At 33.2% G+C, this 72,089-nt stretch overlaps 2 protein-coding genes and 2 long non-coding RNA genes across 4 annotated transcripts; 1 reads left to right on the top strand and 3 right to left on the bottom strand.

Annotated features, from left to right (window-relative positions):
* Positions 1-22,930: 22,930 nt before the first annotated feature.
* On the bottom strand, positions 22,931-23,546 carry LOC131611905 (uncharacterized). The gene is made up of 2 exons (XR_009287228.1): positions 23,390-23,546; positions 22,931-23,285 (listed from the first exon to the last, which is right to left on the bottom strand). It is a non-coding gene; the product is annotated as an uncharacterized LOC131611905 (long non-coding RNA).
* A 4,451-nt stretch (positions 23,547-27,997) lies between these two features.
* On the bottom strand, positions 27,998-28,897 carry LOC131611904 (uncharacterized). Its single transcript, XR_009287227.1, has 2 exons — positions 28,458-28,897; positions 27,998-28,356 (listed from the first exon to the last, which is right to left on the bottom strand). It is a non-coding gene; the product is annotated as an uncharacterized LOC131611904 (long non-coding RNA).
* A 12,014-nt stretch (positions 28,898-40,911) lies between these two features.
* LOC131609349 (probable anion transporter 3, chloroplastic) lies at positions 40,912-43,905 on the bottom strand. The gene is made up of 8 exons (XM_058881029.1): positions 43,140-43,905; positions 42,605-42,831; positions 42,155-42,503; positions 42,016-42,060; positions 41,758-41,904; positions 41,494-41,631; positions 41,340-41,373; positions 40,912-41,256 (listed from the first exon to the last, which is right to left on the bottom strand). Exons 1-8 carry the CDS (start codon positions 43,554-43,556, stop codon positions 41,087-41,089), a joined length of 1,527 nt encoding a protein of 508 aa, XP_058737012.1. The 5' UTR covers positions 43,557-43,905; the 3' UTR covers positions 40,912-41,086.
* Positions 43,906-54,282: 10,377 nt separating this feature from the next.
* On the top strand, positions 54,283-60,873 carry LOC131611903 (uncharacterized). Its single transcript, XM_058883735.1, has 17 exons — positions 54,283-54,463; positions 54,631-54,852; positions 55,023-55,131; positions 55,226-55,609; positions 55,689-55,744; positions 55,986-56,232; positions 56,312-56,367; positions 56,599-56,842; positions 57,105-57,268; positions 57,365-57,501; positions 57,577-57,679; positions 57,754-57,915; positions 58,499-58,843; positions 59,353-59,459; positions 59,535-59,659; positions 59,821-60,101; positions 60,210-60,873. The coding sequence occupies exons 1-17, from the start codon at positions 54,416-54,418 to the stop codon at positions 60,756-60,758; spliced, it is 3,339 nt and encodes a 1,112-aa protein (XP_058739718.1). The 5' UTR covers positions 54,283-54,415; the 3' UTR covers positions 60,759-60,873.
* Positions 60,874-72,089: the final 11,216 nt, after the last annotated feature.

Here is a 72,089-nt window from a genome sequence, read left to right as displayed (position 1 = left end):
AAAGTTTAGCAACTTTTCATTATTTTTCTTGATCCCGACAAAGAGGAATAACTGCTTATAAATTATCTTCCCCATTGTATCTTTTTCTTTTTTCTTGAAATTAATAAACAAGTTTGCTTCTATTGTTTCTTTCAGATTTACAAATAATTGCAGTTCTAGCATTGAATATAAGAACCAAAAGCACCATCAGACGGAACTTGATCATTATGTTAGCCAATTGACTTGAAAAATTAAATCTTTCCACCCTCTCTTTGGAGTTTGGTAAATTTTTAGTTTTCCTGTCATAGGAAAATGAACAAGTTTGGGGTTGCTCTTGGAAGTGAGTAAAATTTAAGTTTGGGGTACTATAGATAGTGACCAAAATTCAAAAAATTGAGAAAAAAATCAAGAATTTAAAACAATTTCTTCAAAAAGAAATGAAAAGGACACAATAGAGATCACAAAAAGCATAAATATCTAGTAGCAATTAGAAGGAAAAAGTTGGAATGATAATGAAAGGAAAACTAGGAACCTTACTCCAAAGGTTTAAACCTACTTTCCCAAAAAAATACCCTACCCGAACCTAAACCATGTTACATCCAAAAAAGCCCTCAAGTGTGTATGTTTTAATTACTTTGATGAATTTTGTTAGAAAATGATCAAACTCAGTATGAGCATTTTCGTATGTTGATTGAGAGATCACCCTGTCAATTGATTGAATTATAGTGAGATGAGAGACAGGTTGAGTACTTTCTAAAGTTAAGGATGTTTTCTGATTTTTCCGGATTGCAGTTAGGAGCTAGAATGGTGATCGTTAAAAAATAGCATATGGTGATGTTCAAGTGTTACTGTTGTGTTTGTGTTTCTATTTGAAATTTTAAGTTGCAGGCATGTTACTTGAGGACAATCAACAGATTAAGTTTGGGGTTATTATGACACTCTGTCATTGCATATATTATGTTGAAAAAACAGAGAAAACGAGTCAAAGAGCACTAAATTTGATGAAGAATAGCCAAAGAACGAAGCAAAAACGACCAAGTATGAATAAATAACGACTTTGAGAAAAATTGATTGAAAAGGGAGCAAACGCGTGCAAACTACTAGATTTAACACACCACCATTGTGTGCCATCGTGTACATGTCGTATCTTCAAAAGTTGCATCGCGCGCGATGCAGGCTATCACGCGCGCGATGAACACTTGTTCTAGACAATTTCTAATGCGGCCTGATGAATTCTTAAGGCTTTAAAAGGAGACTTTTGGCACTTTTTTTAGGGTTCTGTAATTTCACACTACAAGTGACAATTTACAACACCGGAAGGCATATTTTGAGCGTATTTGAGGCTAGTTCTTCAAGGGATCTCTTATGCAAACCTCTTATTTTTATTTGATATTGTAATTCTCATTATGAGTAGCTAATTCTCTCATAGGTTAGGTTTTGTTTGATAAACCTATTTAATATTGTTGGGACATATTTTTATTTTCTTATTGCAAATAATTTGAGTTATAATTCTATTCAATTGCACCTTGTCTTAATGCTTTTTATGTGAGATACTCTTTTAATGTGTTTTTGGGCGCATAGGGAATAGTAACCATTAGTCTATGTGTTAAACCTAGAGAAATTGTTGTGCTTACGTTGGTTGAATAGGGATAGGACACCTCGAGTACTGGCTTAGAAATTAATGTTCTATTGCATCGCCTAATCTTGATTATGCTAGTGGACTAGGGATAGGCAACCCCAAGTATATATTAGTGAGCTATACACAAAGGGATTGTGTATAGCAGTTTTGTTAATTCGGCGTTGAATTATAGCAACAATATCATTTATGCAATACATCGTACATCAAAAGTAAAGAAATTTGGGATTATATACAAAACCTAATCGCTTTAGTATTATTTACTGAGCACTTTACTTTTCTTTTCCTATTAAAACTAGAACCCCCCATTTAGTATTTTCTAAAAATTGCACGATTATTACTTCAACATTATCGGTACACTTGCTGAAAAGTCATCAAGTTCGGCTTATCACCCGTAGACGGACGATCAGACAGAGAGGACTATCCAGTCTTTGAAGGATTGGTTGAGGGCTTTTGTACTAGAAAAAATGGGTACTTGGGATAACTACTTGTCGTTGATTGAGTTCACCTACAACAACAATTTCCAATCAAGTATTGGAATGACACCATTTGAGACGTTGTATGGTAGGAGATGTAGAACTCCTTTATGTTGGTATGACTCATGTGAGAGTGTTGTGTTGGACCTAAGATTGTTCAGCAAACCTCTGAGAAGATTAAGATGATCCAAAAAAAAGATGAGCTTCGTAGAGTCTCTAGAAGAGTTACCATGATAAGAGGGGGAAGACACTTGAGTTCTAAGAGGGAGATTATGTGTTTTTGCGAGTTACTCTGGTAACTGATATTGATCTAGATTTGAAGTATTGAAAGCTCACACCACATTTTATTGGTCCATACCAGGTCTTTTATAGGCTAGAGGAAATGGCTTATCAATATGTTTTTCCACCGCCAGTTGCTAATCTTCATGATATATTTCATGTGTCTTAGTTGAGGGGATACATTTTGGATCCATATCATGTGATTCAAGTGGATGATGTACAAGTGAGAGAGAACCTAGCTATTGAATCTTCACCTGTGCGAATAGAGGATCGGGAAGTGAAGTAGTTGTTTGGTAAAGAGATTGCATTGGTGAAGGTAGTTTGGGGAGGACCAATTGGTGGAAACGTGACTTGGAAGTTAGAGAGTCAAATGAGGGAGTCATATCCGACTATGTTTCCTTCAGGTAATTTTTAGGGAGAAAACTCTCTAAGTGGTGGAGACTTGTAACACCCCAAATTCGATAAATTGATTTAATTGGTGGGATGTAGTGAGAATATGAGTGCATGGTAGAATAATTAAAATAACTAGAATAAAATAGAATAAGAAATTTTATTTAATATTAAAAATAAATATATAAACTGGTAGCTTTATGATAGAAATTATTTAATAATTAATTTAAAATAAAATAAAAGTTAGTAGAGGAATAAGGGGTAATTAGGATAATATAGAGATAATTAAGGGTAGAAAGGGAATAACCTAAATGAGAGAGTTAACTTGTATTACAAATAGACAAGTGTTGGAGTTGGGAGAAGTTTACAATACATGCATAATAGAAGTTGGACAAAAAGTGAAAAAGTGGAATTTTTGCTGCAAATTCAGATAAAGGAGAAATTACTTTGATATAGATGTTAAACTGCATGAAGGGTAGATAGGGATACTTACCCTCCTCTAGGTTTTATCCTAAACTCACCATTGTTAATAATTATTTGTGTTCTTGATGAAGTATATGTAAACTTATTGCGATCAATGTAATTAACATGAAAATTGTGTAATGTTTTAATGCTAAATCTGTATGTTTCTATGGGTGCAAGAGTTAATTGATTTGTTGTTCATATCTATGGTGTTGTGATGATGAACATAATATGAGGTTTAATGGTGATTTGATTTTAAGGTGTGAATTATTTGAAACTTATTGTTATAGAAAAGTGGGCGTAAATTAAAATATGTTTAAGTATGGTTTGGAAGGATAAAGGATGGAGAAGATAGGTTTGTACGTAGAATTCTCGAAAACTTCACAGACCATTCTATAGGCTATAGTAAACAATATATTGGTTCACTTTGAAAAACTAAAATTTGTATTGAACCAATCTATTGGCTACAGTAAATAATCGATTGCATCCTTTTATTTTTTTTCAAAAAATGGCCTATGTCAATCGATTGGTGCTTTGGTGTAATCAATTTGTTCTTCAAATTTTTCGAAAAAAAATTAATAGTAAGTGGGGGATAATCGATTGGCTCCCCCATATAATTGATTGGTCCATGTAAAATTCTGAAAAAAATTAGTGAACATGAAATTGAGACCAATCTATTGGACCACAGTAGCAAACAATTGGTCATCCAGTTCTTTTAACCCTAACTTGAGTATACGACTCCAATTGAGGCACGATATGTAGCATTGGGAAGATAATGCTTATTACTACCCTATGCTGAGGTCTCAGGAGGCTAATTGTATACATATCATTAAAAATGATGAATTAATCGATTATTATAAAAATTAATTATTGTTGAGGTGTTGATTATTTAATCTATTTATTATTGGTTTATGATATTGGTGTGGACATGATGTGCACTTATGAATGGTGATATTTTTGGTGAATGTTGGACTTAAATTATGTTCACGTTAATGGTTATAATGATGTTGTTGGTGATGTGCACGGTCATAAGAGGGGCCAATTGTGCATATGTCTAGTTGCATGTCATTGTTGAAAGTCATGCATCATGGTGCATGAACTTCGGTTAAGTTTTGGCGTGCTCTAGTCCGACGGTGTGGATTAAGGAGCGAGTAGTGTAACGCTCGGAAAAATAAGTATATGCTTAATTTGGACGTTTGTGACATCTATTGGAATTTTACCGTTTTTGGAGTCGTTTCAGTCGGTAGTAGTTCGGAATGGCGGACTAATATTTAATTGAAGGTTTTCATATTTTTGGTACTAGAAATATTAGTAAGGTAATATTCCGCGTTTTGGGGCGTTTGAACGATATTTGAGCGTAGGGGCATTTTGGTCATTTCCGCGGGGTAGATATTTTCTTTATAAGAAAGAAATATTGTGAGAAGGGAAAGGGATGGAAAGAAAGAGAAGAGAAAGAAAGAGAAGAGAGGAAGAAGAAGAGCAAAGGGGAAAAACAAGAGAAAGTGGAGGATTCTCAACCGAATCGATTGCCGATCGTCACAATAGCAAGGTAAGGGGGTGAATCTAATTTATCTTGGATGTATGATTCTTATAGTCTTGTTCTTGTTCTTGTTCTTCTTGTTCCAATTTCAACAATTTTCTTGTGTGGTCTTTGTTTGATCTAAGTTTGTTTGAGAATGATTGTATGATGATTAAATGATATCCTTGTTGTGTTATGGTGATTGATCATGTTTGTTTTCCTTTTCCATGGCTTGATTGAGTTTGAATAAAATGTTAGGTTTTGAGATAGATTGATAAATCAACCATGAAAAGTTTGATGTTAGGTTGTTTATATGGTTTGTATGTGTTGTATTGGTGTTATAATGATGTTTTGGAGTGGTTTTGGTGGGTATAAGAGGTTTAAAACTGTTCTGGTTCGTTCTGGTTTTTTCTGGGTTTACGCAGGTCCGCTGAGCGGAGGTGGGTCCGCTGAGCGGATGTTCTTTTGCAGAAAATTCTCTGCGAAGGTCCGCTGAGCGGAGCTGAAGCGGACGACAGCATTTTCTGTTTTTCCAAAACTTTGAAACTTCGTAACTCCTGAACCGTAACTCCGATTTTGTCACCGTTCGAAGCGTTGGAAAGCTAACGCAATGAAATATATTATTATCTAATTAAATGATTCATAGGATGTAGTATCCCATTATTTTTATTAGGATCAAGTGATGAGTTGTGTAGTATGTTCAATTATCCAAACTTTGGAACCTTGTAACTTTTGATTCGTAGCTCCGTTTTGTACGCCGTTCGAAATGTTAGGAAGCTAGTTGGATGTTCTATATGATAGTATAGGCTTGGTTAGCTTGTTATTAATTGGTTATGAGGGTTGTTGATGAAAACACATAATTGTTTATATGCGCGATATGATTGGTAAATAATCATAGTGCTTGGTTGTAATTGTTAATGATGTAGGATGTAGTAGTGGTTGGTTGATTTTCATAAATGGTTTTGTGAACTAGTGCATGATAAATCATGATGATGTGTTGTGTGAATGTTATCGTATTGGTACGAGGTATGTGATTAGTTGTCGATAACCTGAGATCATGTTCATATGTGTTATGTATTAATGAATGTTCATTCTTAATATGTGACAATGTTTGGTTGTTTGTTATTAACATGATGTGTGGCCTTATGGCAAGTAATTGTTGTTATGAGAATGATGTATTATCATTGTTGAATTGTTGTTATTACAACTTGTTGATGATGTATTGATGGAGTTGTGGGCTAATGGCCAATATTAATTTGATGTGATGCAATTATGCGATCATTTATGCCGATGTGGCTAGTATGTTTTGACGGTGAATGTGTGATGTGTGCTTATTAATGCCTGTGTGGTAATTATGGTGTGATGTAATTGATAACGATGTTATTAATCGGTGATGTATCCTTTTGGATAGAATATAAACGATGTAACGTGAGTGTCTGATCGTGTTATATTGTTGATGATGTTGTTGTCGTGTAAAAGAGTCATATATTTACACAGCATAACATTTCAATACGTTAATGGCGGAATGCTGTTAACAGATGGCCTGCAGGCATGGTTACCAGTAGGAGCTTAATGCTCGGTAACGGTATATTAGCCTGAGTGGCAAAAGGTCATCAGTGGGAGCTGCGTGCTCGATGACGACAGCCTGCGGGCTTCCTGAGTGGAATAAAGTCCCAGCATAATGCTCGGCAGGTGTATTTGTCATAATGACAAGGAGGAGTTTTACTCCGGATTTGGTACCACATGCATATGCATAGTCGAGTCTCATTCATCATCGTCAGTCTTTATAATTTATGTTACCATTCATATGTCGCATTACTTATATATTGATTGTGGTTAAATGAGTGGATTACTTTGTTGTATGATTCTTGATGATACTTGTTGGCATTACTATATTTATCATGCTTCATTATGAATTATATTCTCACCCTTCTGCTGATTTGATGCTTGAGTGGCATCCTGCAGATTAGCCGCTTTGGGAGTCTTTTGGAAGAGGTAGTTCTCCAGTTGGTCTTGTCGGTCGCTCTGATACGTAACACCGGGGAGTCGGGAGTTTGTTGTTATTTATTTGTATATGACTCTTTGAACATGTATATGTGATGATGTGCTGATGTGTATAGTAAACGCTTTATTTTGGAAAAATCCTCTTTGAGAGCGAGAGCTATATGTATATATATATATATATATATATATATATATGTTCATATCTTCCGTGTGTTATGTATCGTTTTATTGGCAGATGTTGTATGCTTTTGGCATCGCTGATGTCCATTTGTTTTCTAGGTGTTTGTTTGGTTACTTAGCGTAACATCCTAATTGTGTTGTATGAAATTTTAATACTCTGATATTTTCTTGCCTAAATGCTTTGGGTAGAATTGGGGTGTTACATTAGTGGTATCAGAGCAGGTCGGTCTGTCTGGCTAGTGTTGTCTAATGTGTTTAATTCCTCAGTACGTGATAAGTGTGTGGAGCACTGTCAGTACTTGTTGTGCCTCTAGCCGGTTGTATGCAGGAATGGTTTGATGCTAAGTGGGGGAGAAGATATGCTTCTAGGATATGTTTCAGTTGCAAGATGTTAGTATGCTATTGAGGGCAGCAGTACTAGTGTTGTTGGAATTTGTTGTTTTCTGAAGTGAAGGCGACTTGGACTTAAGACTTTGGTTGTTAATCAAGTTGGAGTGTCACAGAGTAGATGTTGGTTAATTCTAAAGAATGGAATTTAGAGAGTTGTGATGCTCTAACGCTACTGATGGACTATGAAGTTGTTGTTTGAGTAGCCTTGTGTGAAGTGTCGTTGTTGGATCAATGATTAAGGAAATCATTGTGGTAGACTTTGTTGTAGGAGTTATTGACGTTGTTGGAAACGTTTTGGAACTCGAGTAAGAATTAGGAGTATGAAGATATGAGTAGGATCTCAGAAATTTTGTTTTGAGATATTGTTTGAAGTGTTTTGGTACGTAGCTACAAGACGTCGGGTTGGCTGGTTCAAATGATCTTGGGAGATTTGTGAATTATGGAATCATAGTGCTTCTGTGCTATGAGCAAAAGTTGGAAAAGAATATTATTAATGTTGGTACTGATAGTTTATACTCTATTATGATTGTCGGCTACCTATTGACAAATTGAGGACTTGATCACCCTTAATCTCTTGTTGATAGTAGACGGAATCGTATTGGACGTGATAGGCTTATCTGGCTAGTTTGATAATATTGGAAGTGAATGAGTCAGTGCAAGGTGGTATGACGTTGTTTATGTTGTCGACGATTTTAGATGTTCTTGAGAAAGAGCAATTGTTTGGATTGCGGATAGTTGCGCATTTGTATAAGTGTTTCTTGAAGGTTTAATTGATTCATCGTCGAAAAGAGGAATTTTGTCTTGGAGTTCTATTTTGACGGATTTAGTTCCTAGAACTATTGTTGTGTCGAGGGTTCCGTATCGGATGCCAACTTCTGAGTTGAAAGAGTTGAGGAGTCAACTTAAGAATTTTCTTGAGAAGAAGTTTGTTCATTCGAGTGTGTCGTCGTAGGGTACACGTGTTTTGTTGGTTAAGAAGGAAGGTTCTACGAGGCTTTGTGTCGATTTTAGACAATTGAGAAAAGTGACAATTAAGGAAAAGTATCCACTTTCGAGGATTGATATTTTGATGGATCAAATTGGTTTGAGCTTGTTTGTGTTGCAAGTTTGAATTGAGGTATAGGTATCATTAGTGTGAAGATGATCATGCTAAGTATTTGAGAATTGTTTTGTCCATGTTGGGAAGAAGAAGTTGTTTGCTAAGTTTCCTTGTGTGAGTTTTTGGTTGAGTGAAGTGAATGATCAAGGGGTAAGTGGTGGTTTATGCTTTTATGCAAGTTAAGATTTTTGAAAGGATTTATCTGTCACAAGATTTAGAGTTGGCAGTTGTTATTTCTGTTTGGGAAATTTAAAGGCACTAATTTTCCGGATCTAGATTTGTGTGTGTACGTGACTACAAGAGTTTGAAGTATTCATTTGATCAGGACGAGTTGAATATGAGAAACCATTGCATACGTCTATGTCGATGATTCGAGTATTGTGATTGTTGAAACAGTTGTGGGATTTGAGTTGGGTGTGTAAAGCGACTTCTTCAGGTGTTGAACTTTTATGTGAAAGCTTACTTATGGTATTCTTGATGAGATTAGAAAAGGTCGGAAATCGGATTTGAATGGGTTGATAAGATGACATTTATTAGTCAAAGATAAAGATGGTGATCTTCGGATTGATAAGAGCAATGTCATGGGATGTCATGATCAAGGTTGTATTCCTAATGTTTGGATTTGAAAAGAGGACTTTGGATGAGGTGCGTCGTAGTGATTTGAGTATTCATCCTGACGTACTAAGATATATCAAGATTTGAGAAGGTCATTTTTAGTGGCAAGGTAATGAAGAAGGATATGAAGGGTTTTGTTTAATTGTGTTTGACTTGTCAGGAGTCGTCTGGTTTCATGTAACTGTTATCCATTCCTAAGTAAAAGTGGAATAGCATTTCTATGGATTTTGTTTCTGGTTTGTCGAGGACGTCGAGTAATTGTGAGGCGATTTGGGTCATTGTGGATATATTGACAAAATCTGCTCACGTTATTTCGATAAGAATGGATTAACCGATGGGAGTACTGGCGAGTGGTATGTTGATAAAATTGTTTGTTGGTTTGTTTGTTTGCATGGTGTTTCGAAAGGTATTGTTCAGATTGAGATCCGAGGTTTATTTTTGAAATTTTGAGAAGGTTCGCAAAGTACTTTGGGTACGAAGTTGCGTTTGAGTTTGGCGTATCATCCTCAAACGGATGGTCAGACTGAGAGGACGATTTAGTCACTTAAGGATCTATGAGGGCTTGTGTTGTGAAACAAGGATGTGTTTGGATTAGCTTTTTGCCTTTGATTGGATAATACAAAGACTTTTGTCTGGTGTGCAAGCTGACACAGCATATTAAGAGGTTGAGTATGTTAAGAGAGAACGATGAGTTTCTGGTGAATACTAGAAGGAGTTGGAAGTTGGTTATGAAATTGGTAAATCTGTTTGTTGTGGGAAATCAGAGTGCGCATCGGAAGCGTGAAATGACGCGGTTCGTATGTGTATGAATTGTTAGAGTTCAAATTGTGGACAGTGGATGTGGTAGGAATGATAAGACCACCAGATGTTTTGGTTACATGTTTGGCTGCTATGTCTTGGCACGGTTGTTTGGATGTTGTGCGACCGGGTTGTTGTCTGTGTCTTGGTTATTTCTTGTGTTTTGGTGTTAGTCGATGAGTGCATTGTATGGGCATTGCATCTCGTTGTTGTTGTTGTTGTTGTGTTTTGGTTGTTTTGCTTTTAGCAAGAGTGATTCGTTGTTGGTGCTGATTGTGTCGTTGCTTTCGTGGCTTGATAGTTGGTTAGTCGGATGCGAGAGCGCATCCAGGTTCGTTTGTGTTTGGGATATTTCCGAGACGCTCGGAAAAATAAGTATATGCTTAATTTGGACGTTTGTGACATCTATTGGAATTTTACCGTTTTTGGAGTCGTTTCAGTCGGTAGTAGTTCGGAATGGCGGACTAATATTTAATTGAAGGTTTTCATATTTTTGGTACTAGAAATATTAGTAAGGTAATATTCCGCGTTTTGGGGAGTTTGAACGATATTTGAGCGTAGGGGCATTTTGGTCATTTCCGCGGGGTAGATATTTTCTTTATAAGAAAGAAATATTGTGAGAAGGGAAAGGGATGGAAAGAAAGAGAAGAGAAAGAAAGAGAAGAGAGGAAGAAGAAGAGCAAAGGGGAAAAACAAGAGAAAGTGGAGGATTCTCAACCGAATCGATTGCCGATCGTCACAATAGCAAGGTAAGGGGGTGAATCTAATTTATCTTGGATGTATGATTCTTATAGTCTTGTTCTTGTTCTTGTTCTTCTTGTTCCAATTTCCACAATTTTCTTGTGTGGTCTTTGTTTGATCTAAGTTTGTTTGAGAATGATTGTATGATGATTAAATGATATCCTTGTTGTGTTATGGTGATTGATCATGTTTGTTTTCCTTTTCCATGGCTTGATTGAGTTTGAATAAAATGTTAGGTTTTGAGATAGATTGATGAATCAACCATGAAAAGTTTGATGTTAGGTTGTTTCTATGGTTTGTATGTGTTGTATTGGTGTTATAATGATGTTTTGGAGTGGTTTTGGTGGGTATAAAAGGTTTAAAACTGTTCTGGTTCGTTCTGGTTTTTTCTGGGTTTACGCAGGTCCGCTGAGCGGAGGTGGGTCCGCTGAGCGGAGGTTCTTTTGCAGAAAATTCTCTGCGAAGGTCCGCTAAGTGGAGCTGAAGCGGACGACAGCATTTTCTGTTTTTCCAAAACTTTGAAACTTCGTAACTCCTGAACCGTAACTCCGATTTTCTCGCCGTTCGAAGCATTGGAAAGCTAACGCAATGAACTATATTATTATCTAATTAAATGATTCATAGGATGTAGTATCCCATTATTTTTATTAGGATCAAGTGATTAGTTGTGTAGTATGTTCAATTATCCAAACTTTGGAACCTTGTAACTTTTGATTCGTAGCTCCGTTTCGTACGCCGTTCGAAATGTTAGGAATCTAGTTGGATGTTCTATATGATAGTATAGGCTTGGTTAGCTTGTTATTAATTGGTTATGAGGGTTGTTGATGAAAACACATAATTGTTTATATGCGCGATATGATTGGTAAATAATCATAGTGCTTGGTTGTAATTGTTAATGATGTAGGATGTAGTAGTGGTTGGTTGATTTTCATAAATGGTTTTGTGAACTAGTGCATGATAAATCATAATGATGTGTTGTGTGAATTTTATCGTATTGGTACGAGGTATGTGATTAGTTGTCGATAACCTGAGATCATGTTCATATGTGTTATGTATTAATGAATGTTCATTCTTAATATGTGACAATGTTTGGTTGTTTGTTATTAACATGATGTGTGGCCTTATGGCAAGTAATTGTTGTTATGAGAATGATGTATTATCATTGTTGAATTGTTGTTATTACAACTTGTTGATGATGTATTGATGGAGTTGTGGGCTAATGGCCAATATTAATTTGATGTGATGCAATTATGCGATCATTTATGCCGATGTGGCTAGTATGTTTTGACGGTGAATGTGTGCTGTGTGCTTATTAATGCCTGTGTGGTAATTATGGTGTGATGTAATTGATAACGATGTTATTAATCGGTGATGTATCCTTTTGGATAGAATATAAACGATGTAACGTGAGTGTATGATTGTGTTATATTGTTGATGATGTTGTTGTCGTGTAAAAGAGTCATATATTTGCACAGCATAACATTTCAATACGTTAATGGCGGAATGCTGTTAACAGATGGCCTGCAGGCATGGTTACCAGTAGGAGCTTAATGCTCGGTAACAGTATATTAGCCTGAGTGGCAAGAGGTCATCAGTGGGAGCTGCGTGCTCGATGACGACAGCCTGCGGGCTTCCTGAGTGGAATAAAGTCCCAGCATAATGCTCGGCAGGTGTATTTGTCATAATGACAAGGAGGAGTTTTACTCCGGATTTGGTTCCACATTCATATGCATAGTCGAGTCTCATTCATCATCGTCAGTCTTTATAATTTATGTTACCATTCATGTGTCGCATTACTTATATATTGATTATGGTTAAATGAGTGGATTACTTTGTTGTATGATTCTTGATGATACTTGTTGGCATTACTATATTTATCATGCTTCATTATGAATTATATTCTCACCCTTCTGCTGATTTGATGCTTGAGTGGCATCCTGCAGATTAGCCGCTTTGGGAGTCTTTTGGAAGAGGTAGTTCTCCAGTTGGTCTTGTCGGTCGCTCTGATACGTAACACCGGGGAGTCGGGAGTCTGTTGTTATTTATTTGTATATGACTCTTTGAACATGTATATGTGATGATGTGCTGATGTGTATAGTAAACGCTTTATTTTGGAAAACTCCTCTTTGAGAGCGAGAGCTATATGTATATATATATATATATATATATATATATATATATATATATATATATATGTTCATATCTTCCGTGTGTTATGTATCGTTTTATTGGCAGGTGTTGTATGCTTTTGGCATCGCTGATGTCCGTTTGTTTTCTAGGTGTTTGTTTGGTTACTTAGTGTAACATCCTAATTGTGTTGTATGAAATTTTAATACTCTGATATTTTCTTGCCTAAATGCTTTGGGTAGAATTGGGGTGTTACAAGTAGCGGGTTCCAGATGGGAATCAGTGAAGCGTTACTAAATGCGTTAGTAGCGATTTGGTGTGCTCTGATTCTAAGGAGGGAATTTAGGAGATAATGGAACTATGTTGTCCATAAATGGTACCATATACATATAGAGTCAATGGAGAAGTACACTTGCATATATGTTTGTATTTGTGATTGATCATTTATGGTGATGTTGATTGGTTGAGAATATGTGACGTGATTTTTTTATTTGTTGCAACTAACGCGTGTATGTGATGATTATGTGAATTATCCTACCCTTACTTTGTTTTACACCGATAACATATTTTGAGTGTATTCTCACCCCTTTTGTTTGCTGTGTTTGTTGTGGTGTTTGTAGTCCTATGGGGTAGAGATGAATAGGTTACAGAGTAACCGCTTGAGGTAGAGGACGCTTTCGATGCCTCCTTAGTTGCTTTCCTTCTAGTCTTTAGTGGAGTCGCTCTAATATGTAACACTAGGGAACAAGTTGTTCTTTGTATTTCCTATTTCATGCTTAATATTGTTTTGAAGTTGTTAAACATATGTCTGAAGGATAGAAAAACACTTAGAAAGGGGGGGTTTGAATAAGTGTAGCTTTAAAAACTTGACAGATAAAAATAAATTGCACAGTTATTTTTATCCTGGTTCGTTGTTAACTAAACTACTCCAGTCCACCCCCGCAGAGATGATTTACCTCAACTGAGGATTTAATCCACTAATCGCACGGATTACAATGGTTTTCCACTTAGTCAGCAACTAAGTCTTCCAGAGTCTTCTGATCACACACTGATCACTCCAGGAACAACTGCTTAGATACCCTCTAAGACTTTTCTAGAGTATACTGATCCACACGATCACTCTAGTTACAACCTGCTTAGATAACCTCTAAGACTTCCTAGAGTATTCTGATCCACACGATCACTCTAGTTCCTTACAACTTAATGTAATCAATTCTAAGAGTATTACAAATGCTTCTTAAAAGCTATAATCACAAACTGTGATATTTCTCTTAACGTTTAAGCTTAATCTCACTAATATATTACAACAGCAATGTAGTGAGCTTTGATGAAGATGAAGATTCTGAGCTTTGATTTTGAACAGAGTTTCAGCAAGTTAATATGAGTTGTTTTGGTGCAGAATCGTTAACCTTGCTTCTCATCAGAACTTCATATTTATAGGCGTTGGAGAAGATGATCGTTGAGTGCATTTAATGCTTTGCGTGTTCCGTACAGCATCGCATTTAATGTTATACGCTTTTGTCAACTACCTCGAGCCTTGTTCACGCTGTGTCTACTGACGTAGCCTTTAATAGCTTTTAACGTTCCTTTTGTCAGTCAGCGTAGCTTGCCACTTGTACTTTCTTCTGATCTGATGTTTGTGAATACAACGTTTGAATATCATCAGAGTCAAACAGCTTGGTGCAAAGCATCTTCTGATCTTCTGACCTTGAAGTGCTTCTGAGCGTGATACCATCAGAACTTCAGTGCTTCTGTTCTCTTGTTCTTCTGATGCTTCCATAGACCCATGTTCTGATTCTGCTTCGACCATCTTCTGATGTCTTGCCAGACCATGTTCTGATGTTGCATGCTGAACCCTTTGAGACAAAGCTTCTCAGCGCTGAATTATGCATACTCTTTATATATTCCCTGAAAAGGAAATTGCATTGGATTAGAGTACCATATTATCTTAAGCAAAATTCATATTATTGTTATCATCAAAACTAAGATAATTGATCAGAACAAATCTTGTTCTAACAATCTCCCCCTTTTTGATGATGACAAAAACATATATAAATGATATGAATTTGCGATCAGAAAGAACAGACGGCAAAAGACAAATTACACAGCTATAGCATAAGCATATGAATATGTCTCCCCCTGAGATTAACAATCTCCCCCTGAGATAAATAATCTCCCCCTGAAATAAATACTCGAAGAACTTTAATAAAAGACTTCCCTGATTATTTCGGTAGAGACGATCATATAAGCTTCTGTCTTTAGAGAATTCATAGCTTCTGACTTCTGCTTCCATTGGACAGCTTCAGAACTAGAATTTCCTTAGATCCCTAGAACACTCACAGCTTCTGATTCCTGCTTCCATCTAGGACAGCTTCAGAACTTGAATTTCTTTGATCTTCTGAACATTCACAGCTTCTGATTTCTGCTTCCATTTAGGACAGCTTCAGAACTTGAGTTTTCTGGATCTTTAGAACATTCACAGCTTCTGATTTCTGCTTCCCTCGGATAGCTTCAGAGCTTGAATTTCTACCAACCTCACTTCATGCTAGATTTGTATCAGAACATTGTTGAATGTACCAGAGCATCATCAGAGCATCTCTACATCCTGAAATGTTACAGAACAAAAACTAAACGACAAAAGTCAGCATGAACGAGTTAGAACATAAAATGTATATTCGAACACATTATATGTATCAGAGCCATATAGGCTGAAATAATGTATCAGAGCAAATAGAATTTTGTCAGAACAAATAGACAAATATGGAAATATGGATCAAATTCTATTATCAGTGCTTCTGATTCATTCTTCTTTCTTGCTTCTGATATCTGAAGCTCGACAGCACTCAGCTTGCTTCAGTTTCCATGGTTTTGCTTCTTGTGTTTGCTTTGAAGATTTTCTTCACTTCTTTATACCTGCAAAACACTTAAACCATATAGAACTTGCAGTTCTTGTTAGTAAGAGCAACTGATTAAATCAAATCATTTATCATTTATCTTCTCCCCCTTTTTGTCATATCATCAAAAAGCAAAAAAGATTCAGAGACAAACAAAACGAAACACACGGAGGAAGAAGATGATTTCATTGAAGTTCAAACGGCAGGTACAGAAGTACATGAAGATAAGAAAGATCAGATGCACAAAGACAGATGCAACGAAAAGAGAGAAACAACACAGACTCAATCTAAGATGGCCCTAGTCTTGACAAGATCTTGGTCAGCATCTCTTGCACCTTATTGTTGTGTCCTTCTTGCCTCACCATGAAAGCGCTATACTCAGCATTGAGTGAGCTTTGCTCATCCTGTCTCCTCTGAATTTCTTCCAGAGTCCTTGCAAGACGAGAAGATTCATCAGAAGAAGCTTCACCGCTTTCAACCACAGGAATAACAACTTGATCTGTAGCTTCCATGGATAGATCATTTGCAGGGATTTCCTCAACAGGATCTGATTCAGCAACATGATCTTCAGCATCTTCTTCTTGCATAGAAGCATCTCCATATTCTGCAGCAGGAATTTCCGAGTCTCCATTCTCAAGTGCCTGAAGAATGGCAGCTAGATTCCTGGGAGCAGAAGGACCTTCGACTTCTGGTGGGTCAACAACTTCTGGAATGACCAAGCTTGGGTCTTTCTCAGACGGGTTTTCCCTCAGATAGTCAAAGAGAGTCTTGAAATCTCCTAGCAGAACAGGATAATCAGGAATAAAGATAACAATATCCCTGCATGGATTTGCTTCAATTTCAGCAGCCAATCTTAATTGTTCCATCTCATCCAAGAAGGGCTTCTCTTCCAACAGATGTCTTCCTTTGAGACTAGCAAACCAGAAGTCTTCATAATTCCTCAGAATTCCACGAGGCCGTGGGGCAGCAGCTACACAGGCTTCCTGAAGTTCTAAAAACAGAGCATCTGATTCTCTGCGAAAAATCCTCCAGAAGTTCCGCATAGCAACATCATTCAATCCAGAACTTTCAGCAATTCTGAGAGTATCAAAGGTACTTCTGAGATTCCTCTTTATGTTTTCAAAAACTTCACCAATAGGATATACAGGGCGGAATTTTATTTGGGTTTTTGAAAAGGCAGGGTTGGAAGTGAAGTACGGATGAGGTTCTCTATCCAACCTATAAGAAGATTCTGCTTCAGTATCAGAATCTAACACTACCACTTCAGCTTCAGGACGAGGCTTGGGAGTGTAGTTGCAATCACGGAGCAGCTGCTCATGTGATGCAGAGGTTGGAAGAGGAGAATCACAAAGATTGTTTTGAGAGGTGGAGGGAGTATGTTCAAGGGTGGCATTGAGAGAAGGTTGAGATGGAAGGAGAGTTTGAAGAGGTGGTATATCCAGAATAGGATTTATGGTAGGTGGAGAGGAAGGAATGGTTATAGGAGAAGATGGAGGTGTAAGAACATGGACAAAAACAGGTGATTCTGATGTGGCTTTTTCTGGTTCAGGTGTAGGGACAACCTCTATTGGTGCAGCTTCTGAACAAACAGCAGGAACAGAATCAGGTTCAGAAATGCATATACCTTTGGAACCTCTCAGAAAAGCTTTGGCCACATCCTCAGTCTTCTTCTGCTTCTTACTCTTTGGCTCTTCAATAATCTTTGTTTTGCCGCTAGCGATTTCTTTCCTTCTGACATATGCCAGAACTTCTGGTTGATTCTCAGCCTCTTGAGAGACATTTTCTTCATCAGATTCTTGAAGAATCATCTTTCTTTTTCTGGTTTTCTTCTTCTCAACAACTTCGACAATCTCAACATTGTTATTTGACTTCTTCTTCTTTTTCTCGGCTTCCTTCTTTTTCTTCTCAAAATCAGCAGAGACAGCCTTAACAACCTTTGCAATAACTTCTTCTGGGACCACTTCTTTCTTGGTGGTAGCAGCAGGATGATCAAACTTTTTTTTGGTCCTTTCTTCCTTCTTACGATTCACTTTAATAGGAGCACATTTGTCTTGATCTTTAAGACTCTTATCCTCTTTTTGTGACTTCAGATACTTAGTTCTGACTTCAGGTACCTCACTATTGAAGAAGGTTTCAAAGTCAGCTAGTACTGGTTTTCTTCTGATTCTTGTTCCAGCTAGAGGTTGAGGAACTTTGAGGATAGTGTCAATAATTTTCATCTTCTTTAAAGAAAAAGCATTCAGACAGGCTCCAGAGGTGACAGCAAGGTTTTTGATAATACCTTCAGACTCCAGACTCTCAACAATCTTGGAATGCACCAGAAGGTTTGTAATAATTCTACCAAAAGGAATGATTGTTCCACCATTTTCTTTTCTGAAAGCGTTTCTGGAATCCTTTACTGCTTTCCACATATGGTTGAAGATAATGTAAATCGCATCAACCTTTTTCTGAGTGGCAATGCAATAAAGAATATACCTTTGATCATTACTGATGAAATCCGAGGCATGTGTTGATTTCCTATGGTAGAAACACCCAAGAAGGATCTTTGTCCAGATTCTGTAGACATCTCTCAAATTCTTGACGTGTTTTGTTTTCTTGACATTTGGGTAAAGAGTGGATAGAACATCTCCCATATCTGCCCTTTAATCAAACTCAAAAACCCCTTCAGGGTTTTTCAGATCAAACATCATTCTTAGGATGTTTTCAGTAATAACAACAAACTTTCCATGGACGAAAGAAAGTATAGATTTTGGAGCAACCACAACATGTGCCCAGAACTCCTTGACAAGATCCGGATAAACTGGACCAACGAACTCAGCAAACAACGAGGTCCATCCTTGAAAGATGATGTCTTCTTTAAGGTGAAATTGGTTTTCTTCAATGTTGTCAAAGTCAACCATGAGTTCACACAGAACTTCCAACTCATCTTTAGGAATGGAGCATGCAACAACAGGGGTGAGTTGCAAAGTTTCTTCTTGGAGATGATGAGGAACAGATGACTCAGCATTTTGGGATGAGAAGGCAGCCATGGATGCAGAATGAACAAAAACGAACAAGAAAAGCGAACTGGGTTTTCGATTAGGGTTTTTAGAAAACGGCTAAGAACTTTTCAAACGAGAGAATGCAAGAAGAGAGAGAGAGACAAGGGAGCGAAAAAGATGTAAGATATGATTTGAAAAGAATATATAGAGACGGATTTGAAAAAGAAAATAAAAAAATAAACTGAACAGTTCCAGAATCAAAAGAAATCAATTTTATTAAATGATGAGTGACGTAAGGAGAGAGAACGTGGTAAATGAAATGATTTATAACAGTTACCTAGGTCGGCGTCTTTTCAACTGCACGCTTCGTACTAACTGTACAGACACATGTTCACCATCAGATAATAGATGACAGCTGTAAATTTTAGAATAGACTTTACACCTTCAGATTCAGATCACAGCTTCTGATCTGATCTACTTTCTTTTCTGGAAACACTCCTTCTGAAGTGTGCTGATATAAATCTGAATGATCTTCTGATCCATTACTTCTGATATACACAGCTTCTGGAGGTTCACTTCTTTGTTCTGCAGCTTCTGATACGACAAAATTGTATCTGCAGAAATTCTTAAGCTGCTTTGTTTCATCAGAAACAAGTTTATCATCAAACCAGGTATTTATTGATTCGACCACAATCAATGTTTCAATATTGTATATTCTGTAGCATTTAGAGCATTCAGAATAATTAAGAACGAAACATTATTGCTATAGAACAAACAAAACAGATGGTTCCAGGACTAATAAACTTTCTTTTCTGATCTCCTACGAACATAGTTTCATCAACAGATTTAAGAACCAGAGCTTGGAAGACAGTCTTTCTTCCCTTCAAGTGTTGAGACCAACTTGAGTCCAGGAGACATGTCATGTTGACTTTTATCTTCTTTGTCACCAAGAGAATCTGCAAAATAAATAGTCTTTTTCTTTGGTACCCACATTTTCTTGGGTCCTTTCTTGTTAGTTCTCCTCAAGTTCTGATTGAACTTAGGTTTAACATTGTAAGCAGAAGGAGGAACAGCATGATAATTTTTAATGTGAGTTTCATGATATTTCCTAGGTTGTGTCACATGCTTTTTGGTGTGTGTTATGTGAAAACTTTGAGCATGTGAAGTGTGCCTAATATCATGGGAGTGGCCATACTTGAACTGATCATACAATGGCTTGTATGTGAGTTTCATTTCATCAACAGGTTCAAGTTTGTATGGGGTTTCACCCTCAAAACCAATGCCGACTCTTTTGTTTCCAGACACAGCATATATCATAGAAGCTAGCTGACTTCTGCCAATACTTCTAGATAAGAACTTCCTGAAACTTAAATCATATTCTTTCAGAATATGGTTTAGACTAGGAGTGGATTTTTCTGAATCAGAAGGAGATCCAACATTATTGGATAATTTTAAAAGTTTTTCTTTTAATTCAGAATTCTCCAACTCAAGCTTCTTTGTTTCAAATTCAAATAGCTTTTTCAGCTTTTTGTATTTGAGACTAATCTGAGACTTGAGTTCCAGAAGTTCAGTTAGACCGGAAACTAACTCATCTCTAGTAAGTTCAGAAAATACCTCCTCAGAATCTGATTCTGATGTAGATTCTGATCTGTCATCTTCTGTCGCCATCAGCGCACAGTTAGCCTGCTCATCTTCAGAGTCTGAATCATCTTCTGACTCATCCCAGGTTGCCATAAGACCTTTCTTCTTATGAAACTTCTTCTTGGGATTTTCCTTCTGAAGATTTGGACATTCATTCTTGAAGTGTCCAGGCTCATTGCATTCATAGCACATGACCTTCTTCTTGTCAAATCTTCTATCATCAGAAGATTCTCCACGTTCAAATTTCTTTGAACTTCTGAAGCCTCTGAACTTCCTTTGCTTGGTCTTCCAGAGTTGATTTAGCCTTCTGGAGATCAAGGACAGTTCATCTTCTTCTTCAGATTCTGATTCTTCAGGATCTTCTTCTCTAGCCTGAAAAGCGTTAGTGCATTTCTTGATATTGGATTTTAATGCAATAGACTTACCTTTCTTTTGAGGCTCATTTGCGTCCAGCTCTATTTCATGACTTCTCAAGGCACTGATAAGCTCTTCCAGAGAAACTTCATTCAGATTCTTTGCAATCTTGAATGCAGTCACCATAGGACCCCATCTTCTGGGTAAGCTTCTGATGATCTTCTTTACGTGATCAGCCTTGGTGTATCCCTTGTCAAGAACTCTCAATCCAGCAGTAAGAGTTTGAAATCTTGAAAACATCTTTTCAATGTCTTCATCATCCTCCATCTTGAAGGCTTCATACTTCTGGATTAAAGCTAGAGCTTTAGTCTCCTTGACTTGAGCATTTCCTTCATGAGTCATTTTCAAGGACTCATATATGTCATAGGCCGTTTCCCTGTTAGATATTTTCTCATACTCAGCATGAGAGATAGCATTCAGCAAAACAGTTCTGCATTTATGATGATTCCTGAAAAGCTTTTTCTGATCATCATTCATTTCTTGCCTTGTCAGCTTTACGCCTCTGGCATTTACTGGATGTTTGTAACCATCCATCAGAAGATCCCATAGATCACCATCTAGACCAAGAAAGTAACTTTCCAGTTTATCTTTCCAGTATTCAAAGTTTTCACCATCAAATACCGGCGGTCTAGTATAACCATTGTTACCGTTGTATTGCTCAGCAGAGCCAGATGTAGATGCAGGTGTAGACTTTTCACTTTCATCAACCATCTTTTACTGAAGCGTTTTTCTCTTCCTGAATCTTTTCTAAACACGGTTAAGTGCTTGCACCTTAGAACCGGCGCTCTGATGCCAATTGAAGGATAGAAAACACTTAGAAAGGGGGGGTTTGAATAAGTGTAGCTTTAAAAACTTGACAGATAAAAATAAATTGCACAGTTATTTTTATCCTGATTCGTTGTTAACTAAACTACTCCAGTCCACCCCCGCAGAGATGATTTACCTCAACTGAGGATTTAATCCACTAATCGCACGGATTACAATGGTTTTCCACTTAGTCAGCAACTAAGTCTTCCAGAGTCTTCTGATCACACACTGATCACTCCAGGAACAACTGCTTAGATACCCTCTAAGACTTTTCTAGAGTATACTGATCCACACGATCACTCTAGTTACAACCTGCTTAGATAACCTCTAAGACTTCCTAGAGTATTCTGATCCACACGATCACTCTAGTTCCTTACAACTTAATGTAATCAATCCTAAGAGTATTACAAATGCTTCTTAAAAGCTATAATCACAAACTGTGATATTTCTCTTAACGTTTAAGCTTAATCTCACTAATATATTACAACAGCAATGTAGTGAGCTTTGATGAAGATGAAGATTCTGAGCTTTGATTTTGAACAGAGTTTCAGCAAGTTAATATGAGTTGTTTTGGTGCAGAATCGTTAACCTTGCTTCTCATCAGAACTTCATATTTATAGGCGTTGGAGAAGATGACCGTTGAGTGCATTTAATGCTTTGCGTGTTCCGTACAGCATCGCATTTAATGTTATACGCTTTTGTCAACTACCTCGAGCCTTGTTCACGCTGTGTCTACTGACGTAGCCTTTAATAGCTTTTAACGTTCCTTTTGTCAGTCAGCGTAGCTTGCCACTTGTACTTTCTTCTGATCTGATGTTTGTGAATACAACGTTTGAATATCATCAGAGTCAAACAGCTTGGTGCAAAGCATCTTCTGATCTTCTGACCTTGAAGTGCTTCTGAGCGTGATACCATCAGAACTTCAGTGCTTCTGTTCTCTTGTTCTTCTGATGCTTCCATAGACCCATGTTCTGATTCTGCTTCGACCATCTTCTGATGTCTTGCCAGACCATGTTCTGATGTTGCATGCTGAACCCTTTGAGACAAAGCTTCTCAGCGCTGAATTATGCATACTCTTTATATATTCCCTGAAAAGGAAATTGCATTGGATTAGAGTACCATATTATCTTAAGCAAAATTCATATTATTGTTATCATCAAAACTAAGATAATTGATCAGAACAAATCTTGTTCTAACAATGTCTGGTTACTTTATGTTTTGGACGAAATGTTAAACATTTTGTTGTTCCGCTGTGTAATTTCAAAAGAGTGTTTTATTATGGTGTTTATGATGGATGGATCATGAGCGACACTCTAATTTTGTTGATTTGTTTATTGACTTATCCTATTTTATGTCGAGTAGAGAATTACGGTGTTACATATACAAAATTGTGTAGCATTCTAAAGATGCCTCAATTTATAATTTTTTTTACGTGGACATGAAAAATATGGAGACCATGGTAAATATAAAAAATTAAGAGAGAATAAGAAAATATAACTACAATAATGTTTAGTTCCATATTTTATTTCATTACAAAAATTTTAGAATACAAAGCTATAATTTTAAGTTACATGAAATTATAAAATTAAATAAATAAAAATACAATTATTGATCAACATAAAACTTAAAGGAAAACATATGTAACGTTCTAGCAAAAAGTATATTTCTTAGGTTCTTTGCTGGTTTAAGAAACCATTTCCATCTTAAAGACTTTTGTGTACTCCCTTAGGTGTTGTATTCATAAAAGCTCCAATTCAAAATAGGCACACATTCATTGTTAATGCACTTAAACATGAAATCATGCTTGTGGGAAATCTCTGGACAATCTTTAAGAGTGTCACATTGACGTTGTGCTGCAATAAAAAATAGAATAAAACAACATTTTCAAATGAGATAATCATATAGTAATAACTACAAAATAAAGAAGGAAAATTTTAAAGATAAGAAAATGGTTTACCACTAGCCTCCTTTGAAAGAAAGAATATGGAAAGAAATAAAATCATAACACAAACAAACTTGAGAGTTTTAGCCATTTTTCTTCTTGCATGTAACAAAGAGAACATGATTTGATACTTTATAGTGTGTAAGATTGATTAAATGTTAAAAGTATTTAAATATTTTTACCACTTAAGTATATCATTATGTTTTGTTTGTCCTTTTTGAATATTTAATAAAGGGGTGGCGTAAAAACTTTCAAATCTTTAGAACTTTCTATTTTTTTAAAGTTACTTTTTTACCTTTTGTGATTGAAAGAGGATTTTTATTTTTGAAAAATATTGAATCATGATATAGTTATTTACATTGGATGAAACAACATTGTTATGTACAAGTTGAACATATTGTAGGATTTTATTTATACAAAGTCATTTTATCAAATAGAGTGTATATCAATTTTTTTATTTGTGTAATTCCTTCTACATTTTTTATTCAGATAATATACAAAATATTTTAGGATTTCAAAATCTACACTTTATTGTTATTGAAAGAGGCGTCTTATTGATGCTTTCACAAATTTCTATTTTTATTTCTCCCCCAAATAAGTATATTGAAATACAAATATTATTGTATTGATTACTAATACAATTATTTTTTTTGTATTTACTTTTAAAAAACAAAAATTGAAGGCAGGGTCGGCCTAACACATATTAAGGCTTGAGGTAGATCTTAAAATGAGACTTTTTAAGTTAGGGTCTTGCTAACGAGTGCCTCAGGGGCACTCTTTAAGCATTCTAATTAAATAATATATTCTATAAAAAAGTTAACAATTTCAATTTCCGAGGCAATTAATACACATATTTTCAAGAAAAACTTGCTATTTTAAGGCCTTAAAGAGTGCCCATGGGGCACTCGTTAGCATTTCCCTTTAAGTTAATAGTATTTTTTATTTAAAATTTTATATTACGAGCTTTTTGAAAAGCAAAATTATTTATTAAATTACTGTAATCAATTTCATTTAGTATTTTTTTCAATTGATAATTAAGCCTATGTATTTAATCTTTGTTGAGAAATTGTTGATCTTATATAAGATTTTATTAACTTTAATTTTGAAAAAATTCTCTAGGCAGATGCAACAGTTATAAGAATTGTAAACATTATTATATAAGCAATATACACATTTGAAAAAGAATCAAGTCTATTTATATAATTAAGTATATCAATTGGTGTATCGTTTCCTACTTTTATTATTTCTTTTAAAACTTGTAACAGTTATAAGAATTGTTAACATTAGTATATAAGCAATATACACATTTGAAAAAGAATCAAGTCTATTTATATAATTAAGTATATCAATTGGTGTATCGTTTCCTACTTTTATTATTTCTTTTAAAACTTGTAGTTCCATAAATAAATTTAGTCCATCAATATCAGTTTTTGTCATTATGTTTTATTGATAGTTCAAGGTTAAGACAATTCTCTTTTAAATTTTCAACTTCAATGGAATTTAACATTTCAATACTAAATAGAAAACCAAAAATATCACTATATCTAAGAAGTAGCCAGTTTTAAATGATTTTTCAGGAGATTTCATAACTTCATTGTTAATAATCTCATCAAAATTTTCTTTCTACGATTAATACGTTTTTCCACAAAGTTTTGGTTCAATATACATTCCAAAAGCAAATAATAGCATTTTCAAATCCACTTTCCCTATATTTTTCAAAAAATAAAATAAGTCATTTCAATTGTTCTATAGCAACATCAATACAAATATCTTCTTTTATTTTTGGTAATCAGGAGGGCCGAAGCCCGAAAACAGAAATCAATACAAATATCTTCTGATTGCATATTTTAACTAATAGAATTTATTGCAAATGATATATCATACCAAATAATCATGCCTAATACAAATTCAAAATTTTCAAGCTCATAAGTTGCTAAACATTGAGCTTCACTTTTTATTTTAGGTTCATCGCTAATTTCACATAATTCCAAGAAAATAGTTTATATATGTTGCAACAAAGTAACAAGTTTAAACTATGAGAACCACATGGAGTATACAACGATCTAGTATTAATGTCTTACAATCTTTTTTTGCACTCCTTGATGTTTTCTTTTCATATTAGACCCGTTATCATAATCTTATCCTCTTAGGTTACTAATATTAAGTCCAATAATATTTATCTCATTTATAATTGCATCAAAAAGACTTTTCCCAGTTGTATCATTTACTATTAAAAATTCTATAAAAAAATTGTATTGGAGTAGAAGAAATATCAACACATGGTAAGACAAAAGTCATCTGCTATTGATGGCTTATATCAGGAGTGCAATCAAGTATAACTGAAAAATACTTTGCATTTTTAATGATTTTTTTAAAATTTTTGTTTTAATTTCATTTGCTAATAAACTTATTAATTCATTTTGTATTCTATGCCCAAGGTAAGGATTATGAATTTCTTTATCTTTAATTCGAAGAATGTATTCTTGAGAAATCATTTCATTTGTTCCACGAAAGGCTAAGTTCATTTGAGAAATCTTTAATTCGAAGAATGTATTCTTCAGAAATCATTTCAAATAGACTTGAGAAATTTCCATTATTATCTTGATAAATCTTTTCATTTGTTCCACGAAAGGCTAAGTTTATTTTATTCCAAGAGTTTTAACAACTACAACTATTCTAAATAAAACATTTCTCTAATGTTCTCTATCTCTATTTATTTGTTCTTGAACATGTATGTCAATTGTTTTATTTTTTAACAATCTCGTTTCTAGATCAACCCATGAACTTATATTAACAATGTGTTCATTTCACATCTCAAGACTCCTAACCTTAGAACCCATATTTTGCAACCCTTAATACAACAACTTGCTATTTACTTGTACTAGAAAGAGTATTCAATAATTTACAACAAAAACAAAATACTTTATCCAAATCTTGAGAATATACTAATCATCTTCTTTCACGTTTTTCTCCATTTGATAATTTTTTAATATAAAATGAGGAAGAAAAATGTCTTGAGGATTCATCCTTAGGAAAATCTATATCGATAACTTTAAGAGAACCTTTTTCTACTAATAAATCTCTCAAATTGGTACTAATATTTGTCCACTGACTTGGATGACGTAAATTTTTAGTGGTGTCTACACTATCAAGTTCTTCTATTTATATATCATTATTTGTATTTTTATCATTGTCTAAATTGATAAATTTATCTACATTTTTGTTTTCGTGCATGTCTATAATGTTCGCTTCTACATTACTGTTAACTTGTTCATTCAATGAATAATCGCCTATATTTTCAAATTTACTTTTTTTATATAAATTTATGTAAAGCTCCCTTTTGTTATTCGAATTCCAAAAAACTTCCAACATTCAAATGTACTCAACATGTCTCTCATCTCACCTTTTTCACTTGAATTGAACAGGATTATCACACAATCAAAATATCAAAGAATTTTACCATAAATTTGCAAATTATTTAACAAAGCCATATATAAATACACCTCTAGATTCATCTTGCACCTTATAGTCACCACTGAACTGATTTTCAAGTTATTAAGTATAGATCAACTCATCACGTGTAACGAAGATTGTCAAGGGGAATTAGACAAAATCAAAAAATACTTGCAAGAGCTTCCTATCTTGATACCCCATGTCCCAGGGAGGCCTCTCATTAAGTATTTAATAGTACTAGATAAGTCAATGGGTTGTGTACTGGGGCAATATAATAAAATTGACCGAAAGGAGTATGCCAGTTATTACATGAGTAAGAAGTTTACAGACTGTGAATCCATGTACTCATTACTTGAGAAGATTTGTTGTGCATTAGCATGGGATGCCTGAAGTCTAAGGAAATACATATCAACCCACACCACGTGGTTGATATTAAAGATGGATCCTATCAAGTATATCTTCGAAAAACTCGTTTTCCCGAGAAAGACTGCTCGTTGGCAGATGTTGTTGTCTGAATATGACATTCAATATGTCACTCAAAAGACAATAAAAGTCAGTGTGTTGTCAAAAGATCTCGCATATGCTTGTATCTGAGACTTTGCATAGGGATTCATCTGATACCTTGAATGTCATATGGGCCATCTTCATCTAGACTTTGGTCAACCCCTTTGACCCAAAAGTCAAAGGAGGACTATTTTGACTTTTGTCCTTTTTTGTTAATAAGTTTTTCTTTATTTGTTTTATTTCACTTATATTATTTTACCTTTATTTACTATTTTTGTTTACCATTATTATTATTATTATTATTATTATTATTATTATTATTATTATTATTATTATTATTATTATTATTATTATTATCATCATCATCAATTACCATTGTTATTATAAGCATTATCATTATTTTAAGTATTATTATTGACATTATCATTATCATTATTATTTATATTATTATTATTATTATTATATTTTTGTTATTGAGTCAGCATTCAAAGAACACCAAACAAAATTCAAATGTTAAATGAATCGGATCAAAGTGGAAACAAAAGCAACCTTTATTTATCCAAATCACAAAGATACATCATATTTATACTCAATGAATCAAAATCCCTAAACATCATAAAAATCCAAAAATAAAGCGAATCATATCAAGGCCAAATCAGAACCAAATCAATTAAAATCAAGCCCTTTCATTCATTAGATCGGTACAAAATTCAGAGGCCCATGGATACATTCCATAAGAATACATAAACGTGTGCCCTAAGATAATATGTTACAAACTTGAATCGAATCTAATCTAATCATACTAAAAACAAATCAATCTAATTTAATTTCTAAACCTAATGATCAACCTATAAAAGCCGTAAAATTTGACGGAATGGGAGAGAACATTGAAAACACTAAAAGGGCAGCAACGCAAACTTCTCCTTGCAATCCCCAATCCTTACCAAAGCTCTGTTGTTAAGTCAATTAAGTTCCATATTAAAAATCTAATTTACTGAGCTTTAGCCTCCACCCATCGCCACAGTCTGTCATAGTTTACCACCAAGACAATAGAAAAATAAGAAGCCAGGAGGAGAAATTCAAAAAAGAAGAAGAAAAGGAGAAAGCAGAGTGTAAAAAGTTGTACCTGGAGAATCACTGCCACGTCAAAAATCGCCGCCACCATGCCAGAAATCTCCTCCCTTATTTCCTGGTATTTTCCTCAGTTTTTTCTTAGCATTTTCTTCTGGATTTACGTTGCCTGGCATGCATATATGTGTGTTTGTGTTAAGAACATGTTTGCTTTTGGTTTTGTTGGAAATTATAGAGTTAGAGTTTCAAATTTGTGCAATGTCTGATTTAGTGATTGTTGTTATCTTTTAGGGATTCTGATTATAAAATGGTGTTTAGAAGAGGAAAGTAGGTTGGGTTAGTGTTTAAACTTTTAGATTTTGGTTCGTTTTATGAAATTTTTGAGAAAAAATAAAGATGAAGACTCATAGTGTTCATTGGTTTGTTCTTTATTTGGGTGGGTTTTAATCTAAAAGTTGGACAATTATTGGTGTTTTTTGTGTTTCTGAGAGGGAAAAGGATTCAGTGACTTTGGCATTGGTGACTTTGGGTAACTTTGGTTACTTTTGATGAAAGAGAAAGTGAAAAAAAGGAGGGAAAAGGAATGAGAGAGAATGGAATCTAGTGAGAGATAGACACAAAGTCACGGTGACTTTGGCGCCCCAAAGTCACTGAAACCCAACCCTTCTGAGAGAGAGAGAGAGAGAGAGAGAGAGAGAGAGAGAGAGAGAGAGAGAGAGAGAGAGAGAGAGAGAGAGAGATCAAAGAGGGGAAAATGAAGAAAGAGAACAAGAATGAGTAAATGAGAGGTCCTCCTCCTCCACTTTACTTTTGTTCCATTTCCCCTTTCATTCCTCACTGTCCACATGGCCTCATCACGGCCCTTGGATGAGTCTACTAAAAGTTGACTCAGGGACTCCCGCATCAATATGACATGCGCTTATCTTTCTTAACCTTTAGATCTAGTTGTTAGTTAACCTAACATTTCAATTTGATTTCTGATTATAGCCACAGGATAATCTAGTGGCCACGTGTTCCCCTGGGATCTTGGTTGTTTGTTTTCCCGAGTGGGCCTTTTATATATTTGGCTTTATTTTTTTTCCTTTTCATACCACCTTTAACTATTTTTTGCACCCTACTTATTTTATTTATTCCACCTTTATTTAGGTATTTTAGTTGTTTATTTTTGTATGAAAAACATATAATTTACTTTTGTTTTAGAAAAAATACAAAAGATATTAATTTCATTTCATTTAATTGGTTTTAGTTTATTAGGTCATTAATTTTAGTCAAGTTAGTTTTATTAGCTTTAATAAAACTTAGATTAAAACTAAAAAAAATATAAAAGCAACAGCCTCTTATTTTTATTAGGTTATTTAATCAAATTTATTTTATTAGAAAAACCTAAAAAAATGTCAATGCATTTTAATTAAAAAATTAAAAAATTAAAAAATAATAACAAAAATAAGGCTCTTTTTTTATAATCTAAAATTAACATTCACACAACAAATGTCTTTTTTGCCCTTTCGTAGTCATGACCAAAACAATTTTTTTCACAAATAAAATCAATAAACACACACTTATTTTCTACCATGAACTACGAGGGTTTGAATTTCTCATTATACTCAGGATTAAGTAGGCACATGTTTCAAAACCTTGTCAAGCACAATAATAAAAAACTAACATTTTCCATTTTATCTCTTTTTTTGTAAATATTTTTAATAAATAAAAAAACAAAACAATTGCCAACATTCCTTAAACAAATATTTCTACCCTAGCCTATTAGGAGGTTCCTATTGAGTACAATGGATGCGATGGGTGCTAATACCTTCCCTTCACATAACTGACTTCTCAACCCGATTAGGTTGCGATAATTGTTTCTTCCTTAAAAGGGTTTTATCGATGTTTCCCTCAAAAACTAAAACTTTGGTAACGACTCTGTAGTTATTTTCAACTTTAATACACTCCGATATTTTTTCACGCCGCAAAACAAGGTAAATAAAGGGGACTGAAAATGATCAATACCAGTATTAGGCAATTGATTAATCGCATGAACTGCGGATGCAAAACCATGTTCCCAAGAGTGAATAGGAATGAAATCATGAGATAGTAAGGTAAGACCCATTTTGATAATATGTTTATGCTTGCGTTCGACTTTACCATTTTGGTTAGACATGTGAGGACATATGATCATATGAGAGACACCTAACTTAGTTAAATAATTAGTGAAGGTTTGAAATTCTCCCTCATAATCTGATTAAAAAACTTTATTGGTAGTGTGAATATGATTTTGAACAAACTTGTGAAATAATTTGAAGGCATGAAGTGTTTCCGATTTGTTTTTAAGAAAGTAGATCCAAGTGTACTTGGAATAAGCATCGACAAAAGCAACATAGTAAAGAAAACTAGAAATCAAAGGAAAGGGGGGAGGACCCCAAAGATCTGTGTTCACTAATTCAAAAGGAGATTGATACACTATTCTAAATGCAGGGGAATACAATGGATGAGATTTGCCATTGCAATAAGAATTACACAACTTAGTCGAAAAAGGCCTAGTCGAAAAGGTAATATTACAATGCTTTAGAGCCTGGAAAATAGCAGGATAGTTGGCATGACCTAGTTGAAAATGCTAAAGAAGACTAAATTTTGTTTTATTTACACCAGAAGTTATAGAACATGAAACTGACTTAGCATTATTACAAATAGTCTTAAAAATGGATAGAGACAAGGAGTACATGCTGGACAAAACCACAGCCAAGCGAGGAAAGCAATACAACCCACTAGAACCACGAAAACCTTCAAGTAATGTAAGCCTAGAAACTTGAGATTTGATGAAACACTTATCAGTCAAGAATTCAAACACAACATTGTTATCGCGCGGGAACTTAGTAATACATGGTACAAGAAGAATATCATTAAGTGAAAGTGAAGTACATGGACATAAAGAAGAAGAAATACGAGTAGAACCTATACATTTGATTGCTAGGGATTGACCATTAGCTACACTAACACGACAAGCACCTGAGTAAGATTTCTTAGAGTGCAAGTAAGAAGAATGAGAAGTGAGGTGGTGGGAAGAACCTGAGTTTACAAACCAAGCCTAGCTTTCAAGATATCGAGGCAAGGAGTACTCATGTGCAGTTGACCTCAAGAGTATTAGAAATTAGGTTAGTGAAATTTTGAGATGGAGCCTAAGCAGGAGGCGGTGTAAACTGCTCATCAAAATGAAGCCAATAGTCAATCATAATATGACCATAATTTCCACAAAGCTAACAAGTAGGATGAGATCCAGGTGAAAAGAATCCTCTACCATGCCCTTGACCATAAAATGTGTAACACCCCAAAAATCTAGGTTAATTATTTAATTAGTTATTTAATTAATTTAGCATGATTATGTGAGTCCTTATGAATTTTTGAATTTTTTATGATGATATGTGATGTTTTAGTGATTTATGACATGTTCACATGAAGTATTTGTTGAATATAATATCTAATGATGATACATAATGTTGGGTGGTTTTGAGGTGTTAGGAGTATTTTAGAATAATTAGAATTATTAGTTGAGAATATTGAGGTAGAGATAATAAGGGCGACATTGTCAATTCAAGGGGGTTAAGTGAAGCAGAAGAAAAAAGAGGGAAGAGGGTTTTTCGTTCAGTCGTGAAAGTTTGGAAGAACGTGAAAGAGAGGAGAGCTAGGGCATTGCAGAACTCTGAGGGTTTTGCATAAATGCGAAAAGGATGAATAAATGATGATGTGAAGGGTATTGATGAATTAAAGATATGAATTCACAATAGAATGATGTTCGTAATGTAGAATACATTAGGTTGTGATTATGTGATGAAATATTGAGGCTGGATGGTGTTTAGGACCTGTAATATGCATAAATCGCAACATAGAGGGTCTGAGTCATGCAGAAAAATGCATCAGGAAACCCCTGACCGCCTAGATTCGCCGGGTGAATCGATCCAGCCGCTGGGCGAGTCGATTAATCTAGGACTCGTCTGGCGAATGATGTTGTAACACCCCATATCTACCCAAACATTTATTTTAAAAATCAAATTATAAAGTTTCACACACATCAAATAGGATGTCACACTCGTCATGTAATTCATATACGGCATACACGCCTTCACATAGATACATAGCAACTAAATTTAAAACGGACGATTTATAACATTTAATTTAATCACTAAAATCACTTCATCAAAAAAAAAATAACTTTGCAGCGGAATTCATAAAAGGGTAAATAGTAGTTTACCCCCTGTAATATGAGCGTGTTTCGGTTTACCCCTTCCCCCCCACCGTTGCCAAAGGCAGGTTTTGGCAACAGTTTTTTTGAAAAACAGTTGCCAAAAGGTAGGGAGGGGGAAAAACAAAATTCGCTAACATTACAGGGGGATAAATTACTATTAACCCTTCATAAAACTTTACCAAAATTCAGTTTACTCATCATAGCATCTTCACAATTTTAAATTAAGTTTCAAACTAAACAAAACATTATAAAAATTCAGCAAGTAAATGGTTAAAGAAAACACGCGTTTGTCCTCCCGAGTGCTACGTATCAGAGCGACAACCGACTCGACTCATGGCGACTAATCTTCACTCACTACCATCACCTGCACGTTACCAATATAAAGGTAACGGTGAAAACAAGTAAAAGGTGAGATATCAAACAATATAAATGAAGTGATGGTAAATAATATATTTACAGTTTAAGTTATAAAATATCTCAATTCACAATCTCCGCTAGAAAATTTTAAAAATTCAAATTCACACAACGTCACAAACAATCCAAATGAATGAGACACGATAGATGCAAACGCATGTGGTACCCGGGGCTTCAGCCCCCATTGCCAATTGCCAGTAATTAGAGGCATTCCAACTAGGGGTGTTCGCGGTGCGGTTTGAGCGGTTTTTACGTAAAAAATCATCCGAACCGCAAGAGGAAAAAGTGTGCGGTTCGGTTTGGTTCGATTGGCTTTTAAAAATAAAACCAAACCAAACCAAACTAAATCAATGCGGTTTGGATTGGTTCGGTTGGTTTGGTTTTTTTTTACAAATATTTATTGAGTCATACATACACATGTTGATGACAAAATAACTTTGTATTTAGTCATTTATGTGTTATCAAATAACAACAAAATTCATCATATTTTGATAACAACTTTCCATTTAATATACAAAAATAATATTAGATAAAAGTGGAATAAAAAATATAAAATAGTGACATAAAATAATATCAAAATTATTATAATGAAATAGAAAAAAAAGGAGATGAAATATTAGAGAAGATGAAAAAGAAAGAACAGAAGAGATGCGATTAGATAAGAAGAGGAAAATTAAAAACCTAACTGGAAGAGAGAACAATAAAATAAAAATAATAAGATGAAAAAGAAAGTACTTAAGAGATGAAATACTAGAAAAGAATATGAGAAGAAGGTGAAATACCGCTAGGAGGGATTTGAGAAGACTTAAGCTGAAATCTTAAGTGTGAGGAAGAGAAAATCATTCGCAATCGTAAGTTTAAGGCATAATAGGTTTGAGATTGGGTTGAATATAAGTTAATTGAAATTTGGGGGTTGTAACATAATGCGGTTTGGTTTGGTTTGGTTCGGTTTGTAAAATACAAACCGCAAACCGAACCGCGCGGTTTGTTAAAAAATGACCCAAACACATCATAACCAAATGCGGTTTTTTGCAGTTTCGGTTTGGTTTGGTTCGATTTTACGGTTTTCTATTGGTCCGGTTTGGTTTTGAACACCCCTAACTCCAACAGGCATGAGCCTTCGTCACTGATCGCCAATCGAGGCCGTCATCAAAATATGCAATTCATGCGACACGAATGAAATGCATCAATTACAAGAACATCACATTATATATTGTCACAAAGGCATTCGCCCATATCCCAAAAGTTACCAATAATCATTCATAATAATTACCTTCACTTTAATTCCCTGCAATTTACAAACTTCACGATATTTCCCAATACTCATTATATCAAAACGTCACCAAAATATGGATATCGAATCATTCCCAGACACGCCTAGTTTACTTTACGCTGTTAAATTAATTTCGGTCTACTTATTTCTGCTCGCTAATTAGTTCTTTTTCTATTACTGTATTATTGTACTAATTGTTTCTGCTACTTCTAAAGCTTACTCTGTTACTGCCAAATACATAGTGGTATTGTTACTCAATTATTCTGTTAACTAGCATATCACCATTGCTAATACTCCGAAATATTTATTCTAGCATGTTATTATTGTTTCCACTTTTATTACTATTTCGTTCGTCTGCTAAGGGTTGTTAAATTAATTTAATGTGGCTAATTGATTCAAGGGGGAAACTACTAAAAATTTATCTTATAAGTGGTAATTAAAATTACTAACTTATGATATTTAATACCTAAACACACTAAAGGTTTATCCACTCCCAATATGAAAAGTTACCAAAGATTATATATAGGACACCCGTCCCAGATTGAAGCAATTGTCCATAACGGACACCCCCCTCCATGCTTAAGGGCGCCCGCCCCCTAGATAGGGCCGCCCGCCCCACTTCACAGGTGGGTTCTCCCCACCTTCAGTTAAGGGACGTTTGTCCCTCCCTTTAGAGCACCCGCCCCTTACACATTTTCTTCTCCTTTTCAGTTATTTCTTCTCAGTCTTATGTTTTCACTTTCGTCTCAGAATTCAATCAACACAACAGAGCTACCATCACAAATTCATTCTCACATCACAAATTTATTCTCATTATATATTTCATTATCGATTGTAATTTTAAATCATTCTCAACAATCACAGGAAACACAATAACACAATTAATACACACATAACAACAATTGTTTGAACACAATATCATAACACCGGCACAACATCATCATACATACCAGAGAAATCAATCGAACACAAAGACAATATTAATCCCCTAGACTCCACATACAATTCATCATACCCTCATTTATACAGCAAGAACCCCACCCTTACCTTTGGATCGAAGGTCGCTCTACTTTTTGTTCCGGTCGAAATCCCCAAAATCGTGCTAGGCTATTGACCGTGTTTCCTCTTCCTCTGCTTCTCTGCTACTCTACGATTCCAATTGCTTTCTCCCAAGTTATGTTTCTAAGTTTTCAAAACCTAAGGGACGCTACCTCTCTTCTATTCTCATTTGGGCCACTCAATTGCACACGTTCATCATAACTTCCTAAGCCCATTTACTTAATAAAGTATACCCTTTACTTTAGATCTCAAGTTCTCGGTCCAATCTTAATTACTCGAAAAATTCCCCAAAATGTCAAATATTATTTTAATAATATTTCTAATACTAAAAATATTGAAATTTCATTTAACTATCGACCCGCTATCCTGTAACAATACTGACTAAATCGCTCAAAATACACTAAAATTCCATAAATACTAAAATAGTCTAATTTAAATAATAAATTGAAATACTGGCATTACAGATGCAGGCGAGGAAAGGTGTTGGATACTGACTTAACTCTCCGGGCGAGTGAAGAGGCTCGTTGGGTGCGAGGCTTGAGGAAATTGGGATGTTGGCTATTGACTTCAGTCGCTGGGCGAACGAGGAGACTCGCTAGACGAATGGTGCCTGAACCTGAAATTTTGTAAAGGCTGTAACTTGAGTTTCTGAACTCCATTTGACGCGTCGTTCGAAGCTTAAAAGAGCTAATAAAATAATATATATTTTGGTAGAATAAAATGAGTTGTAGGATATAGTCTTCCAGTACTTGTTTTAAGATGAGGCGATGATACTTTGTGATGAATAATTGTAAATATGCTTTCTATTATGAAATTGAATTAAACATGTTTTATTGTTACTTGACTTGTGTTCTATGATGTTTTGATGTTGTTTTGATGTATGTGTGATTATGAAACATGTGATGAGTTATGATTAATATGATGAATGATGATATGTTTTGACTAGTTGTAGTCGTATTGTGTGTTGTTGCGCATCATGCATTCAGAGCATTTGTAGTAATTTTGTCCAGTGATGTTTGCAAGGTATTTATTCGGTGATGTTAGGACGCTTTGGTCCAGTGATGGCCTTAATCCCATAGTGTGGATTGAGTTCAAATTGTTACGTGCTCCGGTTCTAAGCGGGAATCGATCCTATTGGTGGGGATCTTTGGAGATAATGATGACTAAGTCATCAGTGATGTTTGATACCACATGCATAAGTCTAATGATGTTGCACTTCTTTATTTGTGGCATTGCACAATAGTTGAATTAAGTGATGTATTTGATGTGATTCTTGAGTTGGAGTGTTTAATGTGAAGAATTTGAGATTGTTGATTTTGCTATGGATGTAATAGATGATATCATGTCGTTGTTGTCCTTATGATATGACTACTATATCTATTACTTATGCTTTTTATAATAATTACAATTTACTCACCCTTTCTGCTTGGAAATATTGCCTCCAAAATTGGGTAACTTGCCGGTGATAAAGGTTAGTGTAGGAAGCTTAGGAGGTAGCTTCAGAGTGCGCTTGTTTAATTTCCGTTGAGTTCAATGGGTCTTGCTCTAATATGTAACATCGGGGTTTGGATTGATTGAGTTTGAAATTTAATTGCCTTGTTATTTTGAAGAATTTTGCATTACTTTTATAATCATGTAGTCTTAAACATGAATTGAGGCAATTTTGTTGACGTTGAGCTACCTTTTATGGTATTGATTATTTTATGAAAGAGACGTTAAGAATTGTTTATTCTGCTGTGAATTTTTGAAGTAATTTACTTGGTGACGTTAAAAAGGCTATCTATATTTAAATGTTTTTGCAACCCGTGTTACGGAGCAGGGCTATTTGTTAAAAGAAGTTATTATGAAGATGTGACACCCTTGTGGTTATTTGTTTTGTTTTTCGTAAAAAATTATACGCGACAATATATGTGGGTTAGAATGGGGTTACAAAATGTGCATCCACAACCTCGACTATGGGTGGAGTTTTCACTCACACCAACTGTTTAATGATTAGCCTTCACAAGATATGTTGAAACAAAGGAATAGACAAATCCTGACACAATTTATCAAGTTGAATCTCCTAGACTTAGAAGAGCACTTCAACATCATAGAGAGATTTAGGCTCTTGAGTACCGTACATTTGCATAGCAAACAGATTAAACTCCTCAGGGAGAATGTTGAGAATGGAGTCAATTTGATCCTGTTCAAAAACAACACCTTCAATTGCAAGCAACAAGTTCACAATAGCTTTAATATGTAACACAAATTCACTGACTGAACTGTTACCTTTCTCGATGGATTTTAGTTTAACACGTAGCTGATAAACACAGGCTTTCATGTGTGCATTGAAGTATTTGTAAATTCTATCCCAAACTTCAAAAGCATACTTGCACGAGAGAACTCGAGGAAAAACAAATTCAAAAATCATGGAGAGAAGATAGATGAAAATAGCTTGATCTTGAACGATCCACTTTTCATATTCATCATAGATCTTTCCTTCAAGATGATCTTGAGGCATCTTGAACTTGACCGTAATGCGAGGATTCATAACAACTTTAAGAGATTTTTGAGCGAGGATCACACCTTCAACCTGCTGATTTTAGAGCAGATGATTGTTCTCCTATAATTTGATCAAAAGTTTTTGACCAAATTTGTGAGAAGTGGATAGATCAAATGCAGACAATGTCGTGAGCTATGGCGATTAACAAATGATGCTGCTTAGTGCAGTCGGTTGAACATTAGAAGAAGCTTCCATTGAGGCTCGATGAAAAAGATGAAGAGGAGAGATAAAGTTATTTACGTAATAGACTTTTGTTAGAGAAGTGAGAGAGAGAGAGGGGGGAGGGATTGACTCGACGATAGATACCATAATAGAATGTGAATTTCACATTATTCATTCAATATCTCTCAAGATTTACAAAACCATAACCACCTATATATAGCAAAGAATGCATGATGGATGGTGTAAGACTTGGTTATAGTTATTCATGTATGTGCATGATAATCCACTTATATTTAACATGCATAAATGCATATGCTAAGATATGTAACTCTAGTTTCCTAATAAAGCCCAACCACAAACTTAAACGTTTCTAACATGCTAGAGCACCCCCACACTTATTGTTTTGCATCGAATAAGGAAATAAATTTTCTACCTAACTCCAAAGAGGGTGAAAATATTGATCTTTCAAATCAAATGTGCTACATATTAGACTTTATCACCGAAGAAAGGGCTCGTACTTGAAGGGTTTAAATAGCATATTAAACATTTCATACAGGTTGGCTTGAAAAGTAGCAATACAACCCTACAAACCCAGTACTTAATGTTGATTTCAACTCTTTCTCTTCCCTTGATATTGAGCTTGATCTAAAAGAAATCATGTGTCGACACATATAAAGGGAAGCTACAGGCTTTAATAAAAATCCACATGTGTCGACTTATAGCATGTATGTGTCGACACATATACTTGTTTTCACATAAAATATGATTTTTAATGCATAAAATATTTTCTAAACACATTCTAAGCTTCCTAATACTAAGATGCACATCAATACTCAGAGAATACCATCCAATATACAGAAATACTAAAGTGTTTCTAGTTTTGATATCATGCAAAATATCTCTAATGGGAAAGTGAACTCACATAAATTACTAAGTTGAAAGGGGGGAGGGGTTTTGGGGTTCATAAAAGTGTGGTTTTCAAAATAAAATAAAATAAAAAGATGAAAGTTATCAAAGATTAAAACGACCAGGGATTAAAGTGACTAGGTCTTTCTCGAATCCGTTAATTATCATGTTAGGTGATTGTGTTTGTTATCTTAATATGATTTTCTAGTAACACGATAAATTAACTTATTTGTTATATCCAATTTCTTTGTGCATAATATTTTCTTTAATAACAACTTCTTAATTCCTTAGGTGATTTTGAAACCAAAACAGACTATAATGTTCGTTAATTCTTAAATCGCAAAATTATAATTCTCTATTCCTAAAACAATTACTAATTCTGAATAGTTAAATTATGCTTGGTTTTAAAAGCTAGGGGACATTAGTTATTCAAGACCTAAGTTCAATTCATATATTCGTCAACCTAAAAAAAACATTACGAGCAAACCTAATTGAATAATACTAGAATCTCGGATTAATTAAACAATACAAAGTCAATCGCATGGTTCAAACAGATTAAATTAACATCATCTCAAAATACTTAATCTAAAAAAATTTAGCTACTCATAATTAGATTATTCATACCAATAAGTTTATAAAAGCATTACATGAAAAGGAAAATTAGTCTTCAATAGAGAAAAACCTTCAATCCTAACTCTTTGTCCTTGCTGTCGTCAAATTGCTCTAAAATTCTGTCAACCCTATCAAAATTATGAAAAGTGCTATTTAAAGTAGGCTGAGCGCGTCAAAAACCGTGTCACAATTTGTATGCATCGTAACACATTTTAACTTTTTCCATCTGAATTGCACCACAATTGGTCTTAATTGTGACACGATATTGCCACTTTTCGCCAAGATCGTGCCATGATCAGTATGCATTGTGACACAATTTTTCCCGTAAGTTAGAGGAATTTTTGCTTTTCAACTTTCTTCCTTTTTATCATCTTTTGGCAACTTTTGATCGTTACTCACATATTATTAGATTTAACTTCAAATCCATGTATTTCTTCCATAATAATACTAAAAACACCTAAATTATTTATCAATTTACATGATGATTGACCGTTTATCACATAACTAAAATTTTATAATATTTACATAAATTTGTAAAATTATTGAAAGTTTTGTTTGATAATAATTATAAATAAACTTTAAGAATAAATACATATCTTTAATAATTTAAAAATAAATATCTAAAATAGAAACAAGTATAATATTTATCCGATAGAGTTATCCTAATTTTTCCTTAATCAGTCGCGCAAGGTCGGATATCAAGATTTCCAACAAAAAAAAAAATGTCACACAATAAACAAAGCATGGAGGTTTTTCAAAATGAAAATCAACCGATACATCATTATTAAGACACTTAATATTCATCCTAGGTTTGATAGGTTTTAGAATATTCAGCTTGATAATGATGGCCTTATCAAGAAGTTCAAATAAATCATATTCCAAGACCTCTCTCAATTTAGAACCAAGTTTGAAATCCATTTGAGAAGTTTTTCATTGAATAGGCAGGTCCCATAATTGAACTCCGATAGAGATGGTTCAATCTCAATGACAGATAGCCCATGATGGCTGCACTAGACATTAGATAAAGCCATTTGAATACTGCCTCTATGAATTGGTTTTTCTGTCATATTTTTACCCAAAATGCACGTCGATAGGCCATTTTGTTGTTCTTGAATCCCTCCTTCACAAACGAGGAAGTCGATGTCTTGTTCATCAATCGCCGGTGGTTTCTTGTCATGCAAGTATGTTTTGTTCGTGTTTTGTGCATGATAGGTGCTGGTATCAATGTGTTCCAAACGAGGATTGGTGCTTGAAACGATATCTAACCACCACGCTATTCCAAAACAATTTATTACATTAAGGCGATAGACACGGTACAAGAGTAGATATATTGAAATAATTTTTTATATGAACCTACACAGGGAGGAAAGAGTTCATTCCATTCATTTATTCTACTGAAAAAAATGAAGTTTTTAAATTAATTCACAATTTGTCGCGTTTCTGGTGTGTAAAACCTAGTAATAATTTTCCTATAGGAAGTTGTCACAAAACTTGCTCTCCTGTGGCAAAAAGATTCCAAAAAACGGTGGTCACAACATAAAGACATGCTGTTATAGTTAGGAACGCTTGAAACGATCCCAGCCATTGAACAAAATAACCAGTTCCAATCGTGCTTATGATAGCTGCTAAAGTTCCAGCTGAATTTGATATTCCTGTAATAGTTTAATCATCATCGTTAAAACAAGAACCATGTTGCAAGAACAAAGACTTAATTAACTTTTGCTCAAGTTCTTACCATGTAGAATTCCTGCGTACTGAGGAGCAATATCCTAATCAAGTAAAAATGTAAAAGATTTGAGACTATAAGTTCATGAAATGTCATTAATATAAAGTTTATTTGTTTTTCAGAATAATAGATTAAGCCCGATTATTGTGTGTGATGGACTTACTTGTATGTTAAGCATAAAACCAGCTTGGCTGAAAGAGCTTAAGCTCAAAGCTGCAGTCAAGAGTGTAGCAGCAATTGTCGGTGTATTTGCATAATTCAAGCCGATTAACGCCACAGCTGGTCCAATAAATCCAATTGTCTGCAATTATACATATTACATTACTAAAATCAACATTAATAGAAAAATCGTATCCACCAGTAACATGAACTCCGTTTGATTTTGGTCTACAATAAGGAAATCGTATCCATAAGTAATTTGAGTTACCTGCATCAATTTACGGACAAATGTTGTCGGATATCCGGTGTTGATTAAGAAATCTGATGTAGTACCAGCTAGGTAACCTGAAATTGCCATTGTTGCCCATGGAACTGCACTAAACCATGCGGCATGCTTCAAATTCACATTATAAACCTGCAAAAAAAAAAGTAGTCCACTGTTGAATCTTCCAAGCTTCCACAAGATACAATTTTACTTGTTATTTTACAAACAAGCTAGCTCATAGAAAAGTAAGAAAGTAATTACGCTTTTGAAATAAACCGGCATCCACGATAGGAGAACAAAGTAACCCTGCAAGTTAAGCAAGGACAAAATCAGAATGCTTAAAATCAAATTCATGACATCAAAAAGTTCTTATCTTCGCTCTAAAGTAAATAGAACTCACCCAGTTGTTAGTTGCGTTCGCGAATATTATAGCCCAAGATGGTAATTTCGATAAAATAAGGCCTAGTGGAGGAAACTTGTTACTCTTTTTCGGAGAAGCGGTTTTTCCTGCTTGGATTAATCTGAGTTCTGATCTGCTAATGAAATTGCTTTCTAAAGGATCATCTGTAACTTGATATGTCCATGTCATCACCCATAGTAAACCAATAGATGAGAATAATATAAACGGGCCGAAAATTCCGATAGTTGACAACATAATCGGTGTTATCAACAAGCCTATTACATTGCCAATATGAAAACCAGCCATTGAAATTCCAAATGCAGTAGCTCTCTCAGTATTTGGAAACCACCTATTCAAATTACAAGATTAGTTCAGCACTCAAATTATAAAAAAAAGCCGCAACATCGACATCAAGATATCGTGCGGAGCAATTCAAGATGCATCCATCACCTTGATAAGAGAGTGCTCATGGATGGAAGAGCTACACCTTCGGCTAGTCCAAAGAAAGCGCGAACGGCCAATAAGGCCATTGTGGAATGATTTGCTGCTAAAGGTGTAAGAAGAGTTGCCAAAGACCATAACATTACACCCCAAGCCAGTACCCTTTTTCCTCCATATCTATCCACCAAAGCTCCACCAATCACTGAAGAGAATATGTAACCCCACAGGAAAGATGACTGATAATAAATGCATGAAATATATGTTAGCTAGTGAATCCACCACAAACAAACAAAAACAAAAATGGTTTGGTTTTAAAACATATTGTCATGTCTCATAGGACCCTCAAATGAAACTACTATGCATATAAGACACAAGTATCATAGACTCTGATTTAAGATCCAGTGGATCACCTGCTATCAAGTTTCCGTTATCAGAACAATTGAGACTATGGAATACACATTGAATCTGAAATGTCACTATTATATATTTCAATTTCCTATTTTCATAATGAGAAGTTTTTGAATCACTAGTACTATGTAGTTACCTGAACAATGCCTAGAAAAGAACTGGACCAACCATGTTTAGCTGCAAGAGGAACAATAGCCACTGACATGACAACACGGTCAGCATTACAAAGACACATGACGCATGCCAACAAGGACACAACCTTGTACCTCTCTGGAATACTACTAACAACAACACCATCTTCTCTAGTTTTTCTTCTCACAAACATTCCTCCATCTATTCCTTCTGCAGTGCACTTCACACTCCATTTTCTCCACTCTTCTCTTCTTCCTCTTTTCCATTCCAGTTTCTTGGACTCAAAACCCAACTTGGCTTTTCTAAAACTAACAAAACTCAAACGAGGTGATGATGCCAATGAATGAGATGCAGAAGGCAAAGATTTTCTTGTTGAGGAACACAAGTCATGAGATGTTGATGAGTTTGTAATAGTAGCCATAAAGAATAATGATTGGTGAATGGTGAATGGTGATGATGAATAATATAAGTAATTAATGGTCACAAACTCATGAATATTGAAGAAAGGACGAGTTTGGTGAAATGGCAATGCATTGAACAACAACCACCACGAAATTTGAAAGTGAATTGGAAAAAAAAATGAAAATTTGAAAGGTAGAAAAAAAGAAAAAGAAGGAAATTTTTGTTTGGTAGGAAAGTTGGTGAGAATATGAAAAGGGTCAAATGAAGATTATGTGCCTTGAAGAATGAAAATTTGTGAGAATTGTGAAAAGGGTTTACGATTTCACGAATTTAATGTAAGAATAACAACAATTTTTTCCTTTAATTAAAAAAGACAAAAAATTGTTGTTATTCATTTGGGTTTAATTGAAAGTAAACGAATTGAGTGGGTGGCACCATGTGTAGGTGTGAGCACACGTGCAATGAAGTGACATCAACGAAACCTTAACCAACCTCGTTGCACGGAATCTTGTGTAAAATCATTGACTTTTGGTTTTTTTAAACATTAAAAACAAAAGGGGTAGGTAAGGTAAGGAGCTAGCTAAGGTCTCGGTCAAGATTTGTGTTTGTCTAGTTTCAACGAGAAATAAGTGGAAATTGAATGGAACCTCTGGTGGAGTTATGACATAGGGATGATAAGGAGATCAAAATCTGTGGGGTCCACTCACATTCGAACCTGAGTCAACGGTTGAAAATTTAAATTGATTGGGTTTGAATTTTAGTGTCATTCGATATTTCGGATGCAGATTTGGGTAGTGTGAAATCCGCATCCGAAATCACATCCGCTTATATATATACATATTTATTGTGGAAAGTTGTAGAAAAATATATTTTGTTACGGGTTCGGATTTGGGTAAAAACCCGAACCTAACAGGTGTGGCGCGTGAGTGTTATTTTGCCATCCGAATAGTCTTTGGGTTCGAGTTTAGGTTTGGATGGTGATTTCGAGTACGGGTTTGGGTAGTATGAAATACGCACCCGACCCGACTCGTTGTCATCCCTACATGGGAGATGGAGTGTAAGCCTAGCACCTCAACGTCAAAATAATTGAATAAGTGAAAAGATAATAGGCTTAATTGTAACTTTAGTCCCCCTATTTTGTCTTTTTCTTGATTTTGATTCTTCTATTTTAAAAACCACTATTTTAGTCCCCTTTTTAAGTTTTTTGTGCAATTTTCGTCCCCCTATTTTGCTTTTTTCTGCAAAATTAGTCCCTATTGTTGTTCCTTTTTCAACATAAAACTCAAAAGGGGGACCAAAATCGTGGTTTTAAAAATAGGGGGACCAAAATCGAAAAAAAAGATAAAATAGGGGGACCAAAGTTGCAATTAAGCCAAGATAGTATGAAAGTCTAAAGGAGAGAAAACTTAAAATGTGTCTATATTGTGTTTTGAGCTTTATATAACAACTAAAACAATTATAATAGGTTTTTTTTTTCTTTTATCTTTAACTTGGAATCTATTTTGGTCTCTTAACTCTTAAAAAGATTAATTTGATTTTTTTTTTAAATTGTGTCAAATAAGTTTTTTTCGTCTAATTCCAACAAATTGTGTCTATTTTTGTATGCGTGGCATTCTTTATGACATTTGTTCTTCACCATCCTCATTTTTAATGTGTTTGTTCCCAACTCTTACGTCAAATGAACCTAAATCAAATTAGGGCATAAATCTCCTTGATTGCCATCGCGAAAACTTGTAAAAATGAGTTTTGGTTGTTGTTCATCCATAGCGAATGGGAAGAGTTCTGAGAGTTTTGATTTGAAGGTTTGCAGAAATTTCAATTTTTGATGGAGACCGAGTTGTCGTTGTGGAGACATTGTTGTTCTTCATAAGGAAACAACGGCAAATATGGAAAGCGGTTTTGGGGATATCCACATTTTAAGGCAAGCTTTCATAACCACTCATCCTTATAGAAAAATTTGGGAAAACTATAGCTGGTTTAATATTTATGTTTGGTTTCTTAATCTACACACGATTCTACCCAAATCTGGTGTGAGTTCTTTGATTGATTTTATGAATAAGTAGAAGATGAGAAGAACCAATTTATGGAACAATGTACATCTTATTCAACAAAAGTACATCTTATTCATAACTATTCATAAAAATTCAACAAAAGTACATCTTATTCAAACAGACATACAAAAAGAACAATGTTTGTTCAAAGAGACATACAAAAACAACAATGCTTATTCCAACACACATCAATTTGTGGACATTAAACATTCAACAAAAATTACACATAAATAAACTAAATTGTCTTCTTTTTTTGTGTTATCCTCTTTGTTGGAGTAGTCCTTATTGTAGTTGGGTCAACTGCATTCTTTGATGCACTTAATTTAGTTGTATGACAAGATGATGATTCCTTCCTAACACTAGATGAAGATGTCATCCTAATACTCAACCTCTTTAGCCTCCCTTTACTTGGTTGAGAGGGATGATAAACTTGACTTGCCTGAGTTGTTAATGTAGCATGTGTAGGTTAACTAGCTTGTTGAGTTTGTTGACTAGCACTAACACTGCCATGAGTTTGTTAACTATCCCTATCTTGATTGCCATGAGTTGGTTGAGTAGTTGGTTTCATCTTACAAGTAGATTTGTTATGACCTATTTGCTTGCTCCTACTGCACCTAATAATTAATTCAGTTCTTCCCATTTTACAATCAGAGCCATCAATTTCTCCTTGCTTAAGATTCCTTGTCTTCTTTAGCCTTCATTTTATTTTTTTGTACTTTGATGGTTGGACATTTGGATATTATGTCCTGACCTACAAATTTAATACATTGTCAGCGTAAATCACAGGATTGTAGTCTGTATTATACCTTGATTTCTTATAATCTTCAAGGATGTAATCATATACTCTTAGGTTCCTATTATTCATATGGATGATAATATCCAAGGAATGTGTAGGAAAGACACTCATTTCTACCTCCAAGATCATCAATCAGAAGCTCCAAAAATCATGTTCGACTATCTTTTGTTTTCCCCTCCACAATAGATAAAGCTATTGACAACATCTAATCATTAGGATCTCCACCAACTGCAGCCAAAATTTACCCTCCACAAAGACCCTTTAAAACGCATCCATCAAGACCAATGACATGCCTACACAATTTGAAACTCTCCTTACATGCAGCATAACATATGTACAATCTTCTAAAATGAGGCATTTTATCATCAATTCCTTCTTGCACTGGTTGGCCATTTAACTTGACTGTTGATCCAAGATTTGTTCTTAGAGATTCATGAAAATAGTCATAAATTCTAGTGTAATCCCCTAGAAATGAACCATCAGCCATGTCTCTAGCTGCAATTCTAACCCCAATTTCATTTGTCTTGTTGACCCCTACATTGCATTTTTCTTTGTGCCTTTTCCTTTATATCCTTAATATTCATTATAGTATTATTTTTTTGAATCCTCCTACTCAACAACTTTGTAGTCATCATCTTGACATTATAATCTCTACTACAACTATGAATGTCAATTACTTTTCTAAGTTGCCCATATTCCTACTTGGGCAACTTGGCACATTTTGCTTCCCACTCACAAACCTTCTTACATTTAACCCTAACCCTTTGTTTGTCATTTTTTGTGAACTTGAGGTTCCTAACATATTGGACATCATAGGTTGTTATTGCCTTCTTAAACTCACTTTTGGTACTAAAATGTTCCTAACTCCCATTTGTAATTTTCATGTTTTTATGCAACTTGAACATTGAATATTTCTTCTTGGTTGATCCATTACTCTCATCATTTTCACATCCACTTTTCAACTTTAATCTTATTTTCACTCCCCTTAGAATCTCCTTTGTGTTCTTTCCACTCTTGTTTCTTTTTTTTGCTAGTACTCTCTCGAGCATTATCATAGTCAATTAGATTACCAATTTTATCTTCCACATAATCATCACTCTCATCGGAGTCATCAAATGCAATTTACAAAGCACTATATAATTAAAACTCTCATCCATTCATTACACATGCATTACCAAAACTAGTTTTCTGCCCATCATGCACCTCAGCAACACCAATCTCTAGCCCATCGCACACCTCATAATCATGTTGCTCTCACCAACATTAACATCACCACCTTACAGGTCACCATCCCGCACATTATCATCCCCCTAATTACTTCATTATAAATTTTAGATAACAAATCTTCTTCATCAGCAAAAGGACCCTCATAATACTTTGGCTGAAATAATGGATATTATATATAAATATCAAGACTTAAATGCACCCAAAAATATCTAATTCACATTGGTCATCAGCCAAAACATTCATCCCAAAAGTGGGGTCCTTTAATATAATGTATCTATTTCACTATATCCTAGTTCCTTTGGTATACCTACCAACTCAAAATAACTTCACTTGTCAACATCAATTTTTAAATTATCAATTGTTTATGTACCTGTAGGTATAAAGTTGATGATTGTGATGTTGACAACCTTCTTAATGTTTTGATGACGAAAATACTGGTGATTGTTGAAGTTAGTGGTAATATCTTTTCAACTCTCTAATAATGGCGAACAAACCTAAAGACATCTCAAGCCTGGTCAAGTAAGAGCCTAAGATTCCATTAAAAAGCTTATATGGTTGATTTATCTGGAAAATGATCTTGAAAGACTCAGAGTTGTGAGAGACGGGAAGTGTGAAAACTCGTTTGCTCATGTCTCTATGAGTGACTAGAGTTTTGTGAAAGTAGGAGAGTAACTCTTAAGAAACCAAGGCGACTCTCAAACACACACACACACACACACACACACGCGCGCACACTCACACACACACACACACACACACTTACCCACCCCTCCCCCCCACACACACTTAAAAGCTCTTTTGAAATTATTTTTTAACTATCAAAACTCTTAAAAATGTTTCCAAGCTTGAGCCAGATGATTAGGAAGTCGTCAAACTTCTTTTGAAGCATTTTTTGACTACCCAATCGATTGGGACCTTAAGCCAACCGAGCGGAAAAGGGAAAATCGACTATATAATCGATTATGATAGTGTCTTAATTACTAGCAATGACTCTCTGACCAAGATTTTCAAAATAGGACAAGGTAATCGATAATTTAGGTCATACAATTGATTGGGACCTTAAGCTAATCAATTGGGCCATTAAAACTGCCCATGGAATGTTTCCTTTTTTTAGGTTTCTCATCTCCTATGTAAGGAAGTGTCTCTCCTCCTGATTTCCCACCTAAACTCTGAATTTTTCCATTTCTTTGGAATTTATCTCTCTTCTCTCTCTCTTTAAAATATTTTTTCTTTTCACATAAGTTGCCTCAGTGCCCTTAAGAAAGAAACTACTTGTGAGGAAAAATTTTATCGGGGTTGTATTATTGTTATTACTCTCAAGAGTGTGATATTCTTGGAAAATTGAGTTTGGTTCTTGAGTTTAATCAGTCTTAAAATCTCTATTTAGTTATACAACCTAGCCGATAAAATTTCTATTTAGTTGTTGAGGTTAGCTTGGAAAATCTATAATCGGTTTGTTAGATCAACCTGGGTAAAAACTTTCTTTGTTGGTTGGGGATAAGCCATTGTAAAATCTCTAGATCTGCTTGTAATAAAGGTTTGTTCGTATAACATATAAAATCTCAAGTTTATAGTCAAAATATCAAGAAGATCTCTTGGGAATAGAAGTAGGCCAATGTTCGATCGAACATGGATAAATCACTAGTGTCATCTCTCTAAACCCTTATCTCGTAATTTCTGCAATTTACTATACCACTTTTATTTTGCACTGTTTATTTTACTCCGATCTTAAAGAAAACTAATACAATTCATTTCCCAAGTAACAAAAACTTAAAATTAATCGTGAATTTTGAATACCATAATTCAACTCCTCTTGTGTTTGAAGTCACTTGTCCAACATCTCCTTCATACATAATTAGTTTACTATCCATAAAATCACCACTATGATGAAATTTCAAATGCAAATATTCTTCCATTTATACCTATGTCCAACAAATTTAAAATTAGAAAGGGGGTGAAAATCAGTATACTCATAAACTATAAAACAACAAATTACAATGGGGCGGCAATCAGGATTTCCTAAAGCCTAAAATGATAATATAAGGGGGCAGCAATCAGGATACCCCTGAATCCTAAAATGATAAATTATAAGGGGGAGAAAGTCAGGATACTCCAAAAGCCTAAAACAGCAAACCTGAAAAAACTAAAACGTATAAGAGTTCATTTTTGCTTGAACACGAGATAACATTGAAACCCTAAAATCCTAACACTAGAAAACGATAAAAACCCTAAAATCTAAAATAGATAACAAAGAAAACAAATACTAATCGTTGTTAACAAATGATTCTTCATTTACGTCTTCACACTTATGTTCCCCATATAATAGTTTAATCACCTTTGATTTCCTTAACTTTTTGTCTCCTTCGATTACGAAATTTCCTTCACTCCCTGTCTCCTTCGATTACGAAGTCGCATTCACTCCTTCTCTCCTTCTATTACGAAGTCACCTTCACTCCTTGTTGCCTTATTCTACTAGAGTTTTATTTGAACAAAAATGATGAGTTGGAACTCAACTTTCATTTAGCCATTCCATTTTATCTGAAGTTAATCTCCACATCAGTGACTTAGTATCCATATCAACACAATATGTATTTAACATGACTATTTCATTTGCGCTTGTTTGAAATAAATTTTAGAATTTAATTATATATATTGAAAGAGTAAAATAGTGCTACACATTCTTGTAATAAAAAATCAACTATATTATATCATCAAAATGATTTTTCAGTGTTACTAGTAAAAAAACTAGTAACAAACCCGTGCGTTCGCACGGGTTCTGATACGGGACGCGCATTTGTTTCACATGTATATTTTTAATAGAAAAATGTCTAGTACCCGTGAAAAATGATAATTGAATATATAGAAAAATGTCTGGTACCCGTGAAAAAATAACAATTGAATATAAAGAAAAATGTCTGGTACCCGTGAAAAAATGATAATTAAATGTATAAAAAAATTCTGGTACCCGTGAAAAAATAATAATTGAGTGTATAGAAAAACGTCTGGTACCTGTAAAAAAATAATAATTTAATATTTAGAAAAATGTCTGGTACCTGTAAAAAATAATAATTAAATGTATAGAGAAATGTCTAATACCCGTAAAAAAAAAATAATTGAATGTATAAAATATATTAAATTTTAAATAATTTTTTTTAATTAGCTATCAAAAATTCAAGAAAACATCGAATTTTTAAAAATTTAATTTGAAATTTTAAATATTTATATTAAATCATTTTTTGGTAAAAATGTGAATAAAAATATTTATTTTAATTTAATATTTTAAAAATGATAAGTTATTATTTGATAAAAATTTATTTTCTATAGCCTACATATATACCTAATCTTTTGTACTGTTTTAAATTTCCAAAGATACAAAGGATATTTTGTTGTTGCATCAGTAAGTTTTCTTCTAGAAATATATTCTTCTAAACTACTATAAAGATACTCTTAAATCATTAGATAAATTTCATTCAACTCTACCCAAATTTATCCAAATCCATTAACTACATACTAAAAAATTAGTAATCAATCAGTAACACATGTAGCCTATGAAGTGCACTCTTGATAGCATAACCAAACAGTGAAGCATTACAAAAATGAGAAATAATGCATTGTGTATTTTGACAGTGTAATTGAAACTACACAACAATGAATGAAAGGTTGGAATATATATTAGTATTTTAACAATGTTGTCTCAATGTTGAAATATAGTGTATTTATGTCATTATGCTACGTTTGTATTTTTTTTAAAGGCCAAAAGATTTAATTATTGAAGGCATAAGGAATGCCAACAGAATATATACTTCTACTACAAAATCTAATACAAAATGTAGCAGACTAAACATAATAGTTAATGGTTTGGAAACATACACTTTTAGATCAAAACTCGGTTTTAGAAAAGTAAAATTGAAAAACTGATATGTTTACATGTTATAGTTTTGATTTGAGGATCATGTATACAATTAAAAAACTCACCAAAATTTGCAACATATATGTCAAATCTATATTTTTGTCTATGTTAAAATTTCTGCTATATGTATCAGTTTGACTAATATATTATTATCTACATAAGAAACTTATGATTATGCAGCAACTTTTGCTAATTCTGATATTATTGCAGCAAGTGTAACAACTTATATTACATAAGAGTTGCTTCTTAAGTGTAACAACTTTTGCCAATTCTGATAGTATTGCAGCAACTGTTTCCAACAACTTCAACTGCCAAAAACATCAATTACATCAATTAAGAGTGAATGCGTTATAATAACAAATTGGAGTTCAATTAAGTTTACTACTAACTTGATGATACAATATAAAAGCTATCTCCATTTTAAACTTTTCTCTTGCAAACTGAATTTTCTTTTCCATAACATAAATTCAAGAGCAGCACTGACTGGCTTCACGCCTATTGGGGTCTGTTGTAACGGGTGACGTTAGAACCTTTTCAAATGGCGTTCCAAGCATAGGCATCGAAGGTGGACAAAATAGTGGCAGAATTTGAGCAGTGGCCATTGGTGGACCCAAACACAGTAGTGCTTACAAGAGCCTACCAAGAGCATCAATTTTACCCTTTCCCGAGCTATTCGCACCGCCACCACCACAAACTCAATCCTTCTTCCAACCCTTTCCAACAATGTAGCACCATTTGAACCAAGAGCCGGTCTAACCGGTGGAGCCGACGTCGCCTAGCCGACTTTAACGATCAGCTTTATTAGTCCAACAACTGCAACAATAAATTACAACATAGTTATCTTCTAATGACATTGCAACAAAATAAACAAAACAGAACAATTTAAATAAAGTCCTACCTAAAAATCAACAAAACATAACTCTATTTTCCAAACCTGCATAGAGAGTTAAATTGTAAAAATTGGATAGAGTGGTCAATGAAAATAAAGTTCAAAACAATCGTAGTAGTAACACAAAATAACACACATCAAACATCAACAACATCAACCACATAAAAATAAGCACTTATGAAATCGAAAAATCACGCAGCTAAGACAACTATCGATCAAATCTAAGCTGCTAAGCAATTTGCAAATCAGTTATTATTCTTTCTTAAAATACAACAAAACCTTACAAAGGTTCACTCGAATTCGTTGTTTCATCCATGAGTATTAACAGCTTCCCAAACCGAGTTTCTCGGAACTGGTTTAGTAAGATCCCGCGCTTGCAAAGCAGCATTCCTTAACGTCTATGCTGCAAAGGACTTGTAGAAATATGGCACATATGCTGCAAAGGACTTGTAATTGCTGTTTTACTTCTTTTTCAGGTATATCTTGCTGCAACTTCTCTATAAATCTAAAAAGGACAAGGTTTTGATCAACTTAGCTTCTCTGCAGCATAAAACAAATGACAATTATAAGGGGACTAAAGACTAATGAAAAATGAACATAATACACACACAGTTACAAACAATGTAAAAACCAGTAAGCCCCTCTTGTGGACAACACTCCACTAACCGTATGCAAGCTGAGCGTAAAATGCACTCCACTGCAAGTTGAATTTCACCATTATTAATGTTGTTTTTTATGTAATATTGACAAGGTTTATTGCTTTCTCAACTAAAATGTAGCAGTATTCTTCAATTTTGGGATTTTCTTGATACACTTGTGACTTGGTTCAAATTTATTAAATGTAAAATCAACAAACTTTGAATTGCTAACAATTGAGCTATATGGCTTGATAATAACACTGTCTGAAGAAATTTGATAGCAATCCCAAAATCAACAGCCATAATTACACCTCACCTAATTATACCTCACATAAAGCCATAATTTACCTGTCTTCATCTTCCACAATCCCAAAACAACAATAGTTCGACAACATCGACAACCATGGTTATACCTATGATAGAAAATCAGACAGAAAACAACTTAAAAGAAATTTGACAGGTCAATTAGTCATAGTTACTCTGATATCCCGTATCAAAACATGATTGGTCATCGACAAAGTAAATCAATTAATTGCAACTATACATTCCATTCACATCGGAAAGGTATGGTATTATCCAGTCCAACAAAGAAGTGCATGACATATCAAGAATTTTGTGATTGAATTGAACACAGAAGAGACTGCAATCTGTTTTGAGTGAGAAATACTCCAAATTAGTCTCATCACCAGCTTCAAAGGGGTTAATCACCTTTGATTTCCTTAACTTTTTGTCTCCTTCGATTACGAAATTTCCTTCACTCCCTGTCTCCTTCGATTACGAAGTCGCATTCACTCCTTCTCTCCTTCTATTACGAAGTCACCTTCACTCCTTGTTGCCTTATTCTACTAGAGTTTTATTTGAAAAAAAAATGATGAGTTGGAACTCAACTTTCATTTAGCCATTCCATTTTATCTGAAGTTAATCTCCACATCAGTGACTTAGTATCCATATCAACACACTATGTATTTAACATGACTATTTCATTTGCGCTTGTTTGAAATAAATTTTAGAATTTAATTATATATATTGAAAGAGTAAAATAGTGCTACACATTCTTGTAATAAAAAATCAACAATATATTATATCATCAAAATGATTTTTCAGTGTTACTAGTAAAAAAAATAAAAACAATAGTTTTTCTTTTTGGTATAAACAATTGTTAAGCTTTTGAATCTACTATTTTCCTTTTTTGTTGCTATTGGTATTCATACCAAATAATTTTGTAACCGTTGATTTTCATTTTTCATATTTGCATTTGGGCAAAACTCCCGCCTCTCTCTTCTTCTCTCTCACTCTCTCCTTCCACTCTTCATCTCTCTAAAATCTCTCTGAACTCAAAAGTTAGAAATTCCTCCATTTTTATCCAGATGAAGCCCACTGCCACCAGATTAAAAAAACCCAACACTGTATCAAAGGTTTTAAATTTTCTTATTGCATTTTGATTTTTAGAATCATAACCACTTACATTGATTCTATGCTTTGAAAAGTAAACTAAAAATCATGACCTAAGTAGTTGAATTTTTGTTTTGAATCCAATATACTCGCTATTTTGGTTGTTTCTTATGTTTGTATTTTTTTACAGCTTGTTTTGGAGGAGGTAATTGGATTGACAACTAAAAATGGGAATGGGTTAGCTTCAAATACCTCCAGTTCCAAATGTGCTTATTTGGCAGGTTGTGTGGTGGTCATTCTTGATGTGAATTCCGGTACTCAGTCGCATCTCATTGCTTCCGATAGATTGCCGCCAAAGCCTTTGAGATGTGTAGCTTTGTCGCAAGATGGCCGCTTTGTTGCAGCTGGAGAGGTAAGAGTCTATTAGTGTTAGTGTTCTGTATATTTCTGACACTTGTCTGACTTTTCTGACACAAGTAGTACGAATGTCATATGAGTGTCGGACATAATGGGATACAACTGGATATATATGTATGGAGACATGTATCTATGTATTCTCTCCTAATATAGTACATTTTGCAGGCAGGAAACCAGTCCTCGGTACTAGTTTGGGATTCTTCTACTTTGTCCGTTGTCTCTAAGTTGAAAGGGCATCTACATGGAGTTGCATGCATCTGTTTTTCACCAAATGGTTGGTTACACTTAAGCTATATATATATGCTGTTCTTGACTTTTATTACTTGTCGCTTCTTACTCATTATATCGTAATGCTGATCATGTCCAAGGTAAGCATCTGGTATCTGTTGGGGGTTATATTTACCTTTGGGACTGGCGGAGCGGTCAACTGATAACAAAGCTTCAAGCAACTTCATCTTCTTCTGTTGTATCAAGTGTTAGCTTCTCATCGGATGCAAAATTTATTATAACTGCTGGTAAAAAGCACTTGAAGTTTTGGACACTTGAATCATCTAGGAAAACTCAACAAAATGGAGTGATGCGCAAGACAGTCAACACTGCATCGTTAGCAATACACGAAAAGATTTCCAATCTATCAATTCAGAAAGAATGTTCATTTACATATGTTGTTTCTTCTGTGTGGACCAATAGCAGCGATGATAATCGAAAACAAGCTGGTCGTTTGTTTTCTATATATACATTGACTGATTCAGGTTAGGTTCACTTTAGAGCAAGTCTAAAATTGACATTGTTTGAGTTAATATTTTGTGTTGCTAATTTCGTTGTTTACAGGCATTTTATACATTATTCATTCTGGGCTGTCAGTCAGAAAGTCCGTAAACTTGAAGGTAGTACATCCAATATATTGATGTGTGTCAAAGACAACTTTCAGAAGATGATATCTTGATGCATGAAATGTCAAGTAACTAAGTTGTATTTGACTTTTTCAAGTTAAAAGCCGGAATATTCTTATGATCTTTCCATCATAAACTGTTCCATTACAAATTTGATTGAGTTGTCCGAAGAATTAATCTGGTGTTATACTGTAGTTTTTGGTAATTTTTAACAACCCCCAAATTACATTGGCAGGTTCAAAAAGCTTTTGCATTATCAATATCGGGAAAGCTAATTGCCTGTGCATGCAATAATGGAACAGTCCTATTATATACCCCCGAGTCTCTGGAATACGCTGGCAGTGTATTATATTCAAAGGCCAAGAAATTTTATGAAGAAGATAACAGCAATTACCATGCCATATTTCCTGAACAAAATTTCCAACAGTTACCTGCACTGCCTGATGCAGTTGCATGTCAGTTTTCAACCTCAGAAAAGCTGGGTGAGTGTATTTTTTTGATAATTGCAATTAACATACTATTGCATTGTGCATTGATATACTCTTCATTTTTACCCTACAGTGGTTATTTACAGCGATCATAGTCTCTACATCTGGGACATCCATGATGTGAATCAGGTAAATGATTTTTTCGTTTGCTTGTTACGATAACTTTCAGGTTTGATAAAAATGAGCCTCATGTAAATGCTAAGAAAAGTTTCTAAAACAAATCTACAATGGGTCTGACCTTTTCCTAGACCCTACCACTGCTTTTAAATTAGCAGATGATGCAGTAAGTTCCTCATATTTTGAGGTGTTAAAGACATTTCTTAGTGGTTAATGCAGACAGAATCTGTCTTTATTTTTCAGGCCACAAAGTGTTATGTGCTAGTTTCACATTCCTCATGCATATGGGATATCAAGAATCTATGTTGCGAAAACATGCATGATCCATCTCTTGCATGCGCTGCTAAAGGTTGTTTGGGAGGGATTTCTTTTGCAACATGCTCTACTGATGGCACAATTAGGCTATGGGATATTTCTTTGCAATCTGATTTCTCAAAGAAAGATGCTGAAGAGATTAACAATGAGCTATTGGGTTCTTCATGTTTAGGTAGCTCACAATTCTTAAAATTATCAATTCAGTCCTGTCAGAATATATGAAAAATATCTTAATTTGAAGCTAGAAAATATAGTGAGTATTATTTCAGATTGGATTGATTTTGTACAAAGACATACTACTATTTATTTGATATACCAGAATATGTAAATTCTTGTTCTGCCCTGTGTACCTAAAGGATTAAGCTCTATAACGTCCACAACTTCTCATGTTATCCACTACTCACATATTATGTTCTTCCTGTCTATTACTTCAGTAAGTGCTGGGACTTTTGAACGCGATGCAGTTAAGGTAGATCTTAACCGTCAAGAATTTCGATCACTTGCTGTTAGTTCAGATGGAAAGTATCTTGCTGCTGGTGATTGCAAAGGAAACCTTCATATATTCAACCTTCAAATGCCCGATTACACATGTTTGCAGGTAAATTCTGACACATGAGTGTATTTAAAGTTATTAATGAAAATTGAACGTATGCTTTATTGTTCATGATCATTTGTGTCCTGCATATTGTTTCAGGGTGCTCATGATGCCGAGATTCTTACATTAAGCTTTACCTTGTCCACCCAAGACATACCTGGGGAAATTGCAAAAAGCAGTTGCTTCCTTGCCTCATGGGGACGGGATTGTATAATCCATCTCTATGATGTTGAAAGGTAGAGTTGTGCAGTTTTATAGGCTACCCTTATTGTCTGGTTCTGCATTTTGATGACTAGTGTATGGGTGTGCAGAAATTTTGATCTTATAGGCAGCATTGATGACCATTCTGCTATTGTGACTTCTATCAAAATTAATAGCGACAGTGATGATAAGTTTTTTGGACAACCTATAAAGGTGAGTTTCAATGTTTGAAAAGATTGCAGATATCATTCTTCTTTACAGAAGCTAATAATGTTGACATATATCAGGCTATAATGGATCCAAGCTGCACATATGTGGTCTGCTCATTCTCTAACAAGTCCATTTGCATATATGACTTTATGACGGGAGAGATGGTTGCCAAGGCTACAGGACATGCTGAAATTGTTACCGGTGTCATCTTTTTGCCTGATTGCAAGCATATCGTTTCAGTGAGATTCTTTCATGTTCAATGTTACACACATGGATATACATACGTTTTGTTTTATGTATGTGTCTATATCTATGTATGTATGCATGTGTTAGGTATGTATGCTCAAGTTTAATTAACAATTATACTCCAACGGTGTAAATTAGTTTTAGAAAATTTGTTCATTATGTGGCAAGATAGTGAAATACAATTTAACGTATATGTTAAACTTGTTTTAAACTATCAGTATATAATTAAATTCTATATATATTTGGTAACTATATGCAGTTTCAATGTGAATGGTGTATGATTTATTCAATTTCTTGTTTATTGTTAGGCAATTAGTTTTGTATACTTCAAACCATCTATTAGTATAGTATACCATTACGCTATGTTGTAGCAGAAACTAGAGAGGACATAAAGAGATATCCCGTGCATTTTTAAATTTCTTGTTCATTATTAAATTTTCAAAATCTTGTCATTCAAGTGATTTGATTTTCATCACTAAAGTTTGTAAGATGCTTTATCAATTTTTTCATCTCTATGATGCTGCCCTCTGTTTTGTGACCAGCAAAAGATTTGTTAATAACTTATTCTATATTCAGGTGGATGGCGATGGTTGTGTTTTTGTATGGAAATTGCCCACTTCACTGTCTTCTAAAATATTGGAGAAAATAATAGAAAACAGTAATCCACTGCCTTCAAGAATCCCTAGTGAACCTCCTGCTTGTAGTCATATATCATCTTGCAAAGAAGAGAGTCAGCACTGCAAGATCAATAGCATGGATGTCTCTTCATTAAAGAAAGAGAGCAAAAGTGCAAATGGAGTGCTTAAGTCAAAAAGTATTCATGGAGAGGCTTCATCTTTTAAATATAGTATTTCAAGACTTCCTAAATGGGCGCAAGCAAAAGTGGCTCACTGCAATGATGTTAGTAACACTTCGTCAGAGGTATCTGTACTCTGATTGTTTCTTTTTCTTTGATAAACTGCATTGTGTTCAAATTCTCTGCCCCCTTACCCACAATTTATAATATGAAGAGGCTTTTAAATTTGGAGATCCATACATGAGTAGAGTTATATATGTATTGGTCAGAATGTTCAAGAATGCATATATCATCATCATTGTAGATGACAAATTAATTTATCTATGGTTTGAAACTGTCATTTTAATTGGATTTCATAGTTAAATCTCACATTTCCAAAATTGAAATCCAATTAAAATGCCAGTTTGCCATGTTCCTCCTCATTTTTTAGAAGTTTAAATTATAATAAACTCTCATCGAAAGCTTCTGATGTAAATGTGTCAATATTAAAAAATAAGGATTCTATTGTAGTGGTATCTAGCACACAATGCTGACCCCAAACACAAAAAACCTTAGTTCCATGATCACCATGGACGGTGCTAGGATTTTGGTATGAAGTCCACTCTCTAATATCTCTTTTATTGATGATCATCAGGCACATTCTGCTTTATCCCCAGAAGTTCAAATACCATCTGATCATGCTTCTTTATCGCCAGAAACTCTGAACACTCAATGCCCTTTAAGGCCTAGCGGTACTTTCAAGTAAGCATTGACTCTTAATCTTAAATCATGAACTTTTGGTGGCATGTCAGTTCTTTGTTCATGAAAACACTACAGTTTCAGCAACACTGATTTGGACAACCATTGGCGCAATGTTTACACTAATTGTATGGATGCACTTTCCACCCCAGAGATGCAAAACGTAGTTGAGACAAAGTTTCCGAAGATTCCCTCGAGTTCAAGTAAGTTGGATCCTTCTACTTGCATTGCATTTCCCTCAATCTCACAGTTATATATATGATAGGGCAAAAACCATAATGTCAACAAAGCTTGTTCTTGTGATTTTGAATTGATGGGCTTATTTAAAATATGATCTAACATTATAAATGATGGCTTATTGCAGCACAAGATAGAGCTATGATCAGTAAGGACAAGATCTTCTTTGAACTTACTAGCCTTAATGAGAAGATGGATCTCGTTTTGGACCAGCACATCAGTTCCAACGATAATGATTCTTCTAGGTATTCTGAAGAAGTTTCTGATAGAAAAGAAGGGCAATTGCATTTAGATGAATCGGAAAGCATGTCAAAAACAACTCTTGAAGATAACTTGAACAGCCTGAGCTGTGAAAAAGACAGTGATATCTTTAAGCAACATTTAAGCAGCCTATCAAGTACGCACAAGGTTAGTGTTGCATGCAATGGCTAAATCTAATTTTAAGGGAGTAAGACATCTTATTAGGTTTTCTTGAGCTTTTAAATATATTTTTTTTTATCTGATGCATCTTCACAGATGAAGTCAAGAAATTCATCAATTAGAAGGTTTTCTTCAAGATATACTATACACTGGGATCGTGCAGGGGACTACAAGAAATTATTTAGCAGTCCTGTCAAGAATAGGACTGATAGCAAGAAGTCTAAGGAAGAAGCTGAAACTGATAGTATAACAGAAAACAGATCCTTGCAGTTGATGGAAATTGAAGAAGCAGGAAATTCAACATCAGATTCAACACATGAGTTAATCAGCTGCCTTACCAAAGAAAATTCTATCGACAATCAGCTGAAGCTAGACAGAGATCAAAAGGAAGGTAGTTGTATCCGGAGTGAACTGCAAGAAACCATAGCTGCATGCAAAGAAGCATTCGGTAGTTTGGATGCAGCAACTGAGAGAGCTTTGCAATTATTTACAAAACTCGAAAAGGGTTATGGAGAAAAAGTTTCAAGGGATGAAGTTCAATTTTTGAACAATGCTGTTGAGCTTCTTCCATTAATTGTTGAGAAAGTGAACAATGTTGCTAGATTGGTTCAATGTAGGAAAAACAATAACTGCAGAAGTAGTTAAGACGATCCAAAATTAAATTAATTGTTTGGTAGATTTGCTGAAGGCTATTAGGAAAATTTAGGAAATACAAAATGAAGGCACAGGTACCTTGAATATATTAGTCTCTTGCAGAATATTTACTCGAAAAGTTGATATTTTATTTAAAGTTGGTAGCATAAATTTCTTCACAAGCATTTCGAAAAAAGAAAATATTTAAACTTGTACTAACCGAGTTATTTTTTCAAAATTTGGAATTAGCTACTAGTGTGTTGAGTTTTTTTTACACATGATGAATCGTAAGTTTATTTTATCTGAGACGTATTCATGAAAAAGACTCAATCTTAACTTGGTCAGTATCTAACAAAGTTCAGATGCATGCAGGGTTTCTTTCATCTCTAAATTCACACCATGTATGTTGTAATTTAGCAACAATTCATTGAAGGAGTTTTTGTTCTTGCACTTTGATTTATATTCTTTATCTCATTGATTGCAACTATATGAATTCACCATTTATTAGAGCTAAGGTAGCTATACTAATGTAACATAACTTGCTTGCAGTATGTCATTGTACTGCAAAATGTTTTGCTTTACTATTATTTAATTTTTTGTTTAGTCATGAGAATTTAAAAGATTGAACTGCACAGAATTAGTTGGTTGAGATGTCATGTGTTTTAAAATTTCTTGAAAACGTGATAAGGGTGGGATTAACAAAAAGAAGGGGAAGCAACATTGCCTAAATTGGATTGGTCTGTAATTTAAAATTTGGGAATTGCTTAAGGCATTTAAGTATTGTTTTTCCACTCTAATGAAAAACCAAAACTATCCCCATATAATTTGAAAATGTATCTTTCAACATATTCCAAATACATTAAATTCATATTTAAATGAGTCACACTCAAAACTTTCAAAAATTCTGAAACTTACTAAACCAGTATATATATATATATATATATATATATATATATATATATATATATATATATATATATATATATATATATATATATATATATATATATATATATATATATATATATATATATATATATATATATATATATATATATATATATATATATATATATATATATATATATATATATATATATATATATATATATATATATATATATATATATAAAAGGGGCTCAAGCCCCCACAGAGAATATTTATTTTTGTTTAAAAATGTGTTATAGTTTCTAATTTTATCTCCATAAAAATATTTAGTCTATATGAGTTTATTTATTAAAAATTTGAATCAATCATAAGATTATCATGAGTGAGATTGTACTACAATAAAATTACCTTATACTATCATACGTGCAATTGCATTACCACAAGAGCTATACAAACATAGTAGTCATTCCCTAGTGAATATAGAAATTTATTTTCATCATCTATGTACCTTATGATACTCAAATTAAACATAGTGGTCACTAGACTTCTATGTATACTTAAAAAAGTGATGATGTTACTTTATACAATCACCTTATGATTCCAAATATTACTAGTGCCTTATATGACACCACCAGCAAGATGTTATTTCCTCTGATTTACAATTTTATAAAACTACTGTAATATAGATTGATCTCAAGTCAAAAGTGAAGATGATCTATTATGTTAAAGTGTGTGCATGAAGTTGGGATCTGAATTCATTACTGACTACTTGAACTGATTTATTAGTGGTTTGGGAATTTGTGAAACAATCTGAAATGGCTTATTCCAAGAATTTCACATCAAAGCAGCTAGCTACCTTGCGTGTTGAACTTAATTTAGTTATCAATTCTATAGTCTAGATATCTAAGATAAGACATCACATACATCAAACATAAATAAAGGATGACAAACCAGTTTCATAAATGAGGAAAATCTTCCAGTTTATGTCGGTTTTAGCTATTGTCTATTTACACCCATGTTTTTTTTAAAATTCAGTTCTCTCCCAATTGTAGTTGTAGAAGATCGAACCACGGTCCTTCCTACTAAATTCAGTGGCAATTTACCACTGAACCAACTGACAATTGGTCCCTCTTTGAATTGTTAAGTCACGAGGTTGTTCTTTATTTTCTTCCCTTTCTAGAATTATATTTTCAGTTCTAGAATTATATTTTCAGAATGTATAAGCGTGTGTTTGGATTGATTGTGAATTGATTTTAGCAGAATTAAGTTTGATAGAATTGATTTTAATAGAATTGAATTTAGCAGAATTAATTTATGTTTAAATTAGCGATGACAAAAAAATCCGTATCCGCGGATAATATCTGTCACGAATAAAATAAATGGATATTTAAATACCTGTTTTTAAATGGATATAGTACAGATTTGATGATATGTATCAACGGATATCCGTATCTGTTAATAAATTATAAAATTATTTAAATATCATTAGTTCAAATCATTTAAAGAAGGAAATTAAACTTGTGATGGAAAAAATTAATGTGACAATTTTTTGTTTGTTCAACTAACAGCAAATTGTATGGATCTTATGACATAATAGTTTTATGTGTCTTTAAAACTTTAAAAGAAGTTGAACATTTATTTTTTTAAATAATTTTAGAAAAAATGTTATCCATTGATATATGTAAATATTTACTTATATCTTAAAATCCATGGGTTAGTCGCTTAACGAATATCCGCACGGATATGGGGCAGATATGAATATCATATTTATCAAATGGGCCGGACACGGATATTATACTATCCGTCTCCATGGATATCCATTTACATCTCTAGTTTGGATACATTTATGTAAAAGTCAGTCGAACAATAAATTTCAGTGTAAAAATCACTCAAAATCAATTCTAAAAGTATAAGCTACAAATTCTAGCTTTAAGTGAAATCAATTCTACTTTTAATATAAACAAACACCTCAAAATCAATCAAAATTAATTCTACACCTCTTAAATTGATTAAAAGACAATCGAAAGATACTATAAGTAAGTCATAAATTAACTTTAGAAACACATAAATACATTGTGAAAGATTGAAAGCTAACTTTTCAAAAGAAAGAAAAGTATACATATATGCATTATGAAAGCATACTTTCGTAATATATATTCTATCTGTTCAAAATAAATGTCACATTTGTAAAAATTATTTGTCTCAAAATAATTTTCATTTTAATTTTAATATTTAAATTGTACCCTCTAATTAATACTTTTAATTTACTATTTCTTTTAAATTGCATTAATGATAATAAAAATACACTAATAACCAATAAGAATAATTAGTAAAGGATAAAGCTAACATGTGCCATTGAATGCACATGTTAAAATACCTAAATATAAAAAATTTGTATTGAAAAATTTAATAAACACACTAATTACTAACTTTTTAATGTAAACAATATGCAATTTTTAAGAAAAAAAATTCTACATTTAACTTTTAACATAATTGTTATTCTTTATTTTTTTATTTATCACATTTTTTTATGTGAACTGTAAAAGTGTCAATGACACTTATTTTGGACGGAGAGAATAATAAATGTGGATACATTTTGAAAGTATACTTTCAAAAAAAAATAAGTCAATTTATGCTTCAGGGGTTGGAAATAGAAAAATCATAGGTGCAAATATCAACTTCCGTGGCTCTATAATTAGTTTTACCTTGGTCTTATTGAAGGAAGCCCAAACAAATATTGGATATGGTTTAAATATCATTTGACAAAAAAAGCTTTTTTTAATCTTTTATCGAAAAAAAATCGTTAAAATTAACTTGTATTAATTAATTTTTTTTAAATGTCAAAAATAATTTTTATTAAGGTTTTAACAATTTGTTGACCTCTATTTTGAATTCAACTTTAATAATTTAATTTTTTCATTTTACAAATTTCAAGAACTAAATTATCCAGGAACTAAATTATCCAACTCCGACAATTTCAAAAATCATTAAAAATTTCAAAGTTTCAAGATTATAAACAAACTAAAACTTAAAACTTGTTAAGTATCTCAATGAATTTTTCAAAATTTCAATAAATCACCACAAATTCATAAAAATAATAAATTATAATTTTTAAAAATTCCTGTTATTCACTGTGAATTTGTAGAGGCCATTCTTCTCCATGTGAAAAAAGTCTTTATTGTAAATCTTTTCAAGTACATCTTCATTAACTTCCCTCCACTTTATCACTAAAAAGGAAAAGGGTCATTAACAAAAGCAAATATAATATTTCCTTTTCTCCCATCTTTTCAACTTTAGAAACCAATTTCACCGATTATTTTCATGCAATAATATATTTGAATAAAAAAACTCAATTCCACAAGTATATTTATACACTAGAATAATAATACTACCAATCTATTTGTATATATTATCTTCACTCTTTTATCCCTCTCCTTTTCTCATTTTCAAGGTGTGCATTAGGTTAATGTTGCTCTTTTAGACCTAAAATAATAGTCACACTAATTCTTATTGAAATGTTTTATAAATCCCAAGGAGGGTATCCCTAGATATATATACTTCTCTAACTTTGTCTTGCTTTAGTAACATGCCAAACTCTACATTCTCCATTGGGATTCCTTCACTAATTTTTTTAATGTTTCATCTCTCAATTTTAATCACCTTGATAAAAAAAAATTAACCTATCTTAAGTGCAATCTAGCTAGTTACTTGCCCAAGAAATGCGCAATCATGGCTATTTTAAGCACTGCCACAAGGGTCATATTAGTAGGTGCTAATAAAATCTTGTAATTATAATTAATCTCTAACTTTAATCAAATGCTATAACAACAATTTGTTTTTAGACTATTTGAGTTTGATGGATGCCATGTGAGTAATTAGCGCCAATAAAAAAGAATTTATTTTTTTATTATTATCTTGTCGTTTCAGTAGGTTAAAATAGTCTTACATTATTTAAAAATTGAGATTAATAGTTTATATATAATATTCAATACACTTCAATTTAAGTAGCTGTCTTTTTTAAAGGGCAAGACAATAAGAATTCTCACACCTAAAACGAATAATATCTTGCAACTGAAATGATGTGAACTTGACGTCCATAAACCACCATTCATATATAAAGTATCTTATGTGAGATTAAAAGTATTTTCTCTAACCCTTATAAATTTACTCCACTCTTATTCTCTTGTACGTTTAATAGTTAACCGTATAGATTTACCATACATCATTGCATCAGAGATCTACTCCACTATACCAAAACTATATTCTACAATTTTACCAAATATCTCTAGTTTATTTGGTGAACACATATATTGTCGATAAAAAAGTTTTAACAATGATAAACTAGAACGGTTCAAATTTATATAAAAAATTATAAATATATTTGAAAGGTAAGAAATGGTGGGAAAATAATGCATTTTCATGATAATGGAGAAATGGCAAAGAAAATTTGAAGAGACACATTGGGTCCAATATGGAGGCTTTGTTTAAAGTAGTTTATCATTCTTTGTGTTTGTTTATTTATATTCAAAAAACAAAAAGACTCTTATTTATATGTTTGTAGGGTAAAGGATCCTCAATTAGATTGTCCTTTTGCATCAAATTTTCCTTTGTAATCATGAGTTTCTTCCCTTTTTCTTTTCATTTCACACATTATTTAGGCATGGATTTCTACAGTGATTCAACTCTATTTTTTGTTTTCTTGTCAAAGAAAATAATAACCATAAAATATTGATTTTTTTAAAACATATATAATGTGGAGCCAATGAAAAGTGACTTTTTTTTAATGTATGAAGAATATTAATTAACTTTTGGTGATTGTGTGCAAATGGGTTGTTATTATGGAGAATAATTACCTAAATATATACTTAATTAGACAACATTATTGAATATAATGAGTAATGAAATAGGCAAAGATTAGTGGAATCTATAGATTTGATGCGCACGTCTATATCTACACAATTCTATTTCAAAACAATTTGGTAAAAATAAAAATCAATTTCAAAACTATAGTAGTATAATTTTCATTAGCTAAAAAGAACTAGTTAAAAAAATGTAAACAAAAACAACTTGCATAATAGAGTAGTTATTGCTCCCAACAATTTAATACTAGGTTGTACACACATAATTCAATGGTAGAAGTCAATTATTTTGAGTAGAAAAAGTCAATTATTGTTAGGCCAAAAATCACTTTACTTGTCAAAGTAATCAACACTTGGTGCTAAATTATACTTATTGTATGTGAATGATTTAAATATATTATCTCTTAAAAAAATAAATAGAAGTACAAATAACTAGAGAGTTACTATTTATTTTGTATGTATAATTTACATAGTAAAATGTTCATTGTCACCGTGATTTAAGCTTTGACTAAAGAATCACTTTCAACTTGTTGATTGTTCTAAAACTTAATTTCTAAAAAGTGTCTAACTCCAGTCAAATTAATAAACAAGAGAGCTTAACATGAATATTTGATATAAAATATTCATAAGTAATAAAAATAATCAAAAACTCACATTGATTAATATTCACAAATAATAATAAAAAACTCATCATACATAAAATTGAACAATATTTGAATTTTGTTTTCACAAAAAAATTGAATTTCAAGTTTGAGCCTCCGAATATCATCACAACTACATCATCTATTCATCATCGTATTCATCTAGTTTTCATAATGGCAATTTCTCCTCCTTATTATCCCCTTCCCTAAGAATATCAAACTATGTCATCTTTATCTCCATTATACTATATGGGTGAGAGTACGATTTTTCAAAAAGAATGATTGAATTAAATCAAACCATTGAATCGAATTGAAGTTAAAAGAATTGAATTGTTATGATTGATGAGTGAAAAGAACTATAATGCACAAGCACTTTTAAAACCAAATTAAATAACTAATAAATCGAATCGAAATTGAAATCGAGTCAAACCAAAATTGAAAATAAAAAAAATGCAAAAACAAATTTAATTATTTTTTAAGAGAATATATCAATCCATCCCATAATATTCTTGGGCATCTGGCGAAATTTTATTTTCATCCTTTGTTTTCGGAGGTGTATTTCTGGAAGCATTTTTTTTTAATTTAACGTCGAATTCTTCCGTAGATGCATCTACGGAACCATTTAAACAATGTTAAAAAAGGTTCCGTAGACGCATCTACGGAACAATTTAACGTTAAATAAAAAAAATATGCTTCTGTAGATACACCTCTGAAAGCAAGAGGGTATTTTTAGAAATGCATATGGTGGTGAGAATCCTAAAGGGTGAGATCTCTAAATTTTCTTTTTTAAAGGTAAATTCTTGGCTACCTCCTTACAAATTTAGGAATAATTTATCCTAAATGACGTGTACCAATGAAATCTTACCACATAAAATAAAATTTTAAAATTACACATTAACCCAAAATCTTAAAGAATCAAAACTAAGTCAAGGAAAGACTGTATATGACTTGATATTCGAGTAGTAAGATGTTGGTATGTCAAGTGTGAGTTAATTTTCTCATTAAACACATTATAAATGAGAGGAAACGTAGAACTTATGTCTTAAGATTTTAGGTTAAAATATAATTTTAAAATTTAATTTATGTGGCTTGATATGCATGATTGGGGTCAATTATCCTTAATATTACAAGGGATAGCTAAGACCTCACCTTTTTAAAATTTTTAAAACATATATAGTGGTTCAGTTATTTAACAAATAGTTTAGTTTGAGAAAAATTATTGTAAGGATTTAATACAATTTTGAATTCTAAACTGCTATACCAAACTGATATATTAAATCAATAATCCTGACTCATTTTGTTTATAAATAAATTAAAACGGTTTAGTTCAATTCGATTTAAATGACCTTTTATCGTAGTTAAATTTGATTTTCAAAATTATTTTTTCATAAATTTATACGCAATTATTAAAAGGATGTATGTGTTGGGACAAATAGAGTAATTAACCATAAAACAATAAAGACAACTAATACAAACCAACCAGTATTAACTTTGGCACTCACTCAGTCACTTAATTGAATGCAACCTAGTTTTCTAACATAATTATTTATTCATAATCATAACCCAAATCACCACTGTAAAATTATCATAGTTTTGGAATTATTAAGGTTCTGACACACTGTTCATTTCCCAGTATTTTCAAACAGAAAAGAGACTAAAAATATCAAAACATTCAGAATTTCAGTTGTTATTTTCAATTAGAAAATGACAAAATCTTAAAACTGCACGAGAAAGCTCATTCTCACTGCATCATCAAAGCTTTTTTTGTAGGGGACATACCCAATATTACTCTGCTACAGAATCTTCAATTTTCTCACTAGAGAACATAAAACAAGATTATAAAAATTGTCTCACCAAATCACCAAGTGTTATCTTACTGTAATCTTTGTTTGCATGCTTCAATAGTATTAATGAGTAACTTTATGTTATATGATAAAATATTTAGTATGCGCATAAGCATAATGTCTCTATAGGCTACAAAGCTTCTAAGGCTCTAAGCTATACTTCAATTTAATTGTGCAGAAATGTATATAAAATTGTCATATTACTTTGGTGTAAGATGTTGTTAAATTATGTCAGTGTATCATATTCTTTAATTCAATGACTTATTCAAGTGGTTAGTGAGATTGAGTTAAAGTACGTTTGTAGAGATCTGATTTAAATTCTAAGTTTTTTAAATTAGTTAAACATCATCATAATTATCCAATTTATCATTCATAAATAAAAAGAATAAAAGAATTATTTTTTTATGATATCAAAATTAAATAAATATTTTAAAACCCGCATTATATATATGTAAATGTATTTGTGATATTTATACACCACATTCTTGTATTACAAATTATTATGAAGCACAATTTTTTGAGAATTTATATAATTAATTATTTTTTTTGTTATAAAAAAATTATAGTTCAACTCAAATAAATACACAAATCTATTATGAAAGGATGTATCATTGTTATTGTAGGGAATCTTTCAATGTAATAGTATAAGGTAAATAATTTTTCTCTCTCATAATAAAATACTTGCATGTTCATTAAAAAGTAAGAGAGCATGTACACTATCATATTCATCAACAGCTATTCTTGTCTGAGTGTTCGGTGATTTGAAGGATTATTATGCATATATCATATACAAATGATGTGAAATAAAATACCCTAAACTATATTATATTCATAATAAACCATATACATATATAATAATTCTTAAGATGTAAACTTCATAGTTTGAAAAGAGTTCAAATCAATAGGAGGCAAAAAAACACAAATACGCACCCCTCAATGAAAACAGTTTAATAACATGTTGAAAACAATGGCTCAATGTTTCCTTTTTTTCTTAGTGGTGCATGATAGAGAAATGACAAATAAAAAATAGAAAAGCAAAGTGGGACCATAACCTAAAGTGGAGAATTTTTGTCCAAAATATATACTTACATTATGTGTCCCACCAAATACTACAACATACATATGCATGCTCTATTATGCACTTTACATAGAGGAATTATCTGATCAAGATCCACCAACCAAATCAGATTATTAAGTATAGAAAGACAAACCAAAACAAAAAACATAACCCTTGGGTGTGACATGGTTTGAGGAAAGACAAAAACATGTAACAAATAATCTGTTTTGTTTGGTGAAAATTGTTTTGTTTTCTATGTGGAAAAAAGGTTTAGGATGGAGAGGGACAGGTGAGCACTTTACGCCTCATTGCGCACGTACCAATCAATATATAAGGTCTAATCTAATCTAATCTATACATGTTGCACATGTTAGCAACTAGTTAATTTCTCCACTCACGTAATTTTAAAAAGAAAATAGATATAAGTTTTTTTCTCACAAGTTAAAGAAAACCTGAGTACGAATTTGCAACATTCCACCTAATTACTTTCTCTGTTTTAGTGGCTCCTATGTAATCTATTAAAATATTTTTTCTTTTGTTTTTTTTCTTTTGTTGTTGCTGGTATATATATATATATATATATATATATATATATATATATATATATATATATATATATATATATATATATATATATATATATATATATCCTCATATAGAGAAGAGATCAAATTACACCCGAAGAGTTACACCACGAGTTACACTCGTTCAATAATTACATCTCGAATTAATATTTTTTAAATTCAACCGTTGGATTGAAACATAATATCATATAGATCATACCTATAAAGTTTGAGCTTAATCTATAATGAGGAGAGATCAAATTACACCCGAAGAGTTACACCATGAGTTACACTCGTTCAATAACTACATCTCGAATTAATATTTTTTAAATTCAACCGTTGGATTGAAACATAATATCATATAAATCATGCCTATAAAGTTTGAGCTTAATCTATAATGATTTACTATATCATCAAGATATCTAAAGATTAACGTCAAAATGAGCTTTCATATAACGTTAATTTTGATGTAATTCAATGACATAGTAAATCATTATAGATTAAGCTCAAACTTTATAGGTATGATCTATATGATATTATGTTTCAATCCAACAGTTGAATTTAAAAAATATTAATTCGAGATGTAGTTATTGAACGAGTGTAACTCGTGGTGTAACTCTTCGGGTGTAATTTGATCCCTCCTTATATATATATATATATATATATATATATATATATATATATATATATATATATATATATATATATATATATATATATATATATATATATATATATAAAGGAAAAGCATTTTCTAATGAGAGATGAGAGGAATAAATATCAACCATTGAATTTATCAAGAGAGGGAATGTTAATACATTAATGTGGCTATTACATTCTCTCTTGATGAATCTAGTGGTTGCTATTTGTAACAAACTGCTTTTTAGTGCACCAAGAGATGGATGCATCATTTATCTTTTTATCAATTTTGTCTTTGCACCAGTCAAAATTTGAATATCCTATTTACTTCGCACTCCTCTCCTTCACCAAGTTGGAAATAACATGTACATCTTCATAGTCCCTTTTATGTATATGAGTATTCTTTTAGCAACCACCAAATTGTATTACCTGGGTTCATTCACGAATCTACTAATGATACTCACTACATAACAAATGTTAGGGTGAAATTGCATAAATATCTTATTGAACCTATAATTTTCTTGAATACGGGTTCCTTTACTCTTTCTTCCTTGGATCTTACAAATTTCATGCTAAAAAATTATTAAAGCTTACCTAAGTTAGTCATATCAAATTCAACCTTCATTTAACTTTTTAGGTTCTCAATCATACATAAGTAGATGCCAGTGATGAGTAAGTCATTGACATACAAACATATCACCATGATGTTTTAATCCATATAAAGCTTTGTTCGATTGGTACACCATGTGATTCTTTCCTTTGACTTAAAATCCACGTGGTTGAGTGACAAATAATTTTACTTCCAAAGGACCATTTAAAAAGGTATATTGAACATCCAAGTGATAAAGGGAC

Source organism: Vicia villosa, linkage group LG6 (genome assembly GCF_029867415.1).
Source record: "Vicia villosa cultivar HV-30 ecotype Madison, WI linkage group LG6, Vvil1.0, whole genome shotgun sequence".
NCBI classification, from domain to species: domain Eukaryota; kingdom Viridiplantae; phylum Streptophyta; class Magnoliopsida; order Fabales; family Fabaceae; genus Vicia; species Vicia villosa.
This window is presented reverse-complemented; position numbering and strand designations above follow the sequence as displayed.

Excerpts from the sequence above, each read along its gene's own strand:
- LOC131609349 (XM_058881029.1), bottom strand. The coding sequence starts at position 43,556 with ATGGCTACTATTACAAACTCATCAACATCTCATGACTTGTGTTCCTCA. Across the intron at positions 42,832-43,139 it reads CTTTTCTAGGCATTGTTCAG|TCATCTTTCCTGTGGGGTTA; the intron begins GTAACTACATAG and ends ATTTATTATCAG. Across the intron at positions 41,257-41,339 it reads GTACGCAGGAATTCTACATG|GAATATCAAATTCAGCTGGA; the intron begins GTAAGAACTTGA and ends AAACTATTACAG.
- LOC131611903 (XM_058883735.1), top strand. The coding sequence starts at position 54,416 with ATGAAGCCCACTGCCACCAGATTAAAAAAACCCAACACTGTATCAAAG. Across the intron at positions 58,844-59,352 it reads TTAGTAACACTTCGTCAGAG|GCACATTCTGCTTTATCCCC; the intron begins GTATCTGTACTC and ends GATGATCATCAG. Across the intron at positions 60,102-60,209 it reads GCCTATCAAGTACGCACAAG|ATGAAGTCAAGAAATTCATC; the intron begins GTTAGTGTTGCA and ends GCATCTTCACAG.